Source organism: Canis lupus, chromosome 8 (genome assembly GCF_003254725.2).
Source record: "Canis lupus dingo isolate Sandy chromosome 8, ASM325472v2, whole genome shotgun sequence".
Taxonomy (NCBI): domain Eukaryota; kingdom Metazoa; phylum Chordata; class Mammalia; order Carnivora; family Canidae; genus Canis; species Canis lupus.
Window position 1 is genome coordinate 5,309,556 of NC_064250.1, and position 72,089 is coordinate 5,381,644.

Below are 72,089 nucleotides of genomic sequence, written 5' to 3' on the forward strand. Positions count from 1 at the left end.
TTAAACATAAATGGACTAAATGCTCCAATCAAATGATATACGGTGACTGGATAAAGAAGAAAAGGCTCATCTATATCCATCTATATACAGCCTGTATGAAACTCTCTTCAGATCCAAATACATATACAGTCTCAAAGGGATGGAAAAATATATTCCATGCAAATAGAAGCAAAAACAAAAAGCTGAGGTAGCAATTCTTATTTCAGACAAAAAAGACTTTAAAACAAATAGTGTAGCAAGAGACAGAGAAGGGCATTATATATTGATAAAGGGATCAATCCAACAAAAGAATGTAACAATTGCAAATATCAACACAAGGAAAACTAAATACATAAAGCAAATATTAACAGACTTAAAGGGAGAAATTTACAGTAATACAATAATAGTAGGGGCTTCAACATCCCACTTACACCAATGGATTGATTGCCAGACAGAAAATGAATAAGCAAACAGTTGCTTTGAATGGCACATTAGACTAGATATTCAGAATAGCAGAATACCCATTTAACAGATACAGAATAGTGGAATACCCACTCTATTCAAGTGTACATGGAATATTCTTCAGGATAGGAGAGTTAGGCCACAAAACAAGTCTCAATAAATTTGAGAAGTCTGAAATCATAGTCAAACATCTTTTCTGACCACATTCTATGAAACTAGAAATCCGTTACTGAACAAAACACAAGTAGATAAAAACTAAACCATATGCTACTCGACAACCAATCAACCAATGAAAAAATCAAAGGGGAAATAAAAAATTATCTTGAGACAATTGAAAATAGAAACCCATAACTAAAAATCTATGGAATGCAGCAAAAACAGTTCTGAGAGACAGGTTTATAGTGATGCAAATCAACCTCAAGAAATAAGAAAAATCTCAAATGAACAATCTAACTTTACAGCTTAAGGAATTAAGAAAAGTAGAAAAAGCATAGTCCAAAGTTAGTAGAAGGAAAGGTAGGGATGGAAATAAATAAAACAAAGACTAAAAGAAATAGTAGAAAAGATCAATGAAAAAAACTAAATCTGGTCTTAAAAACATAAACAAATTTGATAAACTTTTAACCAGACGCATCAAGAAAAAAGAGGCAGAAATAAAATCAGAAAAAAAGGAGAAGAAATAATAACTGATACCATATATATATATATATATATATGAGAATATTATGAAAAATTATATGCCAACAAAATGGACAACCTATAAGAAATGGATAAATTCCTAGAGACAAACAATTTTCTAAAAATGAATCAGGGAGAATAGAAAATTAGAGCAAACTGATTACTGTAATGGAATTGAATCAGTAATCAAAAAACTCCTAACAAACTACAGCACCAGAGCTGGATAGCTTCACAGGTAAATTCTACCAAACATTTAGAGAGGAGTTATTAACTCTTCTCCTCAAATAATTCCAAAAAATAGAAAAGGAAAGAAAGCTTCCAAATTTATTTTATGAGACTAGCAATACCCTGACATCAAAATCACACAAAGGCACACATGTATGAAAGAAAAAAGAAAACTACAGGTTGATACCACTAATGAACATAGTTGCAAAAATCCTCAATAAAATATTAGCGAGCCAAATTCAACAACACATTGAAAGAGTACCATGATGAAGTGGGATTTATTCCAGGGATACAAACATGGTTTGCAAATCAATCAATGTGATACATCACAGTAACAAGTGGAAGGATTGAAAACCATTTGATCATTTTGACAGATGTAGACAAACCATTTGACAAAATTCATCATCTGTTCATGATTTAAAAATTCTCAATAAATTGGGTGTAGAGGAAATCTATCTCAATATGATAAAGACCATATATGAAAAATCCACAGCTAACATAATACTCAATGGTGAGAAACCAAGAACTTTTCCTCTAAGTTCAGAAATAAGACAAGATGTCCATTCCCATCATTTTCCATAGTACTGGAAGTCTTAATCACAGCAACTAGATGAGGCATAAAAGGTATATGAATTGGTAAAAAGAAGTAAAACTATCACTATTTGTGGATGACATGATAGGATAAATAGAAAGCTCTAAAGACTCTACAAATAAACTAAAATCTGTTTTGTTTCTATACACTAATAAATAGTAGAAAGAGAAATTAAATAATCCCATTTATAATTGTGCCCAAAAGAATTTAAAAGCCTAGGGGAAAAAATCAGGAAGGTAAAAGACCTATATTCTTAAAATTATAAGATATTGAGTAAAGAAATTAAAAATGACACAAACAAGTAGAAAGATATAACACACTCATGGAAGAACTATTTATTATAGTGCCCATAATACCTGAAGCCATCTACAGATTCAATGCAATTCCTAGAAAAATATCACTAACATTTTCCACAGAACTATAAAATATAATCCCAAATTTAGGCAGAATCACAAAAGATCATGAATAGCCAAAGCAATCTTGAGAAATAATAAAGGTGTAGGTATCACAATTCCAGATTTCAAGATATATACTATATGCTATATTAATCAAACAGTATGGCTCTGGTACAACAACAGACACACAGGTTATGAAACAAGATAGAGAGCCCAGAAGTAAATCCTCACCTATATTGTCAATTAATCTATGACACAAGAAACAAGAATACATAATAAGGAAATGACAGTTTTTCAATGAATGATGTTGGGAAAATGAGACTACTTTCTTATAGCAATTACAAAAATAAACTAAAAACTGATTAAAGACCTAAATGAAAGCATAAAATTCCTAAAAGAAAACATAATGGTAATCTCTTGGACAATGTTCAAGTAACATATTTATGGTTATGCCTTCTCAGGGAAGGGAAACAAAAGCAAATATAAACTATTAGGACTACATTAAAATAAAAAGCTTTTGAACAGCAAAGGAAACCATCAACAAAACAAAAAATCAACCTACTGAATGAAAGTAGATATTTGCAAATGATATATCCAATAAGTGGTTAATATCCAAAATAATTGAAGAACTTACCTATGTCAATGGCAAAAAAAGTAAATCCAAAATAATCTGATTAAAATGGGCTTAGGGGACACCTGGGTGGCTCAGCAGTTGAGTGTCTGTCTTTGGCTCAGGGTATGATCCTGGGGTCCAGGATCGAGTCCTGCACCCACTTCTCCCTCTGCCTATGTCTCTGCCTCTCCTCTCTCTCTGTGTGTGTCTCTCATGGATAAGTAAATAAAATCTTTAAAAAAAATGGGCTTAGGAATTTAATAGACATTTTTCCAAAGAAGACCTACAGATGGCCAACAGATACATAAAAAGATCTTCAATACCACAATCATCAGGGAGAAATAAATCAAAATCACAATGATATATCACCTAATACTAAATAGGATGTTTAGAATAAAAAAGACAAGAAATAACAAATGTTGACAAGGGTGTGGAGGAAAAGGAACCCTCAATGAGCTGTTGAGGGTGATAAATAGGTACAACTACTGTGGAAAACAGTATGGGGATTTCTCAAAAAATTATAAGTAGAAATGCCATGTGATCCAACAATTCCATTATTGGGTATTTACCCAAAGGAAATGAAAACACTAATTTTAAATGCGTCCTTATGCTTATTGCAACATGTACAATGGCAAAGATATGGAAACAATCCAAGGGCTCATTAATAAAGAAATCAATAAAGAAGATACATACATACACCCACAGTAGAATATTACTCAGCCATAAAAAAATAATGAAATCTTGCCATTTGTGACAACAGGATGGACCTAGAGAGTGTTATGCTAAGTGAAATAAGTAAGAAAAAGACAAATACCATATGATTTAACTTGAAACAGATTCTAAATTAGAACAAACTGGTGACTGTCAAATGGGAGGTGGTAGGGGAATGGGCAAAATAGATAAAGGAGATTAAGAGGCATAAACTTCCAGTTGTTTTTTTTTTTAAGATTTTATTTATTTATTCATGAGAGACAGAAAGAGAGAGAGGCAGAGACAGAGACACAGGCAGAGGGAGAAGCAGGCTCCATGCAGGGAGCCCGACATGGGACTTGATCCCGGGTGGGTCTCCAGGATCAGGCCCTGGGCTGAAGGTGGTGCTAAACTGCTGAGCCACCCGGGCTGCCCAATAAACTTCCAGTTTTAAAATAAAGCAGTCACAAAAATAAAAAGTATAGCATAAGGAATATAGTCAGTAATAAGATTGTATGGTGGCAGATGGTAACTATACTTAACTCTGGTGAACATTGAATAATGTATAGAATTGTTAAATCAATATACATGTGAAACTAATATAACATTGTATGCCAATTATGTTCAATTAAAAAAAAGGTACAATTCAAAAATAAATAAATAAACCAGCAACTAGAGTGTAAGTGAAAGAAATCAATTTTCTAACTCTAGAGCATCCACCAAACTGGTAGGAAATTGCTGCAAATTTTCTTGAATCACCAGTGCTGGCAAGCTCAATAGTTTTTTACATTCCTACTCTGCATTGATTACAAGGATTAGAATATGGTTCAGGAGGTCTAGCTGATATACTAGAACCTCGCCAGTGAGCCCCAGGACCATATCCCACACCAACCCCAGCTGTTGCCCCCAAGACAGCTCTTAAAACGTGCTCTGGGTTCTAGACCCATAACTGCTCTAGCAACATCCATCCCACCAGAATGGCCCCAGCATTGAATGCCCTGGGACGCTGATCTGTGTAGCAGGGACACTCTCCCTACCCCAGTCACACCTGCTCTAGCTTCATCTATCCCATCAAGGTTGCCCTGTAACTGAGCTCTCTGGATTACCCAGCCTGCAGCCACTCCTGTGGCAGTCATCCCAGCAAATCTGTCAGGGACATGCAATCTACAGAGGGGATGTTTCTACAGAAGACCAACCTTCAAGGCTAGGAGAAGTAGGTATTCCGCCTAATTCATAGAAACAAACACAAAGTCAAACAAAATGAGGAGACAGAGGAATATGTTCCAAGCAAAAGACAAGGTAAAACTTCAGAAAAAAATAGAATCCTAATGACATAGAGATAAGTAATTTACTTGATAAAAAGTTTAAAGTCATGGATAAAAAGATGTCTACTGAACTCAGGAGAAAAATGGAGAAAGATAGAACTTCAATAAACAGTTAAAATATATATGAGAGAACAAATTACAGCTGAAAAATACAATAACTGAAGTGAAAAAAATATGCTAAAGGGAATCAAGGGAAGATTATATGATACAGAAGAATGGATCAGTGATCTAGAATACACAATAGTGGAAAGCACCCAATTAGAAGAGCACAAAGAAAAAGGAATTAAAAAAAAATGATACTTTAAGTAATTTCCAAGACAACATCAAACATACTAACATTTGCATTATAATGCTTCTAAAAGGAAGAGAGAGAGAGAGAAAGGATAGAAAACTTATTTGAAGATGTGGTGGCTGAAAACTCTCTTCACCTAGGGAAGAAAACAGACATCCAGGTCCAGGAAGCACAGTGTCTCAAACATGACAAACCCAAAGATATATTCACTGGGACATATTACAATTAACATGGCAAAAGGTAAAGATATAGAGAGAATCTTAAAGGTAGCAAGAGAAAACAAATAATTACACACAAGGGAACCCCCATAAGACTATGAGCTGATTTTTCATCAGAAACTTTGCAAGCTAGAAGAAAGTGGCAGGATAGATTTCAAGTGCTGAAAGAGAAAAACTTACAACCACGAATAATCTGCCCAGCAATGTTATTATTCAGAATTAAAGGAAAAATAGAGTTTCCAGACAAGCAAAACCTAAAAGAATTCATTACCACTAAACTGGTCTTTCAAGAAGTGCTAAAGGACCTTCTTTCAGTGGAAAAGAAAAGGCCAGGGCAGCCCGGGTGGCTCAGCGATTTAGTGCTGCCTTCAGCCCAGGGCATAGTCCTGGAGACTGGGGATCGAGTCCCACATCAGATTCCCTGCCTGGAGCCTGCTTCTCCCACTGTCTCTGCCTGCCTCTCTCTCTCTCTCTCTCTCTTAAATAAATAAAACAATTTTAAAAAAGGGCCATAACTACAAATTAGAAAATACATGAAAGAAAGAAATATCACTGGTAAAGACAAATATATATGGTAAACTCAGTGGGTCAGCCACTTAAAAATCTAGTATGAATGTTAAAAGGCAAAAACTGTAAAATCAGCTATCATTGCAGTCAGTGGTTAAGGGAGTCACAAAGTTTAAAAATGTAAAATAAGACATAAAACATAAAAAATGTGTGGGAATAACAGTGTACATGTTTTTGAACCTGTCATTATCAGCTTCAAATGGATTGTCCTCCCAGGGCACCTTCTGCATGGAGAGCAGTAAGACTATGCCAGCCTGTGCCCACTTTAGCTACAGCTACATTACCAGGTTCCCCCTATCCAGAGCAATCCAAGACTTGCTGGCCTATACTCCACCTCATTTTCAACCATCCCACCAGGGTGCTCTCTGCATTCAGAGTCCCAGAACCCCCTGGCTTGTGCCCACTTTGACTTCAGCTGTCCTGCCAGAGTACCCTCTGCACAGGGAGACCTGGGGCTGTCCCAGCCCACACCCACTTCAGCTCTGGTCATTCCTTTAGGAAAGCCCCAGCACAGAGTGTGACAAGATCCCCAGTCCATGCCAGACACAGCTCCAGCCAGCCAGCCAGCCGAAGTCACCAGATAGAGAGCCTACACAGGGAATGACCATATCCAAGCACTCCTTCAAGTTTAGCTGTCCTACCTAATTCATAGAAACAAACACAGTAACTCAAGCAAAATGAAGAGACAGAATAATATGATACAAATAAAAAAAATATGAAAACCCAGGAAAAGAAATAAATGAAACAGAGATAAGTAATATGCCTAATAAAGGATTTAAAGTAATGGTCATAAAGATGCTCACCATACTTGAGGGGAAAGTAGAAGAATTAAGTGAAAACTTTAATAAAGAGATAGAAAATATAAAAAAAAAAACAACCAATCAGAGTGGGAAAATATAATCAGAAATGAAAAGTACACTAGAAGGAATCAATAGCAGATTAGCAGATGTAGAAAAATAGATCAGTGATCTGGAAGACAAGGTAATGGAAAGAACCCAAGCTGACAGCAAAAGGAAAAAAAGAATTTAAAAACATGAAGAAAGGCTAAGGAATCTTGTGGACAACATCAAGCCAATAAATATTTGAGTTTCCAGTAGGAAAAGCGAAAGGGGTAGAAAATCTATTTGAAGAAATAATAGATTAAAATTTCCCTAACCTGGGGACAGAAACAGACATTCAGATTCAGGAAGTGCAGAGAGTTTTAAACAAGCTGAACCCAAGGAAGCCTACAACAAGACACATGATAATTAAAATGTCAAAGGTTAAAGATGAAGAGAGAATTTTAAAAACATCAAGAAAGAAGCAAAAATTTACATAAGGGGAAAACCCCATAAGTCTATCAGCTCATTTATTAGAAGAGAGTAGCAAGAAATATTCAAAGATCTGAAAAGAAAAGAAAAATCCCAAAACTAGGAATACTCGACCCAGCAAGGTTATCATTCAGAATACGGGAGGTAAAGAATTCCTTTAACTTTTGGAAGTTTAGTTTATCACTAAATTACCCTTAGAAGAAATGTTAAATGTTAAAGGGATTTCTTTAAGTGGAAAAGAAAAAAGCCATAATTAGGAGAAAGTTAACAGGCTATGAAATAGCTAATTGGTGAATGAAGAAGTCAAAGGAGAAGTAAAAAAAAAAAAAAAAAAAAAAAAAAAAACAAGTAGTCAAATGAAACTGAAAATACAATGGTCCAAAATCTTTGGGATGCAGCGAAAGCAGTTCAAAAAGGGAAATTTACACAGCAATATAGCCCTACCTCAAGAAATAAGAACAACCTCAAATAAATAATCTAAACTTGCACCTTAAGTAAATAGAAAAAGAATAAACAAAGTCCAGGGATAATAGAAGAAAGGAAATAATCAAAGAGCAGAAATAAACACAGACAGAAACCAAACCAAACCAAACCAAAAACAATAGAAAAGATCAATGAAACCAAGAGCTGGTTCTTTGAAAATGTAAGCAAAATTGATAACCTTCAGCCAGACTCATAGAGAAAAAAAGAGACAGGACACAAATCAGAAATGAAAAAGAAGTAACAAACAATCCCACAGATATACAAGGAATTAGAGTACTATGAAAAATGCCAAAACATTGGACAACCTAGAACAAAAGGAACATACAGTCTTTCAAAACATCAAAAAGAAATAGAAAATTTGATCAGGCCAATTACTGGTAACAAAATAGAATTTGTAATTAAAAAAACCTCACAACAAACAAAAATCTAAGACCAGATGGATTCAGAGGTAAATTCTACCAAAATTTAAAGAAGAGTTAATATATTTTTTTCAAACTATTCAAAAAAATAAAAGAGGAAGTAGAACTTCCAAATGAATTCTATGAGGCCAGCATTACCTTGATACCAAAACCACACAAAAAAGAAACTACAGGGGGCAGCCCTGGTGGTTGAGTGGTTTAGCGTCGCCTTTGGCCCAGGATGTGATCCTGGAGATCTTGGGATTGAGTCCCATGTTGGGCTCCTTGCATGGAGCCTGCTTCTCCCTCTGCCTGTGTCCCTGCCTCTCTCTCTGTCTCTCTTTCATGAATAAATAAATTAAAAAATCTTAAAAAAAAGAAACTACATACATAGATGCAAAACTCGAACAAAATTTTAGCAAAGCACATTCAGCAATACATTAAAAAGATCATTCATGAAAGTGGGGTTATTTTGGGGATTCAAGGATGGGTCAATATTTGCAAATCAATCAAGGTGATATATTAACAAAGTAAAGGATAAAATCATATAGTCATCTCAGTAGGTGCAGAAAAAAGCATTTGACAAAATTCAACAACCGTTCATAAGAACTCTCAAAAAACTGGAGTTAGACGGAACATACTTCAATATAATAAAGGTGAAAGGGCGAAAGATTTATACGATCTGAAGAGAAACCAGAGTATATGCTGAGTGAAGTAAGTCAGTCGGAGAAGGACAAACATTATATGTTCTCATTCATTTGGGGAATATAAATAATAGTGAAAGGGAATATAAGGGAAGGGAGAAGAAATGTGTGGGAAATATCAGAAAGGGAGACAGAACGTAAAGACTGCTAACTCTGGGAAACGAACTAGGGGTGGTAGAAGGGGAGGAGGGCGGGGGGTGGGAGTGAATGGGTGACGGGCACTGGGGGTTATTCTGTATGTTAGTAAATTGAACACCAATAAAAAATAAATTAAAAAATAAATAAATAAAAAAATAAAAAAATAAAAAAATAAAAAAATAAAAAAAAATATATAATAAAGGTGATATACTGAAAAACTCACATCTACTATCATAACCAATGGTGAAAAACTAAGAGCTTTTCCCTCTAAGACCAAGAAGAAAACAAGGATTTTCACTCTTAGCACTTCTATTCAACATAGTACTAGAAATCCCAGCAACAGCAATCAAGAAATAAAAGGCATCCAAATTGATATATTTGCAGATAACATACTATCTATAGGAAACCTTAAAGACTCTACTAAGTTTATTTATTCCAAAAGTTTTTGGTGAAGTTCAGGATAGAAAATAGAAATGGTTGTGTTTCCATATGCTAATTACAAAGTATCAGGAAGTTGATTCAGAAAACAATTCCATTTTCAGTTGTACCCAGAATAAGGTAAGTATAAAATACCCATGAATAATCATAACCAAGGAGGTGAAAGACCTGTACTCTGAAAACTTTAAAATAATGGTGAAAGAAATTGAAGACAAAATAAGTGGAAATATATTCTATGCTCATGGATTGGGAGAATTAATATTGTTAAACTGTCCACATTACTGAAAGTATTCTGTAGATTGACTGTAATCCCTATCAAAACACCAATAGCATTTTTCACAGAACTGGAACAAATAATTCCAAAGTTTCTATGGAAACACACACACACAAAAGAAACCCTGATAGATAAAACACTGTTGAGAAAGAAGAACAAAGCTGGAGGTATTACAATCCCAGATTTCAAGATATACAAGAAAGTTACAGTAATCAAAACAGGTACTGTTATAAAAATAGACACATAGATCAATGGAACTGGATAGAGAGCTCAGAAAGAAACTCACACTTACATGGTCAATCTACAACATGTAGACAAGAATATACAATGGGGAAAAGACTTCCTGTTCAATAAATGGTGCTAGGAAAGTGTGACAGCTGTGTGCAAAAGAATGGAACTGGACTACTTTCTCACACTGTACATGAAAATAAATTCAAAGTGGTTTATAGACTTAAATTGAGACATGAAACCATAAAGTTTCTAGAAGAAAACATAGCCAGTAATTTGTTTGGCATAGGCTATAGCAATGTTTCTCTAGATGTATCTCCTCAGACAAGGGGAACAGAAGCAAAAATAAACTATTGGAACTACACCAAAATGAAAAGTTTTGTGTAGCAGAGAAACTATCAACAAAGCAAAAAGGCAACAAAAGACTGGGAGAAGTTATTCGCAAAAGATATATCCCATAAGGAGTTAATACCCGAAGTATGTAAAGAATTTATGCAACTTGATACCTAAATCAAATAATCCAATTAAAAACTGGGCAGAGGATAGACACTTTTCCGAAGAAGACACACAGATGGCCAACAAACATATGAAAAGATGCTCAACACCACTAATCATCAAGGAAATGCAAATCAAAACCATGAGGCATTATATAACACCAATCAGAATGTCTAGAGTCAAAAAGACAAGAAATAGCCAGTGTTACAAGGATGCAGAGAAAAAGGAACCTTTGTGTACTGTTGATGACATGTAAATCAGTATAGACACTGTGGAAAACAGTATGGAGCTCCTCCAAAAATTAAAAATATAAATACCATACAATTCAGTAATTTCCTACCGAGTATTTACCCAAAGAAAATGAAAGCATTAATTTGAACAGATAAAGGCACCCCTATGTTTATTACAGTGTTATTTACAATAACTCAGATATGAAAGCAACTGAAGTATCCATCAATAGATGAATAAAGAAGTGGAATACACACACACACACACACACATACACACGAATATCACAACTATAAAAAAGGTTAAGATCTTGCCCTTTGAACAGCGAAGGTATTATGCCAAGCAAAGTAAGTCAGAAAAAGACAAATACCGTATGATTTCACTTATATGTGGAATCTAAGAAGCAAACAAAACAGCAATAGACTTTTAGACAAAGAGAACAAACTGGCAGTTGCCAGAGGGGACAGAAGTAGGGAGATGGGCAAAATGGGTGAAGGAGAGTAGAAGATACAGGCTCTAGTTATGAAATGAGTAAATCATGGGGTAAAAGGTACAGCATAGGGAATATAGTCAATTGTAATAGCATTGTGTGGTGACTGATGGTAGCTTCAGTGTGGTGAGCATTAACAGTTGCCAAGTAACTATGCTATACACCTGAAACTAATGTAACAATTGTGTGTCAATTATACTTCAGTTAAAAAAATCATTAAAGGATCAGAGAAGGGACCAAGAAAGGAAAGGAACAGAGAAGTATAAAAAGACAACCAGAAAACCACAAAATGGCAATAAGTATACATCCATCAATAATTATTTTAAATGTAAATAGTATAAACACTCTAACTAAAAGATATAAGTTGAGAGTATGGATAAAAATCATACCTGTCTGTATGATTTCTACAAGAGACTCACTTCAGACCTAAAGACATGCAGAGTAAAAGTGAACGAATGGGAAAAATGTTAAAGTGGAAATGAAAAGAAAGCTGGAGCAGCAATACTCCTTTCAGAAAAAACAGACTTTACAACAAAGACAGTAACAAAAAGTAGGGCATTATATAATGATAAAGGGATCCATCCAGAAGGAGAATATAACATTTGTAGATATTTATGCACCCAAAATAGGAGCACCTACATATATAACATAAATATTAATTGATGTAAGGGGAGAAATTGACAATAATACAATAATAGCAGAGGATTATAATGCCCCACCTACATCAATGGATAGATCATCTGGATAGAAAACCAATAAGAAAATATTGGACCACACATTAGACCAGATTGACTTAATAGATACAGATGATTTCATCCAAAAACTGCAGAATACACATTCTTTTCAAGTACACATGCAACATTTTCCAGGATTTACCACAAGTTAGGCAACAACAGAGTTCATATATATGTAACATAAGTCAGTAAATTTAAGAAGATTGAAATCATATCAAGCATGTCTTTTCTGACCACAATGATATGAAACTAGAAATCAGTTAGAAGAATTGAATAAAACACAGGTATATGGAGACTAAACAATGTGCTACTAAACTACCAATGGTTCGAGAAATCAAAGAGGAAATAGAAAATACCTGAAACAAATGAAAAGGAAAACTCACTTTCAAAAATGTATGGAATGCAGCAAAAGCAGGTCTAGGAGGGAATTTCATAGTGATATTGGCTAACCTCAAGAAACAAGAAAAATTCCAGATAAACAATTGAACTTTATACTTTAAGGAACTAGAAAAAAAAATTAGTAAAAGAAGGAAATAATATGGATGCGAATGGAAATAAATAAAATAGAGACTAAAAGAACAATGGAAAAGATCAATGAAGCTAAAATCTTGTTCTTTGAAAAGATAAAATCAATAAACATCTAGTCGGATACATCAAGAAAAAAAAGAGGGCCCAAATAAAATAAATTAAAAAGAAATTGCAACTGACAATAAGGAATACAAAGCTTCTTAAGAGACTATAGTGCACAATTCTACATCAACAAATTGGAAAAGCTAGACAAAAATGAATAAATTCCTAGTAACACACAACCTTCCAGGACTGTCTCTCAATAGATGGATTACAAGTAATGGAATTGAATCTGTAATTAAATAACTCCCAAAAAACAATAGTACAGAATAAGACAGTTTCATAGGTGAATTCTACCAAACATTTAAAGAAGAGTTAGCATCTATCCCTTTAAAGTTATTCCAAAAGATTGAAGAGGAAGAAACACTTCCAAACTCGTTTTGCAAAGTCAGCATTATCCTGATGCCAAAACCAGACAAAAATATGACAGAGAAGAAAAATTATGGACCAATATGTTTGATGAACATATATACAAAATTCCTTAGCAAATATTAGTAAACTGAATTCAACAATACATTAGAGGTATCATATACCATAATCAAGTGGGATTTATTTGAGGGATGCAAGAATGGTTCAACAAATCAACAATAATTTGCAAATCATTCAACCTGATGCACCATGTGACAGAATAAAAATCATATGATCGTATCAATAGATGTAGAAAAAGCATATGACAGTATTCAGCATGTATTTATGATAAAAACATTCCATAAAGTAGGTATAGAAAAAAATGTACCTCAATATAAGAAAGGCCATTTATGACAAACTTACAGCTAACATCATATTCAACAATGAAAGGCTTAAAGCTTTTTCTCTCATAACAGGAATAAGACAAGGCTGTCCCTCCTTTCTACTTTTATTCAGCATAGTACTAGAAGTCCCATCCATAGCAGTTAGGAAAGAAAAAGAAATAAAAGGCCATTCAAACTGGAAAGAAAAAATAAAATTGTCATTATTTGCAGATGATATGATACTATATATAGAAAATTCTGAAGACTCTACCAAGAAATCTGTTAGAACTAATAAGTCAGTGAAGTTGCAGGATACAAAATATACAGAAATTACTCGTGTTTCTTTACAGTAATAAGTATATACCAGAGAAACTAAGAAAACATTCATTAAAAGAATGAAAAAGAATGGAATACCCAGGAATAAGTTCAAAGACCTATGCCCTATAAAACAATGATGAAAGAAGTTGAAGACAATACACATAAATGGAAGGATATTCTGTGCTCCCGGATTAGAAAAATTAATATTGTTGAAATGTCCATACTACTCAAACCAATCTAGAGATTTGATATAATCTCCATCAAGACACCAACAGCTTTTCTTTTCACAGAACTAGAACAAATAACTCTAAAATTTGCATGAAACCACAAAAGAATAGCCAAATCAATCTTAAGAAGAAAACTGAAGATATTATGATTCCTGATTCTAAACTATACTTATAAAGCTACTATAATCAAAACAGAATGGTACTGACACAAAAAGAATGAAATAGAATAGAGAGCCCAAAAGTAAACCCACACTTACATGGTCAATTATTCTATGGCAAAGAAGACAAGAATATATAATTGGGGAAAGACCTTCAATAAATGGTGCTGGGAAAACTGGACAGCTATATACTAAACAGCAACAAAAATCACAAACCAAAAAACAGGACCACTATCTTATGCCACATACAAAAAAAAATTCAAAATGGATTAAATAATTGAGTTTAGGATGTGAAACCAAAAAACTCCTAGAAGAAAATATAGGCAGTAATCTCTTTGACATCCATCGTAGCATTATTTTTTTTTTTTGACCAGTCTCCCCAGACAAGGGCAACAGAAGCTTAAAATAAACAAATGGAATTTCATCAAACTAAAAAGCTTTTAGAATTTATAGCATACAGTTTTAACTCATTACAGATTACCTTCCAGTGGTGTTACACAACATTACATAGGGTAAGATTCTTACGTAGTGTATTTTTCCCCTTAAGCCTCTATGCTGTCATCATGTTTTATTTTATGTTATTCATATCACATTGCATTATATGTCTAGTCGATTATCTTTTAACGATATTTAAATAGAAGGAAATCTTATATATTTGCCCCTGTCCTATTATTTCCAGTCTCTTCATTATTTGTGTAGGTCCGTATCTCCCTCTGGTATCATTTTACTTCTGCTCAAAGACTTTTTTTTTTTTTTAAATTGAGGTAGTTGACATACAATGATACAGCGTTATATTAGTTTCAGGGCTTTAAGATTTTTTTTTTGTACTCCAAGTCTGCTGGTGATAAATTGTCTCAGTTTTAATATTTCCGAAAAACGATTTCACTTTCAGTTTGAAAGATATTTGTGCTGAGTATAGGATTATCAATTATTATTTCTTAATTTTAGTTCTTTAGAGATATTGCTCTATTTTCTCTTTACTTGTATTGTTTTCGGTTAGAAATTTGCTGTTAGCTATTTCTAGATTTCTTTTCATATAATGTGTCTTTCCCCCCCTGCTGGATTTAAAGTTTGCTATTAAGTGCTGGTTTTGGCCTATTTGACTGTGATGTGTCTTGGTGTAGTTTGTGTTTCTTGTGCTTGAGAGTCATTGAGCTTCTTGGATTGGTGGGTTTACAGTTTCCCTTAAAATCAGGGAAAAAATCAGCTATGATTTTTTCTAATATTTCTCTGTCTCTATTTGGAAATTTTAATCACATGTATATTAGGGCCTTGAACTTCTCCCATAGTTTATTGTTCATTTTGAACTTGTTATCTGTATTTCATTGAATCATTTCTGTTGCTATGTGTTCTAGGTCATTAATCTTTCAATCTTCACTTTTTCAATATCTAATCTTCCATAATCCCAGTGTAATTTTTATCTCTAATAGTATAGTTTTCATCTATAGAAGTTTTGTTTATTTTTCATAGGTTTTATATTTCTATTTAACTTTTGAACATATGAAATAGTTATAATAACCATTTTAATGTCCTCTTAATTCTCACATACATATTACTTCTGTGTCCATTTCTTTTGACCGAGTAATCTCTTCATTATAATGATTGTTTTTTGTTTCTGTTTTGCTACTTTTAATTCTTTGCAAAAGTGCCCTGCATTGTTTCTTCTAATACTTTTGGGTGGTCCTTTGCCTAGCTCGGTAGCTAACTCCTATATATGTACCAACCAGAACTCCACTAAATAGCTAAGCATAGTAGTTTAGGTCAATTTTAAACTTCCTTGGTCTTCTACAGGGAAATCAGAAGACTTTTAAACTAGTCTCTGATAGGCAGTGATTATAGATGTTTTGGATGGTCAGGATAAAGGGCTCAAATGCCACTCCCCATCCCCAACATCACTTACATTCACTAATTTATATTGGGATGGGAGATCTCATGGGATAAAATAAATGACTCAGACCTTGACACCAATGAAATTCCAGGATGTACTCACATATCAAATAGACTATTTTAACTGTAATGGAGGCCTTTTCAGGAAAGGAAATAGGGCCCCTGAGAGAAATTTAATGATAAAAGAAGACTGAAATAGTGAGCCTACAAAGTAGGCCAAAGGGAGAAATGAAGTATTGATTTTAGTTTAGCTGGGTGGCTGATACTAGAACTCATCTCAACAGAACCACAGATAGGATAGGGTGGGGGCCAGGCAGAGAAAATGTGGGAGAATGTAGCTATGTGCATATACAAAATACAAGAACTGAATGGAGCTTGGACAACTATGCTGGGACACATTCTAAGAGAATATAAAAGAATTATAAGATTTCTCACCATACTGTCTTTGCCCATGTGAATGAGTGAAGAGCTACATTGCAATGGTATAGTAGTCAGCTTGGTCAAGTAGCACTTTTTAAAAAATTTAAATTCAATTTGCCAACATATAGTACCTCATTAGTTTCAGATGTAGTTTTCAATAATTCATCAGTCGTAATGCCCACTGCTCATCATATCATGTGCCCTCCTTAATGCCCATCACCAAATTATCCCTTCCCTCTCTCATGGTTTGTCTCCCTCTAATTTTTTTCCCATTCAGTTTCCCCTTCTTCCTTTACAGTTCTCTGCACTATTTCTTATATTCCACATATGAATGAAACCATATGATAATTGTCTTTCTCCAACTGACTTATTTCACTCAGCATAATACACTCTAGTTCCAACCATGTTGATGTAAATAGTAAATATTCATCCTTTCTGATGGCGGAGTAATATTTCATCGTATAGATATACCACATCTTCTTTACCTCTTCATCTGTTGATTAAATTCGACATCCAAAAAACAAATAATCCAGTCAAGTAGCACTCTTTAATGTCAATGGACCCAGAGACTAGACGTTCCAGCAAGGCTGGTAACAACGCTGGTGGTGTCATTGGCTTGCCAGCTCCAATCACTATTGTGGTGGCAATAGTGGGCAACAGCACTGGAGGGAGCAGTGGAGACAGCAGCAACGGTACTAAGGTGTAAGTCAATCAGGCATCTAAATGCAGCAGCAAGACCAGGTGGCTAGATGTGAGTGACGTATCTATGGCATTAGCAAAGCCTGAAATGAAGTCATGGTTTACTAGCTGTGATAGTGAAAGTTATTGACAGCTCCTATAAAATTTTATAGTTCTGATGAAAAGGCTCACTCCCACCCCGACCCCGACACCTCTACTCTCATCAGTCAAGCATAATGCAGAAAAAGGTTTTTCTTTCTCATTTCAAAAAAATAATATTGTGGACTTCCGATCTCCAGTTACAATAGTGGCAGGATAGAGTTAGGAGGGGAATTCAAGCCTTTAATACCTCCTGAGTAGACTGTGGTGTCTGGGCTGCATGATCCTTACTGGGATGCAGTTGTATTCAGTGATCATCAAAAATCATGGACACATATTGGCACTGTTTGAGATTCTCAGAAATGCTGGTGTGTAATGGAACTCTGTAAGAGATCCATACCTCTCTTCAACTTGTAGGGGCTTGGGGCATTGATATCTGAATGAAGACCTTAATGGTGATATATCTATATTCACCATCTAGGGAAAGCTCAGTACTTGAGCTATATAATTTAATGTATACAGTTGACCCTCAGGGTTAGGGACACTGACCTACCACAAAGTCAAAAATCTGTGTATAACTTTTGACTCCCCCCAAACTTAACCACTAATAGCCTACTATTGACCAACAGCCTGAGTGATGGGCAACCCTGGGTGGCTCAGCGGTTTAGTGCTGCCTTCAGCCCAGGGCCTGATCCTGGAGACCCGAGATTGAATCCTGCATTGGGCTCCCTGCATGGAGCCTGCTTCTTCCTCTGCCTGTGTCTCTGCCCACCACTCCCTCTGTGTGTCTCTCATGAATAAATACATTTTAAAAATCTTAAAAAAAAAAAGAAAAAGCCTGAGTGATAACATAAACAGTTGATTGACACATATTTATACATCATATGTATTGTACACTGTATTTTTATAATAAAGTAAGCTAGAGAAAATAAAATGCTAAGAAATTATAAAGAGAAAATACATATATAGTGCTTTACTATGTTTATCAATACTATAAGTTTACATCATCTGTTTATAAGAGGAATAATTTGTCAGTTCCTTCATCAATATTATATGACATAAAACACTGTAAATATTATATGTGTTACTAATGTTAGACATCAAAAAAATGAAAAGATAATGTGAAAGAAATTCTTAGTTACAAATATAATGATTCATGCATTAATAATGAAGTAGCAACATGATTGCTTTATGGTAGTCTAGTGTAATTGATATGATTGCTTCACAGTAGCCTAGGTTATACTAATGAGTGAATCATTATAAAATTTTATGCCATACAGTATTATAGTCATATTCATAATACAGTATTAAAAACATTGTTATACTTTTTAAGGCCCATTTACCTGTGATGATAGGCTGATATCTAGTTTCTTCAGTTACAAGGAAGGGATATACTATACGGTAACATAATTATTTGAAAACAAAGTTATAAGACATAAAAACACATTATTAATTTTATATTAAATATTATACCTATGTAAGGGTAGGATACCCACTTCCATACAAATATTGCAGGTGTTGTATATAATGACTGTGTAGGCAATGATTATGATTACCTGAAACTGTCTCACAGTTCTTACTGTACAGTTATTAGATATTCACATGAAGGCACGCACACACAACAAATGTTTATTAACTGTACAGCATGATGATTATTTCCTATTCATTCAGTGGAAGTGGATCATCAGAAAAGTCTTCATCCTTGTCTTCACAGTGAATAGACCGAGGGCAAGGAGGAGATAGAGGAGGGCTTGGTCTTGGTGTCTCAGGGATCTTGCTGTCTCAGGGGACACAGGAGAGGCAAGAACTTTCAGTGTAACTACAGAAATACATCATCATTGTTGACTGTTTTGCTTTTTTATTTCTCCAAAAATGTTCCTGTATGGTATCAATCTTTTTTTCCACTGACTGCTTTAGTTTCAGTCCTTGTATCATAGAAGGATCCACATCATAAAAGAAGTCAAAAACAGTCTTGGATAATCAGAACCTCTCTGCCAGATGGCCTAAAATGTTTATTTGTTTTCTGTCACTGCTTCTTCTATGTCTTCATCCTCATCATCTGGCACTGGTTGAGAAGCACTCATCTCCATCCAGTTGTCAGTTAATTCCTCTGGTGTGATGTCTCTTAGTTCATCAATTTCTCCAACATCTGAAACTTTGAGGCCCTTCGCCTCCCACATTTTTACCATATCCACAACCTCTTTTGTGATTTCCATGACTAGCTCTGTTTTAAGTCCTGCAAAATCATATACAACATCTGGGCACAGTTTTCTCCAGCAAGAATTTTTTATTCCAGGCTTGATGGTCTTCACAGATTTTCCTATAATAATAATGGCATCTTCAATGATGTAATCCTTCCAGACTACCATGATGTTGCCTCTGTTGGGGTTCTCTTCCATAGCATTAACAATCCTTTCCATAGAACACCATGTGTTATAAGCCTTAAAGGTTCGTATGACCCCCTGATCTGGAGGCTGAATCAGAAACTCTCTGTTTAGGGGCAAGTAGACCCTTTTTAGCTTTTAGTGTTGAACTCTTGGGTTTCTGGGTGGCCAGGGACATTGTCCAAAATCAAAAGAACTTTACAAGATGGTCCCTTACTGGCAAGGTACTTAGATTTTAAGGACAAAGCATTGATGGAATCAATCCAAAGAAAGGGTTCTTGTTCTCTAGACCTCATTGTACAACCAAAAAACTGAACAACTGGTGTTTAACTGTTCCCTTCAAGGCTTGGGTAGCAGCTTTGTAGATAATGGTAGTTGTGACCATAAATCTGACTGCATTTTCACAGAGCAGTAGAGTTAGACTAGGCCTTCCTGCCTTAAATTCAGGTGTTTACCACTCTTCCTTACTAATAAATATCCTTTGTGGCAACTTTTTTTTCAAGATAAGTCTCTTTCATCTCTATTAAAAATCATTTCAGGCAGATGTCCTTTCTCCTCAATGATTTTCTTAATGGTGTCTAGGAACTTATCTGCTGCCTTTTTGTTGGCAGAAGATGCTTCTCCTGTTATCTTGACATGTATTAAGCCAAATCTCTTTCTAAAATCATCAAACCATTCTTTGCTGATATTAAATTCTCCAGTTTTAGATTCTTCACTTCCCTTTGGCTTTGTCATATGACTTCACTTTTTCTTAAATCTTGTGAATCGATAGGTATGTCTTTCTTATAACTATCTTGCTGCCATAAAAGCTGCATTTTCAATATTTTAAAAAGGTATTTTGTAAAAAAAAGTGCAATGTTTCTGTAGTTGCTGGCAGAGCTGCAATGATGACTTCACAAATTTCCTTTCTTTTTTTTTACAGTCCTTAGGATAGCTTCATTTGTCTTGAAATGGTGGGCAATCACAGTTGTAGACCTTAATTTATGGTACTTGTCAAGCTATTCAACTTTTCTGCAATGTCTTGACTTTCCTTTGCTTCTTGGGAGAACTTCCAACATTAGCAGTAGTATTCCCTAGATGAGGTCTCAGGGTGTTATCCAAAGTTTATGGCATTTCACTAAACAGAATGAAAAATAACAAGAACTACAAGAGAAGTTTTTACTGTGATAGGCAATTTATTGGCAATATGAACCAATGGGGGACATGATTGGTGTTACATGGCATTTTAAGCTGATATTCACAACACTTGAGCTCATCTGATTAGCAACAGAGGGTGGCTACAAATTATAGTAATACAGTATGTACTACAGTTTTATGCAACTATGATTTAATACTGCATACAAGTTTTACATTTCTTTCATCTTTTACATTTGTTTACATTTATTTACATGTCTTCCAACTACAAATGGCACCACATATGGTCTGTAAGATTTGATCAGTTTCAGCATTTTATTTATTTTTTAATTTTTTAAAAGATTTTATTTATTTATTCATGAAAGACAGAGAGACAGAGAGAGAGAGAGAGAGAGAGAAGCAGAGACACAGGCAGAAGGAGAAGCAGACTCCATGCAGAGAGCCTGATGTGGGTCTTGATCCCTGGTCTCCAGGATCACACCCCGGTCTGAAGGCGGCACTAAACCTCTGAGCCACCCAGGCTGCCCCAAGTTTCAGCATTTTATAATAATAGGTCTGTGCGTATCTATAGTAGTAAATGATAAAATAGACTAGTATCTGCATGCATTTATACATTTATGACATATCTTTATTAATTTTTTATATTTCTATGCTACATTATTTTGAGTTTTTTCAAATTGAAAATCTCACAAATATTTTCCAATATATTTATTAGAAAAAAAATCCATGTACAAGCAGACCTATGTAGTTCAAACCCATGTCATCAAGGGTTAACTGCAATTAGACAATTTAATAAATTAATCTTGATTGAGGCCTATTTTGAATGAGGCATTATGATAGATCCCATGAAGGACTAATTAGTTGATGTCTGGCCTCTGTCTGGAAAAAATGCATACAATTTCATAGAAGAGATCAGATGAGTACAAAATGTCCATTAGATAATATCAAGTACAGAAGGACATCAGTATATTTTTCCCAGATACTATGTGGCAGCATTTAGTTATGCCCTTAGAATTTGGTTTCAATGTGGCATGCAATGTGAGAAGCGGAAAGTGCTGAGAAAGAAGCAATTCCATGTATCTGTCTGATTCAAGGATACTTTTGGAAAGAGGTGGGATCTGAGCAAGAAACTGAATGGCAGATCATATCCTGCATAGCATTGATGAGGAAATAAGAGCAGATTAGGGAGAAGGAACCAGTAAGACATGAAGTGGGAAAGTCTAGGCATTTCGAAGGTTGGATGGGTTACATGGAGTATGTAGGGGAGTTGCTGAAAGCAAGCTAGGAAGGAGCGTTGAGATACTTAGTGAAGATTTCATTGACAATTAAAAGCAATAAAGAGAGCAGCCCAGGTGGCTCAGTGGTTTAGCTCCGTCTTTAGCCCAGGGCCTGATCCTGGAGACCCGGGATCGAGTCCCATGTTGGGCTCCCTGCATGGAGCCTGCTTCTCGCTCTACCTGTGTCTCTGCCTCTGTCTCTCTCTGTGTGACTCTCATGAATAGATAGATAAAATCTTAATAAACAAATAAATAAAAGCAATAAAGAAAGAGCCAGTGAGTGTTTTTGAACAGAGAAATAATAGGATTATCAGTCTCTGCATTTTCCCCTAGTTCCACAAGGCTGGACCTACTTAACTTCCTCCCTCAAAACAGCACTGCCAAACTCACATACTAGACTAAGGAAAAAGCATAAAATATTTCAACAAACTCAGCTTCTTCACCCCTAAATCTGGTGGAGCTTAGTATTGGCTACCTCTCCATGACCTCTGGAGTTAGCTGTCATTTTCATTTTCATTTCTAATGCATCAGATTGAAAACATGATTGTTCCTTTTGGAAATTCTTGTGCTGTCTCTGCCTGAATTCTGGCTGGGCCTGCTATTCCCTTGGAATACTATGGACATTGTGATTTAGCTAATAACGGTAGCATTCTGTCTTGCTTTGGTGACCGGCCTCGTACCAGTTTTTATTTTCCTTCCCCTTTTTTTCCATTTTATTTGGTAAATGATCATTCATCTTTGGGTCAGTTTCATAAAATGTAAAAATGATTAAAAAACATTAATTTGGCAGAAGTTGAGGGAGGGTTTGATGTGAACAGTTGGAGAGTACTAGAGTGAATTATGCTAAGTGAAATAAGTCAGAGAAAGACAAATACCATATGATTTCACTCTTATGTGGAGTTTAAGAAACAAAACTGATGAATACAGGGGAAGGGAAGGAAAAAATAAGATAAACAATTGAGAAGGCAGTACGGAAAACCAAGACAATAAGGGTCTGAAGTGCAGCAGCATTCAAGGGAAGAAAGGATGGAAAGGAATAGCCAGTGATGAGAGTGGCACATAAAAAGCACTTACTACTCCTGAATTAATTGAAAGACATAAGAGGTTTGTGGACAGAGGGTAATTTAGGACTAGGTACAGAGGATGGTGGGGAGAAATCACAAGTGACTTGAAGTTTCACACGTGGGTGACTAAGAGGAGTGATGCAAGCAATCAGGTCACAGCTACATTCAATCAACAATACCTCGAGCTCAGGAAAAATACATTTGAGAGCCATGTAATGGGGCTTGGATTGAACTACTCTCTGCTCAAAGTGAGAAACTAGAGAGTTTGAAATGGGACATGTTAAGGTTAAAGATGAAATTACAAAAAAACAAAACAAAATAAAATACCTGAAAGAATGTGGGTGTGTTTGAGGAAGAGAGGAAACATAGATGTTGACCTGGGAATCTCAGATCCTGATATGATAGTTAAAGCCATTGTGATACAAGAGGAACTGTATTGAAAGAAAATAAAGTGCCTGAAGACAAAGTCTTTATTTTTTTTCTTTTTTTTTTTAAGTTTTTATTTATTTTTTTAATAAATTTATTTTTATTGGTGTTCAATTTGTCAACATATAAAATAACACCCAGTGCTCATCCTGTCAAGTGCCCACCTCAGTGCCCGCCACCCAGTCACCCCCACCCCCCGCCTACCTCCCCTTCCACCACCCCTAGTTCGTTTCCCAGAGTAAGGAGTCTTTCATGTTCAAGACAAAGTCTTTAAAAAAAAGTACACAAGTATGTTTTTAGTCATGCAAGAAAGAGCTAGAATAGTAGTTCAGATCATTGTCAATGGCAAGGATAGTGAGGTGAAAACAGGAGAAAGGGGATCTAAGCAAAAGCCATGTGTTTGCTAAGCAGATGAAGTGTCCTTGTAAGTTCCTTTTGTGTCTCTTCCCTCCTCCATCAGAATAATGTTTAGTTCTTCTTGCATAGAAATGTAACCATCACTGGCTGGCTTCTCAAGTCCCCACATATTCTGTGATTATGTTAGATAATACAAAATTTCCATTTTAATAGACCCAAAACGGTTGAACGTTTGACAATCTGACTTCTTTAATGGTTCAACCTAATATGTCAGTGGGTTTTCCATGGAGATATGCACAGCAGACTCTTCAAGCAAGTGAATATTTTTGGTTCTCAAACCCCAACTGGTTCTTCTACCCTGACAACTGGGCTGTACTACCCATGAATTCTAAGAATTCCATTTCCTTCAGAAGTGAAAGTACTACCTTAGCTCAAGTAGATTTCTATCTATTTTTTTTTCACTGCTCCTTTAAGTCATGATGACAGGTTTCTTGTTTTTGAGCCATTATGTGGTCAGGGTACTAGTGATGTAAAAACGGTGGGATTTGTGAAGGATAAGTCTAATGGATAGCCAGCATATTTGAGAACTAAACAAGGATCACCTGGGCTGGGCCATCACTAGGCCAGTGGTTGTTTGAAAGTAAAGGGAAATCCTCTCCAGAAATAATAGAAAGGACACCAGTTTGATACCTGGTACACGTGATGGTTGTATGATCTGCTGTGTTGAGCAAGTTCCCAGATAGCTTCCGGATGCTCAAATAGTGTCTGTTAGGAAGATGCAATGCTTCCTGAGATCATGTTGTCATACTTGTGAAATTGGCATTGACCAAGGATGCCTATTTTCCTAAATACGCCCCTGCCACCCTTCCCTTCTCTCTGGTAAGAGAGGAGGAAGAATTTCTTTCTGGATTGACAGAAAAGGTCCAAAGTCCGTTCCTCTATGCTTTTGTCTAAGATATTTAGTAAGTACCTGGATCCTTTCTCTTTTGCTTCTCCATAATACCTCACTATTCTTTAGGTTCTTTTGTAACACACTGTGTTGGGCTTTTATAACCAAAATTAATTAACCAAAAAATGGAATTTCTTCTCTTTGGAGGCAAGGGATGCTTAATTTTAAACTTCTGCAACACAGGAAAGTAAGAAAAGTTTAATTTCTGTATCAAAACAGCCTTGTATATTCATATCCTTCCATGATTGATTATCATAAAAATGGTTAATGGCAGTGAGCTGTCTTTCTACTCCATGGAAGAAGGTGCATTTTGAGGGGTTCTCTTGCCTACATGAAGACCTCATAGCTAGAAAAGTTTTCTGTAGAAGTTTACTAAATTGAACAAGGAACACAATGAAAGTGAAATCTTCCTTGAGGTAAGCTGTGTTTATCATGTAAAGTCTGGAAAGATTCTGATCAGCTTATTGAAAGGCTTTGTCATTCTGCTTGCTTCTTTTGCCTGGCCACTAGATGATGTGTTCTGGAATAAATGGAAATTTTCAAAATTACAGTACTTAAAAAAATTGCTGGATATTTTTATAGCAAAAATGACAAAACACAAGGCCATCGTGGATTGATTCTCTGAGGAAATGTATGGGCTTGGGACTTTGGGCTTTAAAGACTAAGAGGCAAATTGATTCTATCCATTGCCCTAAATTTAAACACACCTACCATGATGTATTTCCTTAGAGGAGAGAAAGCAGGACATTTTATTTCCAGCCAATTATGGGAAAGAAAAGGCAGGGTTCCCATGAAGGGAGGCAATGTATGCTCTGTGCATTATGAAGAATGAAGATTTAAGCCTTTTAGCTACTCTGCTGATTGTCTTGGGGCAAAGAAGAGTAGAGCCGAAGTCTTGTTGGAAGGAAAGGTGGTCCCTATCTCTAGCCATTCCCCCTCTGACTTTCTAGATCCTTTAAAACACATACATAATGTGCCTCCAGGACATTTGTGTGGTTCTCTTAGCCATACATTGGGTTTTAGCTCCTTGTGTAGGAAGTCATATATACAGTGTTCATTATTACTAGCAAAAAAAAAAAAAGAAGATTCAAATCCACACAAAGCATCCTGTGGGTAACTGACTGACTTCAGAGCAGCTGGTCACCAGGCTCAGACACTAAGGTGGCACTGTATTTTCCTCTCCACCTTGCTGTTACTGTCAGTGTGGCCCCATCCAGAGGCCTTTCCAAATATTTTCTGTGCAAATGAAAGTTAGTCTTTTATCCTCTGTGTTTTTGGTTTCTTTTTGATCCTTAACTATTTTGTCTTCTAGGAGGAAGAGAGGGAAAGAAGGAGCTGGAGATGTCAAAGTTTTAGTTAGGGAAGACAGAAGTGAGGAAGAGATTTTACATATCTGGAACTGAAAAAGTCTCCACCGAGCCTAGTAGTTATCGAAACACTGATCAAGTTTTGTTGTTGAAACAGGTTACAGAAATCTGATCAACTGTACTAAGATCATGAAGGGGACAGATTTTGGAAATAGGTTTTTTTTTTTTTTTTTTTGGAAAGAGGAAGATCTACAATCAAAGAACTCTCCATCTCTCAAGCAAAGCATCGTTTCTGTTTTGTAAGTTTTTATTTATTTATTCATGAGAGACACACAGAGAGAGGCAGAGGCATAGATAGAGGGAAAAGCAGGCTCCCTGCAGGAAACCTGATGTGGAACTCCATTCCAAAACCCCTGGGACCACAACCTAAGCCAAAGGAAGATGCTCAACCACCGAGCCACCCAGATACCCCAAAGCATTGTTTCTTTTAAAGGAAGAATGTACCTTTTTCTCCCTAACATTTCCATACTCTCATAGGTGCCTGAACTCCTAACATCCCACTATTTTCCTGGAGTATACAAATGGACCTTTCCAAAGATCAACTAATCTGAAGAAATTGGCAAATTGTAGAATCTTTTACTGTAAAAGGTAGCTTCTGCCAAATTAAATGAAGCTGCATGATGAGGGGATGACCCCATATGAAGGGAGATATATTAGATCCATTCAGCTTGTGCCAGACCATCAAGCAATAGCTATCTGGTAACATCTTCAGATGATGCTCTACTTTGGCATCTAGAACCTATGTCTGTCTAGAACCTTGGGTTGTGCCTTTGCCTCTTTATGGAATTTAGCAACTATTTTTTCAGAGCTAAATGTTAATCTGAAAATTCAGGGTGCCATAAACTTTAATTAAATTTTATATTTAGAAGGCCCATATATTCCTAAGAATTGCCGGCTTCTCTCTTAAAATTTTCTCTTTCAAACAGAATGGTTGTGTGTGTGGTAGGAGGCACACACATGTATATGCAGGTGTTGAGATTTAGAGATGGAAGATGGGAGGGGAGTTCCTTTCTGTTTCCAACATGTTGATCATGACTGTTATTCATCTCTGAATAATGGTGTGGTTCATGAGCAAGATTTTTTTTTTTTTTTTTTTGGTATGAGCAAGATTTTGAGAGGAAAAAAAAGTTCTAGAAGGTACTATAGAAACTTTCTAATCCATATAAAACTGAGCAAACCAAAGAAACCAAAGTAGGAGCCTCACCTAGTGTCTTGCCTCTTGATCACAGCAGAGTCACTATGGGAACGGCAGTCTGTTTTCTCCCAGGACAATGATTTAAAAACAATAATAGACTAGATAAAGATAAAGAAAATGAGGACTGGCTCCACTACCTTGAATAAAATGATCCCAGGGAAAACACCTCGTTTCTCTGAGCTTGCATCTCCATCTGTAACAAAAGCATACTGAAAATCTTAGCAAGCTCTTGGCACTGTAGTGATGATCAAATGACATGATGTCAGGGAAAGCTTTTGGAAGAATTTTAAGTGCTGTATGGATACTAAAATCCCTTGTCTCATTTAAATCTTTTTGTAGTTTGTATTTGGGGGATAGGGTACCCATTATGTTTGAGCTTTTGATTTTTTTTTGTTTGTTTGAGCTTTTGAAACAGAATCCTTGGCAACATGTATAAGAAGTAGAAGTTTGAATATTTGTTTCAATTAATATTCCAGGATGGGTGTGTGTGTGTGTGTGTGTGTGTGTGTGTGTGTGTGTGTGTGTTGCATGTGTAGGGGTGAAAATCTCAATTTTGCCTTGCCATAATCTAAAGGTGGGCATTTACAGTGGAATGTGTCATTGAAAAATTTACTTAAAACTACAGGGTAAGAGAAATACAGGTCTCCATTCTTTCTAGCTGGATTGGCTCAGTGTTCTCTGGCCAGTGGGTTTCCTTGAAGCTGTGTCTCTTAATGGCCATCACCGCAGCAGAAGCCAGCTGTGAGAGCAGACACCAGCTCGTTCCAGATGTGGAATGCTACACAGAAGCACCAGAGGGCAAGTTTTAAGAGCTGAGGATAGGGATGCAGTAAAGAGATTTTAAAATCTTTAGTCTATTCGGTCTCATCTGAAGCATTCTAAAACGCAGGGTTCTCTACTTTGCACAAAGAATCAAACTCCTGGCACAGAGTCTAATTCCCACCTCTAAGTCAATATGGAGGTACCCAATACAAGCAAATGCTCAACTGGAGTTCATAATGACTACAAAGGCAAAGAAAAAAAAAAAAAAGGAGAGAAGGGCATATTTCAAGCAAACAGCTTTCATACATTTTGCAGCAATGATCTCATAGGAAAATCTTGGGATATATGGTATTTGTTTACACTTAAACAAGCAGCAGGGCTTCCCATCTATGAAATGCTTTGGTGACAAATTCTAAACAGGGCAGGAATGGCAAGGCTGGTGGAACGCTTTTGTGGTGATCAGATATAATGCATAAAATATTTCCAGCTCTCACTTCTTTTGGAAGGTCTCAGATTTGGAAGATTATTTATTTGGGGGAGACGGGAAGCAACCAGTCAGGAGCCCAGGAGAGCGGGAATGCATGCGAGTAGAAACCAATGGAGTCAGGGGAACAAGTACTGCAATGTTTTTCCCCTTCGATTTAAACACTTCTATCTGAATATGAGCAGAAAACAGAAAAGAAGGCTTGCAGCGAGCAGGCGTTCGTCCTACCATCCTGATCTATTCGCTATAAGAAAGCATCAGCTACATGCCATAAGATCTAATTACCAAGAATTGCCTCTCCTGCCCCACAGCAATCATTTTGATGCCAGGCTTCTCTGCACTGTAAAACAAAATGGGGAACCTGTGCTGTATAAACCGCCTCAGCGCTCCCCTTCCTTCCTGTGCTATCAGCCTCCCCATCTCATTTATTTTCCACACATTAATGGTAGCAGTCACCTTGAGCCGGTGATGCAGAGTAATTTTCACAGAAACCTTGATCAGAAACCATAAATCAGCCTGATGTGCTTTTATGGTCTAATAACATTCCGGTTGCTCCTACAGGCCTGTATGTAAAACTGCATTGCAGTGGGTCCTTTGGATTTTCCCCCCTTGCAGTCGGTGCTGCGCCTGCGCGCCCTGCTCCCCCGCTCCCCCCACCCCTGCCCCTGCCCCTCCTGGCTCTCTGCCCCTCTAGGTACAGGATTTGCAGACACGCACCTGGGCCTGTGCACTGAAGCCGCGTGGATACGGGTCGTTCATAAGGAAATCACACTTCAACGGCATCATGTACACACCCAGTCGTGGTGGCAGCAGAAGCAAAGTCTTTCCGGAGGACAAAATGATAGGGATTCACTAGATCCTCACACTAGGTGTGCCTCAACCGGCTCTGACCACAAACCAAAATGACTTAGCTGTTTTAGGAGCCGCTGGGTCTGTCAAGTGATTCCCATATATTAATAGCCTTGTCAGGTCACCCGGGGACCGCCCCCACGGCGACTCTTGCCCCCTGCTCGGGGCTACCCGGGGGCTTGGTTGACTGCAGGCCCCGCTGGCGCCCGACCTTGTACCCGTGGTCGCTGGGGGGCCTGCACTGCCACGGCCTGCCTGGGGGCCTCAGGCTCCCACCACTCCCCCGGGGGCCGGCAGCAGAGAGGACTGTGCTCAGAGATGGGGTGCTGGGGTGCTGGGGTGCTGGGCCTGTCCCGAGGGGCTGACGGCGACCCGGGGGCTGGCAAAGAAGCTCCGACGTCTACTTGGACTGACGTGAGACGGGAAGGAGAACCAGCTCCGAACCAGCTCCTGCCCCTGAGATCCGTGCCGCAGCGAAAGCAAAGCAGCTCACGCCCAGCCCACGCCCGGGAGCGCGCCAGCCCCACGTCCCCTGGGTGTGCGCCCAGCCGCAGCACGCAGCACCGCCTAGTTTAGAATGAGGAGCCTCTGAGTCCTGTTTTCCTCTGAATGGCAGCATCTGCACCAGAAAAGCCCAGTGTCACACTTGTATCCACACTTGGTGAGTTAGTGCAAGAAATTCACCAAAACCAGTTAACTCAGTCTGGGAGAAATGTTTAGCTTCGCTTTGCAGGCGAGGAAAGCTGGCAACCAGCTCTGGTTTTCCACTGCTAACACTCGGAGTGATAATTACTCCCCAGCAGACCTACATAAATTCCAACATTCGTAACCGGTGCTCCATGAATATACACCAAAGGGGAAAAAAGTACCCTGGGGCATTAATCAAATTGGCCAAGATACTATTCCTTGCTTGGTTAAAATATACCTCTCCAATTATTTATACATATATCTATTTTTATACTTCTACCAACATTGCTCATTCACGCCTGCAAGCGCACATTTGGCATAATAACACGGCAAGCCTTTGTAAGGACACTAAATGTCAATGTAGGGGTAATTGCAGAACATGGATCTCACCTTCATCTGCAGGGCTCTTGTTTTCGACTGTAAATCATGATGTCTAATTCCCTCACTTCGCATGTAATGGTGTTCAGGTTAGGCAGTAGCCACAGGACTTGTTAAAATTCATTTCCTGTGGAGTTAAAAGGATTTTTTCCCTTTTTTTTTTTTTTTTTTTTTTTTGCCACCAGTATCTCAGGAAGCTGCAACCAGTCCTGCACCCTGAATCTTTAGGAAAAGCTCAGTGTTGAATTTTCAGAAACTGACAGGCAATTTCTCCTTTTTGCAGTAGCCCGAGCTTTTCAGGTCGGCAGTAGCAAAGGCTAAATGTGAAACGGAAATGGGGGTGAGCAAAAGCCCTTTCTCTGCACAGTGTCCACTGCCCTTCGATTCACAGACTAGCATTTGTTGTCTGTTTAGGAGCTATTTCTAAACCCTCCTAGCTGGAGGCAATGTACACCAGACCAGTGGGGTGGGAGCAATAAAGGAGAAATGCAGTAAAGAACAAATTCTTTTCAGATTAGCTGATTGGCAGTTGTGAATAATGCAGTTCTAGCACTAAAGCAAAGAAAGAGCAGCTTCAACCTTGGCACTCATTATTTTGCTGTAAGCCTTTTTTTGCTAGGAACATTTTTCTCTTTCAAGTCTTAAACTATGTTAACTCCTTAGGATCCAGCCATTTGTCCAAAAGGGCGAACCGGAAAGTCCCCTTGTTGAAACTTCTAAGTTGTGGATGTATGATGAGCGCAAGAAACAGTCTCATTCTCGAACCTTCTTCTCATGCACAATGAAATTAGGATGGGAGAAATTTACCCTGTGGATCAACAGTATTTATTCTGCATCAGATCTGACAGGCCTTTTGAAAAACAATATTTCAGAAACACGGGTAGCTTATATGGATGGGTTACGTAAAGAACTCGAACCATTAAAAGGGAGGAGAGACTGTATGAAATGATTATGCAGTGATTCTAAAGACATCTGTGTTCTTGGCAGTCATGAGGATATAGTCAACCAGTGATCTTCCTTAAATCTCCTGATCTAGATCTGAAAGTAAATTATGGGCTGCATTTATTTCAAATTGCTGTAAAATAAATACAACATAAATGAGCCTTTTTTTTTCATAATGATTCCCATTAACAATAATACATTATGTTCAATCATAACATTTATTGAGAGACAAGGCATTGGATTTTTAAATTATTTGTCTCTCCACATATTTCCAATGACTGTCTTATTAAAATATTTCTTTGGATAGTTTTAACTAAATTACTTATTTTTATCCTTTAGAGCCAGTGATTACATTATAATTTTTAAATATTGCTGCTCTTTTTCTTATCACAAAACCAATAGATGTCTTAATAAAATGCTAAACGGCTAACTATATAATTTATCTAAAAGAAAATTTGATCTGTCAGGCCCAATGATTGTTAAAAACAAGTGATTAGCTAGTCTCAATGCTATTCGTGGCAGTATTGGGGGGGAAGCAATTGAGATCTCCTTAGTGACAAAACCTTTTCCACTGTTCTTTATCCATTTTGCATTCTAAATTGTGAACCCTTATGAGCAGAAATCCTACCTCAGTTATCTTCACAATCACCTCAACCTTATTTAGAGCCTCATATTTGGCAATTGATATGCATGTCTTGAATAAATGCACACATAAATAAGAGTACATGTAATTAATAGCTGAGATAATATGTGATGTATTTTTAAAGTATGCTAGTTCTCTTACTTGCACAGTAACACATTTCTAGATCTCTTTACACCAACAGCAATTTGGAAAAAAAATTAATCTTTTCCAAAACCATTTGCATACACTTTGATCAGGCTCCCACCTGATATGGTTGCTAGGAGTTAAAAAGCTCAGTTTCTGTGGACTAATGTGCAAATATCAGAAAAAGCTATGTACTTGTTATTTTTAGTTCATAGCTTAAGTCTTGGGTATTTTATAAGGCTCAATAGTCTGTCAATGTATAATTATTGAGCATTCAGTGACAACCTAAATGTCCTAATTAATGAAGAGTACAGGAGACATGAGACAATGGACTCAAACTCTGTCTTTGTAAAGAGACCCATCTGGGTCTTCAAGCATTCTAGTTGGTGTCAAATAGGTGCTTCCACAGAAATCTAGGTAGAAATGTTTGTTTCTTGGGGTTGAGGGGTGGCTCAGGCTCTGAGACTAGCTTTAAGAGAGTGCTGTCAATTTTCAACCGCAATCTCCTGGCCAAACCAACAATTCAAAGCACTAAGTCTTTCTACCACATTCTTCTCAATGCTTCCGAGGTACTAACTGTTCTTCTCTTCCACATGTAATATTATGCTCCTATCTTTTCTTGATGACATTCTACCATCACTATAGGCCCATTTTAGATAATCTCTAAGAATGCCATTCCTTCCCCCTCAGCCAAATGTGTCCCATCCCTCACTTTGCACTCTAAAAAAGATTCACATTACACACTTACAGCTCATGTGTGTGGGCCTATGGTACAGTTATGGGAGGTGTTTATTCTTTTCGATGATGATTGTCAATGTTGCCTTTTACATATTTGTCTCTAATTATACAGACAGGGAAGAGAAGACTGGATCGTGGTATTTTTATGCCTATTGATGGACGTGTTCTAACTCTGCATGTTTACAGATACCCCAGGAATTAAATTTTAGCCTTTATTAGGGTTAGTCTACATTCATTTTATTTTTCCCTTTAGATCTTTCTGAAGACAGATGCTCTGTTTTGCTGGAGCATGTGGCACAGAGTCATATATATGGTCAAGGTGCTAAAAATTTAAAGTTAAATGAATTGAATATAGTCTATGTAGAGGATTAAAGTGACACAGAGAATACATCAGTTCTTCATTTAAAAATTACTTGCCAGGTACCCATGGTGGTGATTAGATGGTGAAGGTTCAGAAACACATATAACATAGCTTGTTCCCTCCAGTAATTTCCTATCTCATGGAAGAAGGCAGGCTGACAATTCTAGGCAATGACAATTCCATGTCAATATTAAGATGCTGGGAATAGACACAGTCTTTCATGGAAGCTGTTAGAGCCACGTCTATTGGAAGGGTTTTTAATATATTCTCCTCCTCTTTCCAGACCCTCTAAAGGTGCCTTGGTCATGTGAGAAAGTGGAAAGGAACTACAAAAAAGTCAAAGTAAATACAGGAAGCAACAAAAGGATCTTGAATGAGCTAAAATGACCCTGGAGAGACTTGTACTCATTGAGGGTATAGATGGGTAGGCAAGCCCCAAGTGTTGAGGAGTGAATGGCTAAGCCACATTCTGTAGGAAGTGGCCTAGGAGGAGGTTCTTGTCTCTGAACTCTGCAAGGACAGGTGAGCAGAGCAGCTACTGCACTGTGATTTCCCACCCCTGACGTCAATACTTCATCCGCTGCGAAGAAGACTGGGTTGTCCAGTCTGCACACTGTGAAGAGCTGACATGAAATTAAAACACTCTGTTACTTTCCAATGCTTTCGAATCCTCTCTAAAAAGAATTCTCTTCATTTCTTTGATGAGTATCATCTTTTATGCGTAGTGTTTTGTTTAGCTTAATTTCCACAGCAACCACAGCAAATTCAGCGCCTTGCCCCAGTGCCTGTCCACAGAGTCACAGTATAATACGTACTTGTTGAAAAAAATAAATAAATGCATGTGAAAATGAGACATGCCAGCCAATTAAAACTGGTGATCAATACATTTTCCATCTTGGACAGTTCAGGTTGAAGGATAAAGGAATTCAGTGTTCTATAAAGAAAAATTTACCTAACAGTCATTATTATACCAGGCAAGTGGGCATGTGGCCATTTCTCAGGATGAATCAGGCCACATTTTAATAGTTAGTTCCGGCAGTTCAAAGTGGAATGGATTTATTTCAAGAGGCTCAAGAAAACCTCATTTTGAAGGTTCTAATAAAAAGTGAGGATGATAAAGAACACTGTTTTTCATGATAAGGAAAATTCTGCCTTTCAAGAGAGACATCATAATTTCTTCTAATTATAAGAAAAATGTTGCTGCCTTGAGTGCTCTTATTCATGTGTACAGCCAAAGGGATTTTCTGCATAAAAGAATAATTAGGTTCTATCCCTTCATACTGAAAAAAAAAATCAGCTATCTTTCTTTTCTTTTATACATTTTTTCCCCCTCATATTCTCTGACCTCTAGTCTGCTGAATCTTTTATATGTCATGGAAGGAAGATTTAGAAGGGCTTTGATTTTTCCAGTTCCTTTGGCGGCTGGCAGTGTTTGCTATGCTGAATTTGGAAGAGCCTAATTTGGGAGTTCTGTTCATGTCGGGCTGTAAACTGATCAGATTTCATTTTATGTGTGAAGATCATTTTCAGTCTGTGGATTTAAACATTTTATTTGCCTGAAATCCACAGTACATAATGCACTATGGGCTTTTACTTAGGAAAGCTCTCAAAACAACTTCGTTTTAGAGACACAGGCTACCCTGGGAAGGTTCCCCCTCAAACCATTAGAAGAGTGAAAGGGAAGCCAGAGTCACCCAGCAGTTCTGACATGGTGACCACAGTCACATCTGGAGTGACTGCAGCATAAAGAAAGGTGTGTGAGGAAGATAGCTGGGCACAATTAGAACTTTCCATTGACCTGAATTCTATGGTCCATAATTCTCAATTGTGTAGATAACCGCCATGAGAGGAGAGATGTGCAGCTGTAATGAAATTAATTCAAACTCAAATGTCAGCAAAGTAGAAAGAAGGACTGCTCAAATTCATAGTGAATGATAATATTGTTTGAACCTTTCTGAGAGATTAGAATTTGTTAGACTTCAAAATAGAATACGATCGTTGGCTTTAAAATAGAAAGATCAATGATAAATATGGACAGGAAAAGAAGTCTTAGGGATTAGATTTTTCTAAGAAAGTTTAGTGGCTTTTTGAAATAACAATGGCAACTGCCACCATTTACTGCCTGCTAATTCTGGGACAGATCTGGTTTGGGGGATTTAAGAACATGATCTCCATTCTGTACAGCAGTCCCGGGAAGTGCATAAACTGAGAGGTAAACTGACTGGTTGGTCAAGATCAGGGAGTCAGAAAGAAGTGGTCAGGCCTCATTCCTAAGTGGTTTTACATCAGTAGGCTATCCAACTGGGCACCTAAAGAAAATCAAGCTTGACCTCTTTTCCTATACGGAGTTTTATTACATGAGCTAGATACTAACATATTGATAGGAAGAAACAGAATTATTTTGGATTAATGGCTTTTTGAAATAATAAGTGCCTAAGATCAGTGGATTGGGTCACCGCCTCTAGTTTAATCAGGAAGACAGTCTGTTTTCACTCAAGAGGGATGGCTTTCAGTTAATTGTTGAGGAGGAGGAGACCCTTCCTTTCATAGCTTCCCTTTAACATCCGTTATTCTTTCATTACACAGATTTTTTTTTCTTATTAAGCTGTTATCTGTAGAGTTTCAGAGGCTATTCCTCTCCTCTCAGAAGAGGAAAATGAAATCACTTTGCACACAAAAAGCACAACACCCACTTAGGCAGGAAGATAAATAGTCTTGGTATACCTGTGTGCTGTGCTCAGCGTGGCGGCATACATGGCACTTGAGAGCAGGGGCTCTGAGTCAGACCAGCTTAAGCTGCCATTTACTGCATGCGTGCCTTTGGACAGGTTATTTAATGTCCTTGTGCCTCAGTTTCCTTACCTGTAAAATGGGGATGATAATAATAAAAAAAAAAAAACCCAACACCTATCTCCTGAGCTCGTTGGGAGGATGAAATGAGTCCATATACGTAAAATGCTGAGAACAGTGATGACGCATAGTAAGCATGGTGCAAATGTGTGCTAAATACTTCAGGTACCTGCTCTCATGGAATCCTTACCATACCCCCACAGGGTGCTCTTGCTTCTTCCTCCCCCTCTCCCCAACCAATCATTCTCTATTCCCCAAATGAATGCAAACTACCCTGTTAGAATCCTGGTGATTATTCAAATGCATCAATACCTTTGCCTTTGCTGTTGTTGCTCCTCCTGCCTGAAATTTCTTCGAGTGACTCCACTCCACTCATAAGTGTCACCTGGCTAACTCTTTCTGATCATCTTTCAGAACCCAACATGGTAGTCACCTCCTCTAAGATTTCCCTGATCTCCTCAGCCTCTACTAGGCACCTATCCACTAAATCTAAAAAACTTCTCAGTCTGATAGTAATTATTTATTTGACTATCTTCATTTTAGGACACACAAACTTCTTAAAGTCAGGTGTTAGGTATTTCTTTCCTGTATTCCTAGGGCTAAACACCTTACCTTTCACCGAGTGTCCCAACAAATGTCTGTAGACTGATTTAGACCCAAAGCAATAAAAATCTTCTTGAGTCTGTTTGCAGTGGAGACTTCTTCTGGATGACTCAAATGATCAAAGAGTAATAAATTAATATTTTCTGCCCAAGTTTGAAGTGCCTAATATGCCCACATTCGAATATCAGAAATAGAGGTTTTTCATATCTCCTATGAGAAAAGCAGTGTGCTTGAGATAATATTTTATATTTTTAAAGAACTTTCTGGTTTTCAAAGTGCTGTCACATGCATTATCTTTGAGGCTTATGACAACTGTGAAGTAAATAACACAGGTATTATTATCCTCATTTTACAAATGAGAAAACCGAAGCTCAAAAAGAACTGGCATACATAAAATCACTTACACAGAAGTAAGGTAATTTGAAACCCATTTTAGGACTCTAAAAATATAAACATTTAAGCATTTACTACACGCAGTTGTTATTTCCACTGTATCATACTGCTCCCACATTACTTACAATCAAGCTGAGGAAAAATATAGAAAGAAGTAAAATGTATTAATTTACAGAGAAGTGCCAGGAACTTTAAGTGTATGTTCTTCAAGGTATTCAATCCTCAAAATAGTTCTGGCAGGTAGGAATTAGTAATCCATTTTGTAAATATAGAAAATCAAGTTCAGAAAGGATAACTTGCCAAAGGTAGCAAAGTTATTAAGCAGTAGAGTCAGATTTTAAACTGAGATTTGTCTAACTCTGAAGTTCAAATATACTTAATCCAAAAAGAGGGTGCCCAGCTGGCCAAGGAAGCATGGCAATGTTGAGTCTAATCTGAAATGGTGCGAATATCTGATGAGTCTGGTCTGGTATGTGGAAGGGACTATAAATACTATGGGTTTTTGGAAAGAGCTCGAAGGTAGCTTCATTCCAAGGGAAAATGACTGGATAATAGCTGGATTTCAGTCACTAGCTGGTGGTAAAGGAACTGTGCCTCATCTACTCTAAAAAGGGGCTTGTAGACTCTCTGGGTGCCAACAAGGTGATCTTAGGGTTTAGAGCAGGGATACCAACACAGTAGGGAGCTGGAATGGGAAGCAGAAACCAGGGTAGTAAACAAATCCCACAGCAAGGCCACATCAGGCAGGGGAGTGGAGGGAGATGCTGCTCATCTTCCTGAGACAGGCTCCTTCTTTCTCCGCACATCCTGTTAAGTTTTCTTCTCTTTATTCTCAATCCTAGTGACTTTACTCATCATTTCTAGGATTTCAACCCCCAAATGTCTGTAGTTCAGACCTGTTTCCTGAGTCCTAGACTCCTGTAACAGTGCACTGCATGATGCACAATTCCATTTGGATGCCTGCATCCGCCCCATACTAAATATGTATGGAGTTGAACTTATCATATACTGCCTTCTGGAAAATCCACTTTGTGCAGTCCCTATTTCAGTCAACTAGAGCACCATTTACCCATCTGCCCAGGTAAGAAACTCGAGTGGTATCCTTTACTTCTACATCATTAACTATCCACCGCCTTTACTCAGTCAATCCCCAAATCTTATGATCCTATCTTCTTAACAGCTCCTGAAACTGCCTCATCTTCTCTGTGACTTTCAGAGCTCAGGCTTTTGCTACGCCTAGACTACATGATTGCCTCCACCTTTGCTCATCTCCACATTGTACTCCATAGTGAACTCAGGGTTATTTCTAATATGCCCATTGGGTCAAATCATCCCTGTGCTCAAAAACCTTCCATTTATATCCTGTTGTCCAAAGGATGAAGTCTGATTTCTTTTGTGTGAAATACAGGAAACTTTCTGATGTGGCCTCTTCCAACTTTTCTAACTTCATAGCTTACTTACCCACCACAAAACTATCCATTATGCTCCAGTGAGGTGTATTAAAGTCCCTTGAAGTCATGCCTGACCCCTGCCTCCCAAGTAGATCTGATAAGCATTTTCTATATTCCTGTTGTATCCTTTGTTATATTTACCTCTAACATATCACCTGCCATTTTTATTAAAATGTTTGAATTTTTGTCTGCTCAGTGAACTGTATACATAAAAACCATGTATGGTGACAGATGGTAACGAGACTTATCGTAGTGATCATAAATACCAGCTCACTATGCTGTATGCCTGACACTAATACTGTAAATTATACTTCAATTTAAAAAAAAAAAAGGGAATTGCTGTGCTTTTCACTGTTGTTTCCCCAGCACCCCTCAAGGCAGTTGGCAGAAAAAGGTGCTCAACCAACATTAGTTGAGTACATGAAATGAATCCCAGGGTGATCACACCAGCTTGAAGGTCATAGGCCAATTCCAAACTCACTGCTGGTAGTGGGAGGGGATGATGAGTCTAATGATAGATATGGTTCTCACTGGCTCAGGACCTTAGAGACTGAACTTATAAGATGTTCAGTACTAGTGGCTGGCCAAAGCTGCACAGGAAGGTAAGCTGAGGTTAGAGCACATGCTGGTATCTTTTACCTAACTTCAGACTTTTTATTCCTTTGTGCTTATCCCTAAAAAGACTAACATAGATACTTGCTCCTTTGGGCCCTAGTCTGTGCTAAATCTTATGAGCTTGCTTGGACTACCTTCCTTTGGCAGTCTCATCCTTTATAAGCCCCATTTATAATGAATGATTTCATAGGCTGAAATAAAGGCAGAGATGGTGGTATTGGATAAAAGTAAGTTTACAGATCCAGGATTTATTTTATTTCTATACCTTTAATATTTTTCTTTAGGATGATTCTCAAATAATGAATGAGTAGGCCCACTTAAACAGAACGGATCCATATTTCTTGTTTATTAGTGGGCCATGTTTCCAAAAATTTACTTTAGTATGTATAAAAGCATCACAGAGAAAATCCATCCATTGGCACTGGGCAAATTCTGTGTTGCCTTTTTTTGCCACATAATCCCTTGGCTGTTCCTTTGATCAGCAGTGCAAATCCTAATTAAGGTTTCATCTGATAATTTGATTTCACGATAAAGATCTATTCTCAGTCAGGAGTTCTGCCTCCTTAAATTCCCGAGGTTAATGAAAATCACTAATCCAATGGATAAACAGGCAATGGGAAAGTCAAATCATAACTTTCATGTTTTCAGAAATGCTGTGATTTAAGGGTTTTTGGAGACTCTTACAATGAAGAAAGATTGAGATGCAAATTTCACTGAGAGGAAAGAGAAAGCTTCATAAGTGTGAAGGAACATTATGTAAATGGTATGTCTGTATTAAAAGTACAGTACTTTCGAGTGCCATAAAGCACACAGGTGTTGAGGTAGTTCCCCAGCCAATGACAGGAGAGGACGAGAAGGTGAAGTTGAACTTTAGGGTAAGAACAGGGTGATGGCTTCTGAGAAGAAAAGCCAGATTCTTGATGCACATCTACTTGTCCTGCGGCCCCTGAGCTTCTGGGCAAGCCCCTCAACTCCCAAGTCTGATCAATGCCAAGTTCATCAAGAAAAGGTCACATTCTTTCATTAAGAAACCAACAACGATCAAACTTGGGAAGTAAATTGATGGATTTTTCTTTTCAGAATCCTATTAGTTCTGGGAAAATTCCAAAAGACTTTTACAACATTCCCCAAACGACCAGAACTAATAGCAGAGTTCAACATATTAACATTCAGCAGAATGAATCCATATTTATTTCATGAAATTTAATTATATACCAGAAGAAGAAAAGAACCAAGAGGGACATAGAGTAGATAATACTAATGCTCTGAGAAAATAGAAAAAAAGAGAACAGTTTCATAGATCGCTGAGAGACAGCAAGAAAGAGGAAACAGAAGCTACATTTAAGTATGCCTATGACCACCAATTTGGAATACTGCTATGAAATACAAGAAATCACTTGCTTAATTTAAGGAAAATCTGTTTTATTCATTTTCGTTTTATTAGAACACTGAAAAACAGATTTGCCCTATCATCTAGTTCTAACAAACTATCTGTGGGGGGAAAAATATCCACACATATAATACATGTAAGGCACAGACATACCCTCAAAGTCCAGATACTGAGTAAATGAAGTCTATGTTTGCCTGCTTTAACCTGGAAGGTCACTGGTTCTAATTTCACTAATCCTCTCTTATAAGAATACACATAGATAGCTCCAAATCATTTACAGGGAATTTCATTGAGCAGAGAAGCTGGGAAATAAGATATAAAATACAATTTCTGTTGAGAATCATAGAAAGATCAGTCATGATGGCAAAGTCACTTCCTATTGCAAGCCCTCAGGTGAGCTTTCTGAAAGAAGTCCATGGCTTGAGGCTATTTTGAAGTGAATGCAAATCATCAGTCATTGAAAAATCTAATACTAATTGAGTCTCTTGTCAGAATGCATACTAAGAATCACACTGCTTTCTTATTTAAAACGAGTTGCCAGAGGGGAGGGGCGGAGGGATAGGGCAAAATGCTTGATGGGGAGTGGGAGGTACACGTGTTCAATTATCGAATGAAGAAGTCACAGGATGAAAGGTACAGCACAGGGAATATAGTCAATGGTATTGTAATGGCATTGTGTGGGGACAGACAGGAGCTATGCTCGTGGGGATCATAACGTCACATATAGAATTGTCAGATCACTCTGTTGTATACCTGAAACTAAGGCAGCATTGTGTGTCAACTGTACTTCAATAAAAATAAATAAATAAAAAGAGTGGCTCTTTCCTAGCAGAGTGAAGGAGAAAATATGACCTGACCCAAATGAAAAGACATTTATTCTCCTTGGTTATTACTCTACAGGCTGAAAAAAACAGCCTTGCCTATGACTTCAAACCTGAAAACAACGTGTGTGTGTGTGTGTGTGTGTGTGTGTGTGTGTTGTGTATTTGCAGGGGAGGAAAGGGGATATACACTTATACTTTTTTGAGTCAAGCACTTAGGGTTCTATCCTTTGTGAGGAAAAAAAAAAAACACCACAGGAATTTTCACTCCTGAAACACATCCAGAAGTTTAACTCATTCTTTTTGAAAGAGGAGGTTTTTTTCTTGATCAGATGCGGTCCAGGGCTCATCTAAACCTAAGTGGCCTAAATCATGTACAGTGGACTCTAAAGAGAATACATCTAAATGCAAAGTGGTTACAGGAATACAACAATTGGCTTATATAATAGATTCTTCATTTAAATCCAGAAGTAAACAATTCCTGTGTAAATAAGCCTCCATGGGAACCAGACCCTCCACCCCCCCACTAAAAACAGCTTACCTTTTAGATTCAAGAATATTTTCAGATTGAAGAATTTATCCAAAGCCCAAATTACCAATAAAATTACCTGTGTTTGGGCATCAGAATACAGTGAAATAATAAACACTCATTGAGATTTTTCTATGAACGAGGCAATCTGCTAGGGTAGGATGAGAAGGTGCAGTAGAGTGTCAATGGCCATCAGTCCTCTAATGAGACACATATCTGTTCTCAGGCAAACATTATTTCCAGTTACTGTAATAACCACACAAATAAAAGGAAAAAATCTATCTAACAGATAGAGTACACTCTCTCTAGAGTTGTCTCTAGAGATAGCATACTCTAAGACAGATAAATAGAAGTACAGATACATATGTACAAGGTACATAGCTGACAGGCAATGTGCTGTAATGGTTCAGAGCACAGACTTGAGCCCAACTGCCTGTGTTTGAATCCCTGTTCAGCAGTTTCATAACTATGGGAACTTGGGCCAGTAACTTAACCTTTGAATGTCTCAGTTTTCTCATCTATAAATCAGACCTAATAATAATTTCTATGACACAAGTGTAATATAATGCATAAATGAATTAATCTGCCTGAAGTGCCTGGCACATGCAAGTGCTCAATGAGTATCTGCCAATACAAGAGTTATAAAACTTACAACCAATACCATACATGTATACAGAAATAACATGCACGCACGCTGCACACAAAAGCATGTATGAAAATATAGCTGTTTTCCAGGAGGTTAAATCTAGTTAGGAAAGGGATGCTGTAAAGAGAAAGGCATTTAAGCAGGGAAAACCTAAATTAAGAAAAGGATAGAACCCACAGTTAAACACGGTGGGCTGAACTCTTGCACCTACTTCTATACCTTCCCTAAATCCATTAAAATGATTAACGAACAAAGACAAAGAATAGAACAAGGAAGAAAGGAACAAGGAAGCAGGAAGAGACGAGGTATCTGTATGAGTAGTAGAGGGGTCAAGGGCAGGCTGCCCTGATGGACTACTTTAGCATGAAGATCATTTTGAGAGAAACAATCAAAAAGCATTCAAATCCCAGCATATTTGGGAAAATATCTTTACCCCGCCCCCACAACTGCCTTCAAAGAATTTAGGTAGAGGACCTGCTTCAAGGAAAGAACTATCTCTGTAGATAACTACATCATATCCGAACTAGGTGCAGTAGACGGGAGGAACCTAGCAAGGCCTGTGCGAGCAGTCCTCCATGTCCCATTGTTTCTAAGGCGGCCCAGCAAACATTTGCTTATGAAACACTTACTTGTTCATTTTCCCATGAATCACATGTCTTCCCTTTCAAGTCCCAGACCCCTGTCCCCTTCTCCTTAGTTCAGAATGACCTATATGCCTCATTTTGTCATCTTTGGAACTTCTGTGTTTGTGTGGATTCCCCATGTGTATGAAATAAAATTGGATTTTCTCCTGTTCATATGTCTCATGTCAATTTGATGCTTAGTCTAGCCAGAAGGACCTTGAAGGAGACAGGAAATTCCTCCTCCTCAACAGTGGAAACCAACAAGAGCAGGCCGGCTTATGCTGGAAAATTCCAAAAGAGGGAATACCAGGGAAGGGAGAGCTGACTAAAAGTATGTGTAACAGTATATTAGGAGCTCCCCATCCCTCCCTCCCCAATTCTTGCAAACAGGTAGCTAGCCCTTCCCCTATTTTTCCCCCAGAACACACACAAACACTGAAAAGGCAAAATGGAGCCAGGGAGGCTGTGGACCTCACAGCATGAAATTTATTGTAAAGCAGGTGAAATGAAAACTGAAAACATGGCTTGATCAGTCTTTATATTGAATCACTATCTTCCGAGCTCCCTCTTACTTTTGGCACCTGCTGTCCTGCCCCTGTGCTTCTACCCACAGGCAGGAAGCTGCAGGATTCCTGCCTGATAAAATGGAATGAAAGATAATGCTGTTCAGAAGTCCTCCAAGGGAATTGGCAAGTCCAGTTGGTGGGAAGGGACACAGACAGATCTTCCTTTAGCTTTATAGTACTCTATGTTTAAATATGAGAGGGGACCAGGTTTCACCAGTTAGTGGAAGAAAACTTCTACAACATTTAGGACGACCAGAATATAAAAACTTGGATAACAGGGGGATCCCTGGGTGGCACAGCGGTTTGGTGCCTGCCTTTGACCCAAGGCGCGGTCCTGGAGACCCGGGATCGAATCCCACGTCGGGCTCCCGGTGCATGGAGCCTGCTTCTCCCTCTGCCTATGTCTCTGCCTCTCTCTCTCTCTCTCTGTGACTATCAAAGATTTAAAAAAAAAAAAAAAACTTGGATAACAGAGCCGATGCAAGTAGAGAAAACTTCAGAGAAAGTATAAATATTCTCAGGATAACGAGAAAAAGAAAAAGATATCTGTGAAAAAGTAGCAGTAGAACCCGGGTGCTTGGAAGACAAAACAAAAAAATCAAAGGTGAAACATAACAATTATGAAGTTGGAATCTGAGGAATAGTAGTAAATATATTCAGCTAGCACCTCCTCCTGGGATTAAAAAAGCCACTTTTACACAAGAAAAAGCATACCCTTTGCTTCTCCTTAACCCCCATGCAGAGAGCCAGAAAAGTGAGGATGAAAAAATCTAAGTCATGCTGTCTGCCCTAAAAGTTTCTGGAGAACCAAAACCACTCTCACATGTACCTCCAAACAAAGGGCTCTGATACAAAGGCAGTGGTGGAAATACATCTTAATTGATGAGAACATTAACAGAACTCCTTTCTTTTGCCAAAGACAGAAACCCAACTCCTTAAACAAAGAGAGGGATGTTTTAAGGAGTAAGCAAGGAGAGATTGCATGGTACTAACCTGACAGCTCCCATTGGCTACTGTTCATAGCCATTCCTAGAAATGGGTAGCAGACAGTCATAAGTGTTTGTTTCAATGACAAAATAGGAAAGTATAACAAGACCATGGCTATGTCGATTTCAGAGCTTTTAAATAGTATGTGATTCAGGAGTTATTGAAAAATGACTAAAACTGCTATAATTGTCATTGTTTATACTTGTTGGAGGAAACATGGCTTTTATATATTAAGATCATTTTTTTCACATAAACCTATAAAAGAAATATGCCAGACAAGAAGACTATTGAAGACTTGAAGTAGGGGAATGAGATTGGATTTACCTCCAGTGAAACAGAAGGCAGGCAGAGCATGTATGTGCTGGAGTGAGTTAGTGACAAAGTACTGAAGGATACTAGCAAGGGAGCTTGGTCCGTGTGTTTGCTAATTGGCACTTAGGAAGTTGGGCACCTACCTTCCCACAGAGGCCCAGAGATTGGAGCATTCTTTCCTGAAGATGACATTTCAAAGGGATGGTTTCCTGAGTCCTTGAGAAAGACATATATCTGAATTGTAAAACTAGCAAGAGGCTGAGACAAGATTTACATCTCAAAGGATCAGAAAAAGAATTCTCAACTGCAAGCTTTCTAAAATAAATACTCAAGAAAAGAGAGGTCAGGGACTACATTTGGGAAGTACCCATCTGAAGTTTGATCAAGCTGATGGGCATATGAAGGCTGTTTTGGTCAGTCTCAAATATGAGAACTTAATGACACTATTATAAATAAAGTGGAAAGAGCACAGCATTTGGAGTAAAAAGACAAAGGGGTTAAAGTCTGGATCTTTATAGAACCAGTGGTGTGGACTCCCATTCAGGTGTAGGGAAAACAAATATGGTCAGTTAAATGAGGTAATATACGTAGGAATGTTTAGCATAGATCCAGACAAAGAGTGAGCATTCAGTACATGTTGAGCCTTGCTGTTAGTAAGACCAGAATTCAGATCCGGCAAGGGTTTCTGATGTCTCCTGACATGATACACTGAAAAGAAGACAAGTTCACCTCTGAGATATCTCTGCCCAAGATGTATACCTTGAATCTAATCCCAAGAAAACACCAAAACCAAACTGAGGGACATTTTCCAAAATAACTGACCTGTCCTCTCAAAAATTATACATGTCGTTAAAGAAAGAATGAGAAACAGCTTCAGATTAAAAGAGCCTAAAGAGACATGATAGCTAGCAAATGCAGCATATGTTCTGGGATTTTCTTCTGCTATAAAGGACATTTCGGTGCAACTGGCAAAATCTGAAATAGGCCTGTAGATTTGCTAATAGTATTTTACCAGTGTTAATTTTCTGATTTGGTAATTATGTAAGAGAATGAGCTTGTTTTAAGGAAATATACGCTGAGTATTTATGGGATAAAAGGTCATCATGTCTGCAACATACTCTCAAAAGCCTAAGAAAGAATGTGTTTAAGTAGAGAGAGAGAAAGGAAGAGGAATACATAGGGCAAATGTGGTAAAATGCTAACATTTGAGACTATAGATGAGGAATACACATAAATTCTTTCTACTCTTTGTGGTAGTAGAATAGTGGCCCCTCCTCCCAAAAGATATCTGCGTCTTAGTACTAACCTATGAATATGTTAACTAACATGGCAAAAGGGACTTTGCAAATGTGAATAAATTAAGGATCTTGAGATGGGAAGATTATCCTGAATTATTCAGGTAGGCGCAATATAATCACAAACATCCTTGAAAATGACAAGAGAAGGAAGGAGAGTCAGAGAGATTTGAAGATGCTGCACTGCTGGTTTTGAAGATGTAAGCCGGGAGCCATGAGCCAAGTAATGCAGGTGACTTCTTGAAGCTGGGAAAGGCAAGGAAACAGACTCTTCTTTCAGAGCCTCCATAAGAAACAGTCCTGCTGATGCCTTGATTTTAGCCCAGTCAGACTAAATTTGTGGTTCTTTTTCACAATAGCAGTAGGAAACTACCATGCTATTTTTTTTAAGATAGATCAATTGATTGATTGATTGATTGATTGATTTATGACAGAGAGCACAAAGGGGAGGGGAAAAAAGAGAGGGGGAAAGTGAACTTCAAGCAGACTCCACACTGAGCACCCAGAGGGGTTGGGCTTGATCTTACAACGCTGAGACCCAACCTGAGCCGAAATCAAGAGATGGACACCTAACTGACTATGCCACCCAGGCACCCCTACTATGCTATTCTTAGAACTTTTCTGTAAGTCTGGAATTACTTCAAAATAAGTTTTTTAAAAAAAAGTTTCTGGTAGCTACTTCTTCAAAAGGGAGACTCATCTTTTAGGAGTTGTAGTTTAAATGTTCAGAGGTGGGGCTTTAGCTAAAATAATGAAATAGCCATAAAAATAAAAAAAAAAATATTTTCACCAGAATCTAAGTGTGCTGCTCAAGAGAAGTCTACATTGCCATGTGGCACTGAGCATATTCCATAACTATTTGTAACTAATTTTAATAAAAGTTAGCATGCCAAGGATTATGGACCACAAATATTATCATTCTAATTAGTACAGCAGAGGCATTTATAACTATCTCATTATACGATTTCTATTTCTTTCCAACAGAAGTCAATTGGCATGAAGTTCCATTTTCTTCTTATCAAATTTCTCCTCCCCTCCTAACCAAAACTCATATTTTTGGACAATTATTTAAAGCTGTCCTCTTCCGAACCAGTTAAAACAAAGAGTAATCTCTTACCCTCTACCTTCAACAAAACAAGGGAGAGGAGATAGTCAAAGCAGAACAAATACTGAAAAGATAAACAGACCCAAGGGTAAAATAATTGTGACAATGTGTGAACAATGTATAATGACTGAAGTTGAGGGTAAATTTTTGGTATGAACTGGGCAGGGTTTCTTTAAAATGTTGGCCTTGACCTGTGGCTTGAAATAGATGAAAAGTGTGCCCTAGCATCTAATAAGATGGTAAATTGGGGATATTCAGTCTGAAAAAAAAAAAAAAAAAAACTGAGTTTAAAAAACAAGGTTTGCTGATTCTAGGGCTTTATAGGCATACATCCAAAGATGAAATCAAATATGGAGAGAGGTTAATGCCAAATGAGACTTCAAAGTGAGAAGTTAGGGTTTAGAGGTTAAGGGGAATTTAAATCCTGGAGATTATTTCAGTTTCTGAAACTATGTTGAAGTATTGACTGCATCAGACAATTTCATTTGTGGTAGAAGTCTAAATAGTTCGTGATTTTGCTGTTACCTCCCAGAGCCACAGCTAACTGTTAATTACAGAGGACTGAAATCGAAGTATTAACCAAATCGGTCTGTGCTGAACACCAGGCAAGAGAATCAGGCTACTTCTTCCTTCACGGGCACTTGAATTCTATTGTGTTGAAACCTGGACAGCCTCTCAACAGTGCCAGAGGCTTCTGAAAATAACCTTGGCCCTGAAGAGGAAATGTGAGCCGGAACATTTCAGCTTTCTATGGGGGTGTTTGAGTCTTTGTTGGTTTAGGCTAGACCCTTGATATTATTTAACATGGTTTATTGTACATAATTAGATTCTAATTTCTGGAGAGAGAGACATTTATTTTCAGCACTGAATTGGTAATTCGAGCGAGGGTAGTTTTAAATCCAGCGTGAGTGTTATTCATGCTGTATACTAACATACTTTAGAGGTAATTGTTTCTACTGCTTTTTAGGACACAGCTTGATGAATAAAATAAATTTGGAAAAGGAGAGACACAAAATGCAGAAATATAGACCATTAAAAAGCTTATAAACCCACAACAAATACTTTAATTACATTGGATGAATGTAAATCACGAATGCCGAGCAGCTGGATGCTATGAAAATGTAAATGCAAACTAATCAGTGGAAGTAGAATAAAGCTGGAAGCAGTATAAATCAAAATATCCATTGGGGAAAGCAGAGGGGTTGCCATCAGGCATTTTTATATAACCGCATACTGGACATCCCAGCACACATAGACATACACATGTAAGATAATGGCAAGATTTTGGATTGGGCATCAACCTTAAAATGGCTCTGTGGATTCTTATTTCCATAATGAGCTTACTCAGAATGTGTGCCTGATTTAATTTTTATGAAGCCACTAAGCCACCCTAGTATTTTAATGATTTGGCTGGACCCAAAATTTAAAAATTGAGTTTTCCTGATGGTACTCTGAACTGTCTGGAGCGAACAAAGGGGAAAAAAAAGGGAGAGTTTCAAAATAATCTTTATCTCATTAGCACACCTACAGTAATGCTAGTCATAAGGCTAAGCTAAATAGATAGGGAGGTTACTGTAATTCTCGTTAGCCTCTCCTGTGTAATTTTAACCTTCAGAACTACTTCCAGTTCTTTAAAACCCAAATGAGACCTACTCCCTCTTCTCCAAAACCTTGCCTTTCCTTGGCTTTTTAAATTTAAACCTTCACCTCTCCATCAGCACAAAAATGCTTTTCCTCTACCTCTTTTCCAAAGCAGACATTTCCTCAACCCTGGCTGAAATATATGAGGGAGAATAAAAAACAAATAGCAAAACCGGTTACATTTCTACCTTACAATGTTCAGTGCAACAAAAAATCTTTCTTTGCACATTTCTGTAGTACTTACTTACCCTGCCTACTCATTCCCAAACCTGGCTATACGTATATTAGAGTCACCTGGGGAGCTTTTAAAACTGCAGATGCTTAGACCCCTTCCATTGGAGATTTTGTTATTAACTGGTTTGTTGTAAGGCTTAGGAATCTGACATTTATTTTTCTAAAACTCCCTATGCGATTCTAATGTGCACCAAAGTTGAGAAAACTGCTTTAGGTCTTGTCTTATACCAACGTTGATGACAACATCTGTTTGCAGAGTATTCCAGAGAAGAGAAACTTCACCTTTATTCTGATTTCCTGTTTCTAGGAAAGAAGACTATCTTTGCCCCGAGCCCCCCTGCCCTTGATCTTGGACAAACAAACTTGGACTCCTAACTCCTAAAATAATCTTTTGTGTTTGGGTCAAGTTCATCTGTAGCCCAGTACTTTGACACACAGTCACAGATCCTTGAAAATAAGCTATGTCACAAGTCACACCTACCAAATCCATTTCAGTACCTATTGACACCTACTACCATCATGGTCCTAGGGGCTTTGCTTCCCCTGAATCACTTGGTTCATAAATGCTAAGGAGGTCATATTTGAAGATACCTTTCATCTCTTCTTCCTTCCAGAGTCCTGACAATTAGGGTATCAAAGTTTTTATTAATAAGCAGGTGAATACCTCATAACTCCCTAAATGCTAGGCTTGTGTTAAATTATTTTGCACCAAGAAGCTTAGACCAAAGGTTATTATGGGGTCTTGTCTTTATTATTTTGAATCTAAGTGTCTACTTAACATTGCAATATGCAATAGTATAGACCATGGACCTCTAGAAAGCAAACACTAGGTACTATCTGGGCATGCAAACTCAGGGGCACAAGAAGTGGCTGTATATATCTAGGCACAGGAGATGAAAGAGCAGTAAAGTACTCCCATTGGCCTTTAAAGTGGGGAACATTAGCTCTAGTGAAAAATAATCTTTGAGACTATCCTGCACTGTGACCAGTCAGACCAGTCGCTTTTCCTATGGGAAGCCTGTAGACACTGATATGTTAGCAGGGCTCCTCCTCTATGGGCTAGAATGAAAAAGTAGAAGAAAGAAGACTTTTCTGGCTCACTATTGTGGAAAGCCAGGGCATCCATTTTAAAATGTAGTGAAACTGCTGGCACACTTAAACATGTAATAAGTATCTCTATCAAAGAACACGGAGGAGTTGATAAAGCAGAGAAAAGAATCCATTGAACCCAAGATATGAGACTTAAAAATCATAAGAAATCAATCTTGAAAGAGACCTTAATATTATCTCTTCAGTGATTTTTCAATTTGATCCACTGAGCTCAAGGGATTCCAAGAAATTTATTCCACAGCCACTGTGAGAGGGACCACACGGAAGGAACAGGTGGGGTTCTAGGCTCCTCACACTCTGTTTCAATAGAAATCTTCGAACTTAAATTATACTATTTGAAACATTGAGGTATTTTTCAAAAGAAATTTGGAAAACCTTCATTGAAGAAGGACCAGCTTAATTACCAAGAAATTAGAGAATGAATCACTACATAAGGAGCTGCAGAAGACCTTAAGGGACTCTGAGCAACATGCCAAACATTAGTCAATATTAAAATATTGCAATATCACTCTGCTTCAGTAAGGAGAGAACCACTTGTCCACTTAAGTCAGTGAACAATAAAAAGGCAAGAGAGAAGGATCCTGATTTGCCAGATCTCCATTACTTTCTGACTGAGGGATCAATGAGGGCGTTTACCTAGATTAAATCATAAAAAGGATTTAATTTACACCTCTGTTATACAAAGAAACTTTAGAGAACAAAGGTCCCTCCATCTGGAAAACATTTATTCCTTTGGTTTATGGGAATTACACCATGTTGGCTTTTGTCCCTTCTTGCTATGTTAGGATGAGCCATGGCACAGGTTTAAGATGGGTGTTTTCTAACTGATGCTTGTGGAACATCATCTATAGCAGGAATCAGCAATATTTTCCTGTAAAAGTTTGGATAGGAAGTAATTTTAGCTTTGCAGGCTATATGGTCTCTGTAGCCAGCACTCAATTCTACAGCATTAGAGTGAAATCAGCCATATACAATATGTAAGGGAATGGGCATGGCAGTATTTGGCCCACAGCCTATAGTTTGCTGATCTCTGATATACACAAAAGGACTGTCTTGTTCATTAACGTTTTCCATTTTATGTTCCAAAAATTACGTAGCTGGCACCAACACTTTATAGAGGGACATGCCTAATAAATCCCTAAATTTCTCATTAGCAAAAGTAGACATGCCAGGTACATGCTACTTACAGCATACCATGGATAAGGATTCTCCATTAGTAAATATAAATTAGGAGATTTGATTAGAATATTTTCAAAAATATTCTATGTTAATCCGTCTCCATTCTCCACCCCTTCCTCCTCTGCCACCTCCTACTTTTCTTAATTTTCTTCCTCTCCATGTTCTCCCCATGGTACGGATCAGCTACTAACCTTCCCACCCTGTTAGAATGTGAGCTTTGTGAATCCCGAGATCTTTATTTACTTTTTCTTACTGGTGTAGTATTAGTTTAGGCCTGTGGGCAGGATAGGCATACTCATAGCTGGAATTTGTGCCAATTCAAGATGTACCATAGAAGAGGTATAATATAATCAACTTTCTAATACGTGGCTGGTCTCCAAGAAGAATGGTGCCATATTGGGAGATCAGTGTCAGATTCTGTACTTGGCATTTTGGACATTTGGCAGTTGCAATAGCTAAACCATCCTCGATGAGTGGGAGCCCGTGCTTCTGGCCCATAAATATTTATCATGTATCCAGTTTGTCAGTGCTGGAGTTGTTGATGGCAGAGGCTAGCTCACATCAATTGGTTAAGCCATTTTTCTGACAACTTGGCTGTTTCATACCTCTTCCATGGTGGTATTAAACCCTACATGATGGAAAAGTACTTTACTGTTAATGAACTTCGTCATATCAAACTTTATAGTGTGCTCTTTTTGACCTGGCACCCTCAGGATTCAGTAACATTTTATACTTCTTTAGCTGTTGTTGATACTGGTTGCTTAGGTCCTGCAGTTTATTCAGATTACAATCCCTTTCTTACCTCAGCCAGTTTAGTGGGTTCTCTGGCTAAGATTGTGACTTAATCCTAGTTATTGGTTTGGTGATAATGAAAGGGGATGGAAATGGATCCTGGGTGGAGTGGGTGTGTGTGTGTGTGTGTTCATGTTTTCATTAGAAACAGAGGTCTCTACATCATTTTCAAGGCAGAGAAGGAGAATACTAGTTTTCAGGAGGAAGAGTAAACCACTTTGCAAATTCAGAGGGTTAAGGGGTTCTGAAGATTCAAGATTCATGAGTGCACTGATTAGAGATTCCTATCCCAAGTCTCATGACTCTACTACTTCTCAACCACTGTTTTGTTATTGGCATAGTAGATTTGTCATGGCTTGGAATTTAGTTTTCCCTGGAGCACCACTGTCTTTTTAATTGATTCTAACCTGATCCAAAGATTATAAATTATAATCTGCCCTTAAATTATAAAGGTAAGAGTCCCTTTATTGGCTGCCAATGAGACCCTCTGATTTTAACATTTGTCTTAGTGATTAATCATGCCCAAGCTTTTTCCCCCATGAACAAATGGCACCAGAAATAGCCATATAGTTCCATTATCCTTTTTATTATTATTTACTCTCAATCTTTCAAGTACCTGAGACATTACACCTTCTAGTGCATTCCCTTCCACCTCTATACATTTTGAATTAACCACTGGGACAAGTTTTAGTAATTGAATCAGTACAGCATGTCAGAGATGATCAGAGTCCCATTAATAATAAGACCTCTTGCCAGACTTGCCAGTTGACTGGTAGGTGATTCAGTTTCAAAGTTCTGTTTTCTTGGTCTATACTCTTAGAATCAATTGTTTTCACATCCTTAGTCTGGTTTCTCAGAAAACAAATCATGAGACGGAGAGTTTCACACAGGAAGTTTATTTGAGTGTGCTTTTGGAAACACCTGTGAGGGAAATCAGGATTGAAAGAAGTTGAACTGCAATGGGATTGTAACAGATCTTTGGCTTGTCCCATGGGGGATCTCAGGCACTGGGATGGCTGTTCATAGTTGTCTCAGTGGAAAGAGGGCCAGTACTTCGCATCCCTGCACCAACCAGTAGTCATTGGATATGAATTGCTCCTGGAAAGGGGATGTAACCTCAGATAAGGCATCTTCCTTTGATTGAAGAAAGTTCCTGGTTGGAGGGAATTCCACTGTGAGCCACAAGCAGGCAGCATTCTAGCACCTACAGGGAATGGTTTCCTTGATCCTTAGTGACCTGAGTTGTGAACCACAGCATTCAACTGAGGCAGTAATAGTGGAAATGAAAAGGTGAAGATGTATTTTAGATTTATTCAGGAAGTAGAAGTGACAGAGCTTAGATATGTGATTTGAGAAATTAAGGAAAACAAAGGGTCAGTAATGGCACTAGATTTTTAACTTGGGTGACCAGTAGAATAGAGATACCATTCATGAAAAAAACAAACAAAGCAGGATTAGTCAGGGTTTTTTTTTTTTTGGAGGGGGGCAGATAACAGCTAAATTTTGAACGTTCTTAGTCATATGTGGAGAATTTAATGGAGGTTACCAGATATTTAGTAATAGGGATCTGGCAATTATGAAATATGGTAACCAGGGAATTGACAGTAAAATTGTTCTAACCAAGATCATTGACACCCTCCTATAGACAGATCTAATGAACGTTTTAAAGTTCTTGGCTGGCCAAACTGGTTTATTGCACTTGCCACATCTGGATGAATCCAGAGCTCCCTATAAAAGAGAAGCAGGTGCTGCATATTGGAGTGTAAGGCCAACAGATTCATATCATAGACACATTTAAATTATACAAACTAGTTCTTCCTCTTCATTTTTCTTTCCCTACATGGATAATTCATTGCTACAGATATTGAGTGGGGCAAAGCATGTGGTTCGCCTTGCTGGGGTAGGGAGGAGTTGAGGTAGACTAAAGTGCCGTACTGGCATCTGATCAAAGTGAGGAGGAGGTTGTCATAGGAAGGCAGCACAATGTGGGGTGTCAGAACCCAAGCAGCCTGACACACGGTCAGGGCTGGAGGGATGATGAGCTATCATGGGAAGTTAGAACCCAAACAAGATAAGGAGAGTACTCAAGCATGGGGGTGGGTCCCATATGGAATACTAAAGACAAAATTGGGTGAAGAGTGTACCCCCTCTGTGAAAAATGGTTTTATTACTTACAAATATACAAAGTGTCTGTATGTGAATGCATTAATCATATTTCACTTTCATGTCACATTTGATACTATTGATAATTGTCATATTTGCAATGTTCTCTTTTTCTTGGCTTTTAGGACAACTTTCCTCCTTGATTCTTTTTTATTTCCTTTATATCCTCTTCAGAGTTCCACTTTTTCTACCCTTAAATAATTATTTCATTCTCAACCTTCTATTTTTCTCATTTTACCTAGTCTTCCCTGAGTGATCTTATCAACTACTGCCTTTATACCAATGACTTATGAGTTCTACATAGACACCAATGAACAGTATCCTAGCACCAGTTTGGAACAAGGTGAAAATTAAGTTAATATAAAAACTTATAAAATCTTTCTCCCCTGACTTCCGGACCTAGATAGCTCAACTATTTTAAGCATAGTGTTGGGAGGATGCTTCCAAAATGCTCCAATTCATCATTGTCATCTCCAAACTACTTCTTGATTTTTCCCCTTTTTCTTTTCTGTCAGATGACAGCAATTCCTGTCCATTCCAAAGCCAGAGGCCATGAGAATCATAACTATGCCCTCTCCTTTCCCCTAATACCAAGTCGCTCACCAAATCCTCTTTATTCTACTTGTATATCTCTTTTGAACCTATCCCCATCTCTTGGTCTCCAATCTTGTTTCCTTCAAATCATTCTTTATATTGCCTAGTGATCTTTGGACTGCAGATATTATCATGCCATTGCCTTGCTTAAGGTTCTCTAATGGATTCCCATTGCCTAAACAAAATATGCGAACTTCCTGGCATTGCTTGCACAATGCTTTATCAACTCATCCCTGATGATCTCAAACTCAGCTCCAATAATACTCCACCTACTTGGATTTGAATGGGATGACTTAAAAGAGGTTGCTACTGAGGCCTGAGTTCTTCTGGGAGTTTTTAAAGATAATTAATTGTCTTCATTTGTGTACAAGAAAACTTGCCCTTGAAACAAACGTGAAAAGTACACAGACCATTTATATCCTATAGAAAATGAGTTTCTGAAATAATCAAAATTGTATTCTAGGAACAGGAGATGAAACATAGCACAATGACTGCAAACTTACCAATCTCTTGGAATTTAATTTTGTGAACTTGATTCTATAGATAAGAAAGTAAAAACCCTTCAAATCATTTTTATAAAAGAAAATAGACAGCTACTTACTTCTGTAGTAAAAACCAGACAGTGGGGAGGAGTGAGAAGATATGATTAAGGAATCTCCCCAGTCCTCTTTATGGCCTAGATGAATTTTGAAACACCCAAATATCTTCTTTTGAATATTACTTCCTTCTCTAGGATGTGTTCTGACTCTTAAATTCATGAAAAGGCTTCAAGTAAAAATATAAGTGAGCCAGTCACATGTCCTAAGCAAGTTAGGCAGACAGCATATTGGAAGTTCATATCATTTTAGATTATTAAAATTACACTAAAATGTTTGGCCATTAGAGAACATTAGCAATATTTCAATAAAAGATGTAAGAAAAAATGCATTTCTAAATCTCTATTTTTATGAGCCCGGACCTAATACTTCTTAATGGACTGTTACCTAACCACTTCTGCTTATCCAAATATAGTAAGGCCACAGGGAGTTAGAGTTTGAGGAACTGAGTGCCCTCCCCAGTTTCTGGACACATTTTTACAATCATTGAATCCATTTAATAAAATTATATTTATTTTCTTAAGTGACAGGACATTAACATACTCATACTTGCTGCTCAGGACTGTAGGTTCATTTCAGTATGTCCTTTACAGAACATAAGACAATGTCTTCAGCAAAGATGTTCAATAAATAATAAATACTTGTGGATTCAAGTTTAATTGTATCTCACATTCTGTAGGAGAGGTTTGATATTTGGAGTTTTAGCTATGTGAAGCTAATTCTTCTATCAGTACCCTTCTATTATTCCCATCTCTGTGGATACACAGAAAATATAACTGCATATTTGGTTATCTTTATAATTTCTCTTTCAACTTAACATTAAAATTCACTGACTGTATCGCCAAAAAAGTTCTGACTCTCAAAAAAAAAAAGTATTCCTACTTTATTGATAACTTGACAAGATGCATGAAATCAAAGAAATAGAACTAGGCAATGGGGTTTGAAGAAACCCACTCAAAGAAAATTTCTATTCAAACAAGCACCCAGATTACCTAAGCAAGGACACGGAAATGGTGCATACACTTACATAACAAGCCACAGATGATGATAATTGAGGATCAGTGGTTCAGTAGCATGTGTCTGACCATTCTGTGCCCAGAGATACATCCAAGGTGCTGATTAGGTTTCATGAAAGACAGCCATTCTCCTTGTATCATTTTTTTAAACCTTAATTATGCTCCTTCAACTTGCATTTTCACTGTATTTGACTAGACAATGACAATCTAAGCACATTTCCACAAAATGTGCAATTTCCATGGGAATTGAAAGTGCACTTGTAAATTTAAAGTTCAGCTTCTTGCTGATCATTTGATACTTTATTTCCCACATGGACTTAAAGTGCCCCACTTGCTTATGGAGCTGGGAACCAGCATACAGAAACCAAAATTCTCCTCTTAGTGTATGAAAGTGTCCAGTTACGGGGGAAAATACCATTACAATTTTAACACTTTTTTGCTTTCTTATTTAACTGACCTCTAGGAAAGAGTTTTTCTTAAGTTTTATGATCTGTACTTTGAAGGGCTGTAATTATTGAAGACTAAATTAAAACAGGACCGGATTTTTAAAAGAACATAGCTGAGTAAGGTCATTTATTTTAGAAATTATATTTCAGAGAACTTCTATACACTGAATATCTAGAATGGTTGTCCAAGACAAACTGAAATCTAAACCTTCTAGGTTTTCTTATAAATTATTTTGTCTATGGACACAGCTATTCTTTTCCTCCATGGCATCACCACCTTCATCTTTCCCATCCTCTCCTTATTTGAATATATCTAGTTTAAGAAATACTTATTAACACAAGAAATGTGACTCTATCCAAATAAATCAGTCCAAGGTAGTAGCCCATAACATGAAATCTGAAATACAGTTATCTTAGACAGGAAATATACTGAAACTTTCCATGTAAGATCAGTTACTGCATCAAGGTGTCCAAAAGTCCTTAGTTGCATCTATGGGGCAACTCCCTAATATAGTTCTAAGAAGAGCACTCAGTTACTCAATAAATATTTACTAAGCACGTATTCTATGTCAGGTTCCATTCATTGAAATAGATAAGACAGACATGGAGCTCACATTTCATTGAGGGTGGTGACTTGGAGGAGAGAGATGATAAACATCTTGCAGGTCTTCGAAGATGTATAAAGCAAGATAAACAGAATATGTTTCAGTTTTCTATTGGTGCACAACAAACGAACCCACACTTACTGAGTTAAAACAATGATAATAATTTATTTTGCTAATTGCAATTGGGTCCCAGGGCTTCGCTGGGACAGCTTGTACCTATTCTAAGTGAGGTCAGCTAAGGTGACTTTACTTGCGTGGATGGCAATTTGGTAATAACTTTTGACTACTTTTCTCCATCTGGGTCTCTTGATAGCATTGTTTTGGCTTCCTCACAGCATGGCATCTGGGATCTTTGAGCATATGTCCCAAGAGGCAGGAAGAGGAAGCTGCAAGTCACTGATGGCCTGAGACCTAGAAAAGCATCATTTGTGCTGTGTTCCTTTGGTTATGTAGTTACTAGTCTGCTCAGACCCAAGGGCAAAGTTTTGGAACCACTTCTTCATGGGAGTAATGGAATGTGATCTAATCATTAACTGCTTCAGAAGGTAACTGGAGGGAATGGTCAGAAAAGAACTTTTTTTTTTTTTTTTTAAGATTTTATTCATTTATTTGAGAGAGACAGAGAGAGGGGGAGAGAGAGAGCAGGAGGAGGGGTAGAGGGAGAAGCAGACTCCCCCACTGAGCAGGGAGCCTGAAACAGGGCTCATCCCAGGCAGGACCCTGAGATCATGACCTGAGCCGAAGGTAGGCACTTAATCACTGAGCCACTCAGGCGCCCCAGAAAAGAACTTTTTGAGGACTTGAGATCTAAGTTGAGACCTGAAGGATTAAAAGGAATCTAAGGATAAGGCTCATTTAACATTCATTCATACATGATTATTGTATACCTCTTATTCACAAAGCACTTTTATTTATTTTTTTTTAATTTTTATTTATTTATGATAGTCACAGAGAGAGAGAGAGAGAGAGAGAGGCAGAGACACAGGCAGAGGGAGAAGCAGGCTCCATGCACTGGGAGCCCGACGTGGGATTCGATCCCGGGTCTCCAGGATCGCGCCCTAGGCCGAAGGCAGGCGCCAAACCGCTGCGCCACCTAGGGATCCCCACAAAGCACTTTTAAAGACAATAGATACATAAGCATGAAAAAGGTGTTGTATTTATCTTGGAATGTTTATATTCAAATAAGAGTAAAATATGTAAAAGAATAACGAGAAGGCAATGTAGTAAGTTCTCCAAAGCATGAGTATATAGATGTTGTGGGATTACATAGAAAGAAATTATTAAACATGCTTGGAGAGTTCAGAAAGGTCTTCTTAGGGCGGGCAAAATCTGAGCTGAGTTGTGGAAAGCAAGTCTATCAGATGGATAGGGAAGAGAGACAGTGAGGAGATGTGGGAATTATAAGAAAGGAACAAATACTGGCAGAAGATGAGCTATAAGGCAAAAGGACAACCACAAGAAGATTAAAACGGCTTAGGGATCCCTGGGTGGCGCAGCGGTTTGGCGCCTGCCTTTGGCCCAGGGCGCGATCCTGGAGACCCGGGATTGAATCCCACGTCGGGCTCCCGGTGCATGGAGCCTGCTTCTCCCTCTGCCTGTGTCTCTGCCTCTCTCTCTCTCTGTGACTATCATAAATAAATAAAAATTAAAAAAAAAATAAAAAAAAAAAAAAAAAACGGCTTAGTTAGAGGCTCGATTGTGAAGAGGAGCTGAAGCTAAGGTGAAAAATGGAAGGTGTGTGACCAGACCACCAAGGACCTTCAACATGCAATGTACCTGCTAAAGAGAAGAATTTATCTTGCAGATTGATGAAAAGCCGCATGAGGTTCTAGTTCCAGTTACGTCACTAGCATCAGTATAACTAATAGAATTACATCTAAGTATGTTAAATGTCTGATCTTCCTTTTTTAAACACTGAGTGCTCAGTTGAGACCACAGCTTCTGGCGCCAAAATAAAGGAGTTAAAATTCTGATACCATGACTTTCTCAGTGTGACCTTGGGTAAATTACTTAATCTCTCTGTGTCTTAATTTCCTTCCCCATAAAATAGGAATAATAGTCCCTCTTCTCATTATTTGTTGTGAGAATTTAAGGAAATCATTTTATGGGAAAATAGCACTTGGCATGCAGTAAATATTCAGGGCTTTAATTTTTATTAGACAGTCTTTCGCTTTGTGAGACTGTGCCATGCCCACCTTCTGAGCCCTCCTCTGAGTTAAGGCAAAGACAGCTACAGTACCCACACTACTAAAATGGTCACCCCACGCTTCTGGAATTAAAATATGCCATTGTGAAGAGTCCATTATAAATATAAATTAGGACATTTATCTATCTCCACCACATTTAACATAAACAAAGCTATTGTTTTGCCCTTTAGAGAACCTTCTGGGATGAATTCTATTCTTCCAAACATGAAGTCAGTTTAAGCATGGCTGGTAAAATAGACAAAGAAGTAGTCAGAAAAAGTCTTGGTTTTCTTTCTTTGACCCTGCCTTTGTATACCTCTCCCTGAACTCAGGTCACATCCCATTCTTCCCTTCCTTCCTCTTCTGCCCTGTCCCCAGACTCCTTCATTTTCTTTCTTTCCCTTTCTTTCTTTCTTTCTTTCTTTCTTTCTTTCTTTCTTTCTTTCTTCTTTCTTTCTCTTTCTTTCTTTCTTTCTTTCTTTCTTTCTTTCTTTCTTTCTTTCTTTTCTTCTTCTTCTTCTTCTTCTTCTTCTTCTTCTTCTTCTTCTTTCTCTTTCTTTCTTTCTTTCTTTCTTTCTTTCTTTCTTTCTTTCTTTCTTTCTTTTCTTCTTTCCTTTCTTTCTTTCCTTCTTTCTAGATTTATTTATTTGGGAGAGAGAGAGAGAATGCATGTACCAGCAGGAGTAGTGGCAGGCAGAGGGAGATGGAGAAGCAAGCTCCCCTCAGAGCAGGGAGCACAATGGATTGCTCAATCCCAGGACCCTGAGATCATGACCTGAGCTGAAGGCAGACACTTAACTGACTGAGCCACCCAGGAGCCCCCTCTTTTCTCTATCTTATACCTAAAGAAAATCTATTAATATCTTCAATTAAATAAATGCTCACTGGACCTGCAGTCAGTTTATTCTAATTGACAACAACTACTTTAATTTGAAGCTAAAATGTTCTCTCTCAGTTGCCAAGTGGCACTTGGAATAAAAAGAAATCCCTTATGAAAGAAAGTTACCCACTTCAAGGGAAAAAAGGGGCATTAAAAATCCATTTCAAGCAAATGCTGATCACAATGCTGAACTAGTAGCTAGCTCACTGGTCACTGTTAGTGACCAGAAAGGGCTATAAAAGAAACCATCATCTTTCCTTTTTAACACCCTCTGGGTATACTTTTGTGCTCAAGTGGGTGGCACACATGCCAGAGGCGATAGTGTGCATCAGGCTGTTGGATAAGAGCTTGTCTTTTGAGGGCCGTGGCTTTCTGTTGTTACCCTTTGTGTTGGCATACTAGCGTGCGTGCATGCAGTTTCTCTTCCAGAGCTGGATGTCTCCTGACCCTTGTGGCAACTGATTGGGATGGGTAGCCAGTAGCAGCTGCTTTGTGGAGTGTACAATGCATAACAGCCAGCAGGAGACAGACAGTGTTGGGAAGGGAAAAAGAAATCCAGAGCCGGTGCCATTCGTATGGAGATTCAAAACACCAATTTCTACCTCACTTTTTGAAATTAGAGGCTCTATATGGTGTTATTATTGTTATCTAACATTTATTGAATACCAACTGTGAAGTAGTCTCTGAATGGAATATTAAGAAGCTACAATCTCTACCCAGTGGGCTGGCAATTTAAATAAGACAAACAATACAATAAGCACTGGGAGAAGGAGATTTGCTCCCACCTCTGGAAGGTAGTAGTAACTGATTGCTCTACTCCACAAGTCCTTGGATTCTTCAAACCATTCTTTCCCCCATTCTCCATTAGTCACCTCTGTGGTGTGTGCATGCACTTTAACATCATGCCTTGTACATCAGCCATAATGAGCAAGTGCTTCACAGGAAAGTGGAACTATTCAGTGCTGCTGGATCTTGAATTGCTGACATTGGCTTTCTAAGGAACACATTCCGTATTGATAAATGTCAGGACCCAAAGAACAAATTTAATTCCAGTCAAGTCCAAATTTGACTTCCTCAGATAATGGCACAACATCCAACTTCACTGAGGAGTGTGTGGATAGAGTCTAATCATAAGAATGAGGGTGCTTAATAGTCTTGAAAAGATTCAAAGACAGTATACTCATTGCTCATCATTAGCCACTTTGGACATTTTTACTACTGTTTGTCTTTAGTTGAATCTCCCTTCATTTTTGACTTGTTTGCTGGAATTTGAGACAGATGTTAAGCAGAAATGGCACATCTACTTAATACAAAGAAAATGACTTTTCATATTTATTATTTAGATCAATAAAAGGACCCCTTATACACTCTTTGCTGAAGAGCACAAGTACAAATTTTAAAACATTGGAGTCAGCAGTATCACAAAAATTCTATTTTGAAAGCAATTCCCTCAAAATAGCCCCCTCTCAAAGATCACTGGTTTGGAAAGTTATACCCTGGGTTTTGCAGGTCACTTAAGTCTCCATCAGCTAAAAGGGAAAGGGAATTCCATAGGCGAATGAATATGTAAGGTGTAAAATAAGGATAGTTGTTTGAACATGAATATTTAGTTTCCAGAAATGTGGGAACTAGATGATGTCTTGATACACAGCTTTCTACACTGTTACATGTAGAACTAAGTGACTTCCTAAGGGTGGTCCTTAGATTCCAGAATTGGTAATAATTTGTAAAAAGGAAGAAGAATGTGGTAGCTACTCTCTCTATATACAAAATTCCTACAGGAAAATTAACTTAGCATAGGCTTTTCCCTTTACAATATTTCAGACACATAAGTCACACTTAGGAGTTACAATCAATGGCCTTGTGGGTAACCCACTCCTCTCCTTTATATTATTTTTAGTTCCATGCCCCTTTTCAGTCATTCACTTCGTTGGCCATACCATGGCTCCTTTCTTCTCACTTGAAATCGAATTCCACGGAACCGGTGCATCTGTTCACAAAAGTGTGAACTTTTATCCCACCACATTTAAACCTGTTTAGATTTCTCTCATCTCAACAAACAAATAACAACAATAACAAAAAATTCCTCTGTCAATATTATGCCTCTCCACAAGTATTGTCTACAATACTCTTTCTGACTTGGTGTCTTAAAAGGCTAATCTACATGCAAGGTCTCTACATTATAGTCTCTTAAACTCACTGCCATCCTCCACTGGAACTGTTCTGGTCAAAGTCACAGATATATTTTTAGGAACTTTACCTTGATGCCTCTGCTGGTACATTATCAGCCTCCTCATTACCCCTGGAGGTCAGCAGCCCCTACCAAAAGGAGACCTGGCTAGATACACTGGGGTCTCTGGACATATGGCCTTCTCTAAACAGCTCATTGTGTTCATCAGCCATGGTTTTAGACCAGCTCTGCCCTAATACTATGCTGACTCTATATAGGTCAGTCTTCATTTTAACCACCTGAACATTTAGTATACATTTGTTCTTCTCAAAACTCTCTCCTTCCTTAGCCTTTGTTGACCTCTTTTAGTTTTCTTCATTCTTCCCACTTGTTTCTTATTATGGGGATGACTTCTTAAAATAACATATAAAGAAAACTTGCATATAGTAAAAAGTTATTGTTGATAATTACTGAATTTGTCAATGAAACATAAATGTGTCAAGATGTTCACACTCTAAGAGACATGTAGGAATTGAAACCTATTGAGAGAATAACCACATCTTTTGGCTCACGCTCAGTTAAGGCTATTTTCAATAGCTTTATTGAATTTCAAACACGTACATTATTTATGTTATTGTTCTTCATCTTTTTTTGCCTTTGTATAGAGTGGAATTTTTATATTTTTGCAATATTTGAAACAATTTCAGGTGCCTCTGGGTGGCTTTGTCAGTTAAGCATCTGTCACTTGACATTGTTCAGCTCTGTGCTAAACATGGAGCCTACTTAAGATTCTCTCTCCCTCTGCCTCTCCCCACCCAGCTCACAAAAGTGCATGTGTGATCCCTCTCTAAGAAACAAAAAAACACACAAACAAACAAAATTGAGTTTTGGTATTTTGGGTCATTTTCTCAGACTTAAAAAAATTAAGATTCTCATTCATCTTTCAATCAGTTATGCCTAATCTGCTTGGTTGGCTAATGGATCCTGCATTTACAAATTTTTTTTTTTTAAATCACGTTCTTTAAATTCTCAATTGAAGGCAATTTTCCCCTCAAGGGTTTGCAGACATTTGCCAATCTCTGAAGACATGTTGGTTGTCATAACTTGGGAGAGGGCCACTTGCTTCTAGGGGATAGAGATCAGGGATGCTGCTAGACATCCTTCATGCTCAGGAAAGTCCTCTACAGAGTTATCCAGCCATTATTGCCCACTGCTGAGGCTGAGAAACTTTGCTCTAAGGCAAAGTGGTTCAAATTTAACAATATATTTAAAAAAATCATTCAACACAATCAGGTGGATATTATTTCAGAGATACGAGAGTGGTTTAATATTTGCAAATCTATTAATGTGATAATCACAGAAACAAAGAAAGGATAAAAACATATAGATCATTTCAATAGATACAGAAAAAGAATTTGACAAAGTACAACATCCATTCATGATAAAAACCCTTAACCAAGTAGGTTTAGAGGTAACATACCTTAACATAATAAAGGCCACATGTGAAAAATCCATAGCTAACATCACACTCAACAGCAAAAAGTAGAGCTTTTCCCCTAAGATCAGGAACAAGACAAGGATGTCCACTCTCACCACTTTTATTCAACATAGTACTGGAAGTCCTGGCTACAGGAATCAGACAATAGAAAGAAATAAAAGGCATCCAAATTGGAAAAGAAGTAAAACATTCACTATGTGCAGATGTCATGATACTATATATAGAAAACCATTAACAAAAAAATTACTAGGAGTGGTCAATGAATTCAGTAATGTTGCAGGGTTCAAAATCAATATACAGAACTCTGTTGCATTTCTATACACTAATAACAAAGTAGAGAAATTAAGAAAACAATTATATTTACAATTGCACCCCCTATATAATAAAATACCTAGGAATAAACTTAACCAAGGAGGTGAAAAACCTGTACTCTGAAAGCTTATAGTTTTATAAGTTTTTATAAGTTTATAGCACTGATCAAAGTAACTGAAGATGAAGTCTGAGACTAGGGCCATAAGGTGGCCCTAACAGAATCCTCCCTGAGTTTTGGAGAGGTGAATTTCCAGAAAATGGGGCTTCACAGAAAGGCAGACTGGGCAGATATCATGGACACCACCCTTGCAGAGTGGCCTGGTGGATGCCTCCTTAGCCAGAGCTTGGAACAGGCTCACGGCCAGTGAGTGAAGTGAATTTAAAGGCTGAGGCGAAGTACCCTGCGCGGGAGCCTCACAACTCAATTCAGATTACTCTCCCTTGTCCTCTAAAAAAAAAAATAAAATAAAATAAAGAAATTGAAGGTAACACAAACAAATGGAAAGATATTCCATGCTCATGAATTAGAAGAACCAGTATTGTTAAAATCTCAGTACTTCTCAAATCAATCTACAGATTTAATGCAATCTCTATCAAGATATCAACAGCACTTTTCACAGAATTTGAACAAATCATCTTAAAATTTGTATGGAACCACAAAAGACCAAGAATAGCCAGAGGAATCTTGAAAAAGAAGGAAACTGGAGGCATCACATTTCCAGATTTCAAGATATACTACAAAGCTGTAGTAATTAAAACAGTGTGGTACTGGCACAAAAAATAGACACATAGATCATGGAACAGAATAGAGAGCCCAGAAGTAAACTCATAATTATATGGACAATTAATCTATGACAAAAGAGGCAAGACTATGCAATGGGAAAAAGATAGTCTCTTCAATAAAGGTATTGGCAAAACTGGACAGCTATATGCAAAAGAATGAAACTGGACCACTTTCTCACATCATACACAAAAAGATATTCCAAATGGATTAAAGACCTAAATGTGAGACCAGAAACTATAAAAAAAAAACCTAGAAGAGAACACAGGCAGTAATTTCTCTGACATCAGCTATAGCGACATTTCTACATAGGTCTCCTGAGGCAAGGGAAACAAAAGCAAAAATAAACTATTGGCACGACATCAAAACAAAAAGCCTGCACACAGCAAAGGTAACAATAAAACAACAAGACAACTTACTGAATGGAAGAAGAGATTTGCAAATGGCATGTCTGATAAAGGGTTAATAGACGAATAGATAAAGATGTGGCATAAATATGCAGTGGAATACTACTCGGCCATAAAAAGAGAATGGAATCTTGTCATTTACAAAAACATGGATGGATCTAGAGGGTATAATGCTATGTGAAATAAGTCCATCAGAGAAAGACCGATACCATGTAATATTAGCCCCAAGTGGAACCTAAAAACCAAAACAAATGAACAACAACAACAAAAGAGACAAGCCAAAAATAAGACTCTTAACTAGAGCGAACAAACTGATGGTTACCAGAGGGGAGGTGGGTGGAAGGTTGAGTAAAATAGGTGAAGGGGACAAAGAGCACACTCAACTACATTAAGCACCGGGTGATGCATGCAAGCATTGAATCACTGCATTTACACCTGAAACTAATATAATGCTATATGTTAACTGCACTGGAATTAAAATTTAAAATAAAATAAAGCAACTTGTTCAAGCTGAAGATCTTTCACCCTCACTTCAACATAGTGATAAGTTAAATACCTACACAGCACCTTTTCAAATGTATCTTCCTACTTCTGAAATTATTATTTAAAAACATGTTTAGAATTCAGGTTCCATATAACATAAGCTGCCCACACCTGAGAGGTCACAGGTGGGGCCCATGTGGGAAAGTAGGAATCTATAGCCAGTCTCAATAACATGCAGCAGAACTCATATCTATTTTCAGCTTAGGTTAAAAAAAAGTGTAGGTATTTGAATCAAGAGTGAGGCCAATCCTCAAAAGTAAACTGTGTTCCTACTGAGGAAATTTCTATATTTGTAAATGCACAGGAGGCAAAAGAATGGGATGGGTTGAAACCTTGCTGCTCACACTTATAGAGCCTATCAAACTATTATGTTTTTCTAAAGACAAAGACCCCAAACACCCAGAAGAAATATTTCCCCATGGAATGGTTACCATTAGCAACAACATCCTGTTGCTAGGCAAGTTCAGGTCAGCTCTGGGAGTGAATGAGCAGCCCCCAGTCACAAGAGCCATGGCAATGAATGATGTACAGCTCCCCATGACCTGTGGAGCATATTCTAGCAGCTAGTGTTTGCTGCTGCAGAGGTAAGGGGAACAGGTTTGTTAGAGGTCCCCATTTGATTACTCTCGCCCACACTTTCAACTATGAGCTGGCTTTGAGGACATCAAAGGTTGCTTTTACACAAAGTCCTTTGTTGAGTGAAACTAAATTTGAGGGCTGAATTTAAACTAATAACAAGAAATGATTTTTCATTTATCAAATAGTAAGATGTGTTTTTAAAAATAGAGAAAAATGTGAGAAGTCAGCATGAAAAAGAGGAAGCAACTCCATCCACAGCACTCCTGAGGCAAACTCAGAGTTGGATGATCAGTAATAGCTTAATTGGCAGAAAATATTTTAATAGCAAGGGCCAAGATGAGAGTAAGCCTGTATATACTACTATATATTTTTTTAAAGATTTTATTTATTTATTCATGATAGACACACACACACACACAGAGGGAGAGGCAGAGACACAGGCAAAGGGAGAAACAGGATCAATGAAAGTAGCCCAATGTGGGACTCGATCCCGTAATTTGGGGATCACGCCCTGAGCCAAAGGCAGATGCTCAAGCACTGAGCCACCAGGTGTCCCTAATACTATCTTAATGTTACTAAGAGTAAAGCAATTTTGAAATAATATGATAGGCTGGGCCAGACTGTCAAGGGCCAACATAACTAACTTACTTGTACTGCTCACCTTTCCCACAATACCTAGGCTTTAGCAGAGTATTAAAATTCTCAGGATACACCACGTGATATGACACATCCTTGAGTTTATATATATTGTCTCTTCTCTCATTTGATTGACCAACCCTATTTATTCTTTAGAATGTATCTTACTACACCCAATGTAATGAACTAAAATATGAACTAAAATGTAATTCCCCTAGGATTTTGATGGAATCTTGTCTCACATTTAGATCTTTCCTCCATTTTGAGTTTATCTTGGTGTCTGGTGCAAGAGAGTGGTCTAGTTTCATTCTTCTGCATGTGGACATCCAATTTTCCCAGCACCATTCCCACTGTCTTTTTTCCAGTGGATAGTCTTTCCTCCTTTGTCGAATATTAGATGACCATAAAGTTGAGGGTCCACTTCTGGATCCTCTATTCTGTTCCATTGATCTATGTGTCTGTTTTTGTGCCAGGACCACACTGTCTTGATGACCACAGCTTTGTAGTACAACCTGAAATCTGGCATTGTGATGCCCCCAGCTATGGTTTTCTTTTTTAATATTCCCCTGGCTATTCGGGGTCTTTTCTGATTCCACACAAATCTTAAAATAATTTGTTCCAACTCTCTGAAGAAAGTCCATGGTATTTTGATAGGGATTGCATTAAACGTGTGAATTGCCCTGGGTAGCATTGACATTTTCACAATATTAATTCTGCCAATCCATGAGCATGGAATATTTTTCCATCTCTTTGCGTCTTCCTCAATTTCTTTCAGAAGTGTTCTGTAGTTTTTAGGGTATAGATCACTTGCCATCAGGGAAATACAAATCCAAACCACAATGAGATACCACCTCACACCAGTGAGAATGGGGAACATTAATAAGGCAGGAAACCACAAATGTTGGAGAGGATGTGGAGAAAGGGGAACCGTCCTGCACTATTGGTGGGAATGTGAACTGGTGCAGCCACTCTGGAAAACTGTGTGGAGGTTCCTCAAAGAGTTAAAAATAGATCTGCCTTATGACCCAGCAATTGCACTGCTGGGGATTTACCCCAAAGATACAGATGCAATGAAATGCCGGGACACCTGCACCCCGATGTTTATAGCAGCAATGTCCACAATAGCCAAACTGTGGAAGGAGCCTCAGTGTCCATCAGAAGATGAATGGATAAAGAAGATGTGGTCTATGTATACAATGGAATATTCCTCAGCCATTAGAAACAACAAATACCCACCATTTGCTTCGACATGGATGGAACTGGAGGGTATTATGCTGAGTGAAATAAGTCAATCAGAGAAGGACAAACATTTTATGGTCTCATTCATTTGGGGAATATAAAAAATAGTGAAAGGGAATAAAGGGGAAAGGAGAAAAAATGAGTGGGAAATATCAGAAAGGGAGAGAGAACATGAGAGACTCCTAACTCTGGGAAACGAACTAGGGGTGGTGGAAGGGGAGGCGGGTGGGGGGTGGAGGTGACTGGGTGACGGGCACTGAGGGGGGCCCTTGATGGGATGAGCATTGGGTGTTATTCTATATGTTGGCAAATTGAACACCAATAAAAAATAAATTTATTAAATAAATAAATAAATAAATACATAAATACATAAATAAATAAATAAATAAAATGTAATTCCCAAGAACCATGGCCACTTCATCAAGTAGTTCCTGATTATCCCAGGTAGTCATTCCTTCTTTTATGATCCAACACGATTTACCTCTGGTGTAATTACAATGATGATTTATGTATCTGGATTTTCTGGAAATTCTAAGTTTAGACATTTTAACCTAGGGGTCATTGTTTTAGGTTCCACAACTATGGTCATCATTTTGTCTCCTTTGAGTAATGAAGCTTCTAGACAACATGGACTATTATCCCTCCATCCTTTTATTACCAGTGCCTCAAATATATCAGTATACAGAGATCTAGTTTAATATGTTTGCTGGATATATCAGCGAATAGATGAGTATATGATTATTTATTGTACCTTTTAAGTCTCTGATATTTATTCTTCCAAAATGTTTCACATATCGTATTTCTTTAGATACCACTTGAACTGAGGACTAAGGGTTGGAGAGATTGACCTAGTTTTCTTGTCACATTGATAGCCAGCATTACATATTATGCTTGCTGTGTTCATTAATGTTCTGGGTGCTCTACATAGGATAAATACTAGGCAAACACGTGAAAAGATAAAAGTTTGTTTCCAGTACACTTTTTCTACCTTACCATTTTCCGGCTCTCAAGTAGCTAAAAATCTTCCATTTCTCTCCTTGGATTTCAAGTATGTAGAATTGGGCTAATCACAAGTTTATGACATACTCTCATCATTGACCCATGTATGTTTTCAGTTATTTAGATACAATATTTTTGACAATGTATCAAACATCCATGAACCCACCACATAAAACAAAGGTAGGACCTAACAATAACCAACATGTTATCCTGTTAGTTCCCACCAGTCCTTTTCCCCTAACACCTCACCACCACCTGAAGGAATGGTTATTTTAAATCCTGGCCTTATAATTTCCCGGATTTCCTTTTTACATAATGTTTTATTTCATGGCATTTATTTTTTTTTATTTTTATTTTATTTTTTTTTTAATTTTTTATTCATTTATCATAGTCGCAGAGAGAGAGGCAGAGAGAGAAGCAGGCTCCATGCACCGGGAGCCTGATGTGGGATTCGATCCCGGATCTCCAGGATCGCGCCCTGGGCCAAAGGCAGGCGCCAAACCGCTGCGCCACCCAGGGATCCCTATTTCATGGAATTTAGATGTAGCTCTAAAAGCAGATTATTTTAGTTGTTTTAACTTTATATAAAAGGTATTGTGTTTTGTTACAGTAGCTCATTCTTTGGCTGCTTCTACTGATAGACATTTGTTTTGTTCCCAGGTTCTTGCTGGGAACAGTGCTTATGAACATTCTTGTGAGTATCTCCGGTGGCACATGGGCAAGGCATTAGCTGTATACCTTGGGGTACAGTTGTTAAGTTCTAAGGTATACAAGGTAAATAACATAGAAGGTATGTAATATAACACATACCTTTAGGATATAGCATTATTCTATTTTCCGAAGTGGTTTCACCAATTTACAGGTCAACGAACAATGTATAAGAGGTTGTATGGATCCAGTCTCTTCAACGTAGAATTACCAAACAGAAATGTTTGCTAATTAGATAGGCTTACGTGGAATTTTATTGTGGGCTTGAATGGAAATGAGTCTCTTTGCCTCATTCCTGATTATAAGGGCAACACTTCTAACATTTTATCACTTAAGGTGATGAAGAGGTTTGTCTTTAGATAATCAGGTTTAAGGGATTTCCTTTCTCTTTTTAATTTACTAAGAGATCTTTTTATCTTGAATAACTGTTTAGTTATATAAAATGTCTTTCCAGCATCTTTTGAGATGATCTTGTTTATTTCTAATATTAAACCAGCCTTGCATATCCTGGATACACCCAACTTGGTTGAGGAATAGTAAATTCATTGCTTGATTTTTTTTGTCTAAATTTTTTAAAGGATTTTGATACTTAAATTTATGAATAAAAGTGATCTATAATTTTCTTGTCTGGTACTGTATCTGTTTTTTTTAAGATTTTTAAAAAATTTATTTATTCATGATAGAGAGAGAGAGAGAGGCAGAGACATAGGCAGAGGGAGAAGCAGGCTCCATGTTGGGAACCTGAGGCAGGACTCGATCCTGGGACTTCAGGATCGTGCCCTGGGCCAAAGGCAGGTGCTAAACTGCTAAGCCACCCAGGGATCCCTCTGTTTGGTTTTAATACCAAAGTTATATACTGTCCTTATAGAATTAATTAGGAAGCCTTTCTCTGTTATCGGCAAGATTGTGAAAAATTGGATATTCTTTTTACAGAAAGTTTGGAAACTCTTCTCCAACATTATCTAGGCCTGATATTTTTTTTTTCTGCTTGTAAAGAGGTTAAACCCTTGCTTCAAATGTCTGATAATTATGAGATCCTTGTGAGGATGTTATTTATTCTTTAGTCAGTTTTGGTACGTTGCATTTTTCTGGAAATCTATTTCTTAATTTCTGTAAGAACTATATTTCAGTAGAAACAGCCCTGCATGATGAGAGAACATTTTTTTTTTACCACAGATTTCCATTTAATATATATGAAAGGAATAATAGAGTAGTTAAAAGATACAACATACTGGTTGTCCCTAATGACATAATTGTCTTCAGAGAAATCTTCTTCACTGATTAATGAAACCATTAAAGTTTGAGACAAAAATTTAAAATGTAGGGATTAGGCTGTCACAACATGAACCTGCCATCATATGTCTAGTT

General features: G+C 37.7%; 2 long non-coding RNA genes across 2 annotated transcripts in view; both read left to right on the forward strand.

Moving 5' to 3' along the window:
* Window positions 1-9,892: 9,892 nt before the first annotated feature.
* Window positions 9,893-28,109, forward strand: LOC112657452 (uncharacterized). The gene is made up of 3 exons (XR_003135027.3): window positions 9,893-10,002; window positions 26,005-26,298; window positions 27,913-28,109. It is a non-coding gene; the product is annotated as an uncharacterized LOC112657452 (long non-coding RNA).
* Window positions 28,110-67,014: 38,905 nt separating this feature from the next.
* The window catches only part of LOC112656899 (uncharacterized), an 18,525-nt gene continuing 13,450 nt past the window's right edge, over window positions 67,015-72,089 (forward strand). Inside the window, exon 1 of the long non-coding RNA XR_003134729.2 lies at window positions 67,015-67,144. This is a non-coding gene — a long non-coding RNA (uncharacterized LOC112656899). The remainder of the gene's footprint in view (window positions 67,145-72,089) is intronic.